The 72089-nt window shown below is 43.3% G+C and overlaps 2 protein-coding genes across 2 annotated transcripts in view; both read right to left on the bottom strand.

Annotated features, from left to right (window-relative positions):
- Positions 1-11229, bottom strand: part of LOC147883029 (uncharacterized) — a 21418-nt gene extending 10189 nt beyond the window's left edge. Inside the window, exon 1 of the mRNA XM_087399704.1 lies at positions 10969-11229. Within this exon, the coding sequence (XP_087255830.1) occupies positions 10969-11058 (90 nt within the window). The 5' untranslated portion in view covers positions 11059-11229. The remainder of the gene's footprint in view (positions 1-10968) is intronic.
- Positions 11230-30233: 19004 nt separating this feature from the next.
- Positions 30234-71001, bottom strand: LOC147883028 (methylsterol monooxygenase 1-1-like). The gene is made up of 5 exons (XM_087399436.1): positions 70468-71001; positions 69958-70280; positions 49541-49688; positions 30940-30972; positions 30234-30740 (listed from the first exon to the last, which is right to left on the bottom strand). The coding sequence occupies exons 1-5, from the start codon at positions 70795-70797 to the stop codon at positions 30684-30686; spliced, it is 891 nt and encodes a 296-aa protein (XP_087255562.1). The 5' UTR covers positions 70798-71001; the 3' UTR covers positions 30234-30683.
- Positions 71002-72089: the final 1088 nt, after the last annotated feature.

Raw genomic sequence — 72089 nt, 5'->3', positions numbered from 1 at the left:
TCACTTTTTGATGTGACATCTAATCCCATCTACTCTCCCTCCCTCCTTCCTGCCTACGCTCTGTCACTCTCTCTCTCTTCCCTACTCCCTCTCTCTCTCCTACCCCTTCTCCTCCCTTCTTACCCTATCTCTCTCCCCCCCCTTCTGCCAGTCTATCCTCTTTCTCCAAATCTGCCCCTACCCCCTTTTTCTACATTTACCCATCAGTAGCATCAGTAGCTCGAATTATAACAGTTAAAACCAACTCCATAAAGTAAAAATCACACTAGAAGTAAGAACTACCCTTTGATGATGTCAACCTATGGCCTAGAATTAGCAAGCTGAATGTAAATCACAGATTCTATCCTTGTTTTGAGAATGAATTCGTAGTCATGTGTCTTCTATTTCTACAGCTTTCAATAAATTAATGAGACATACAAGCTCCTATCATTTGGAAGATATATAAGGACTTTTGAAGAGGAGCGGTTGATCTAGGATACTCAGGAGGACCTCTTTCACATCACAAGTGATGCATTCAATGGGTCCCCACGTCCAATTCAATTAGGCCCCAAGTGAATTAACTATAGAGTGGGATTTGCTTTGGTGCATAGTACAAGTTCTTACACTCAAAGAACATGATAGCCACTAGAATGATACTACAAATTTGCTAATGGGAACTTTACTGTCAGCACAAGTTTTTGTCAAGATACACACATCAAATTTTCATGAAGTTCAGGAGGGCTACCTTCTTCAGAGTTTGGAGAGGATCTCCCTTCTTCTCTGAGTCTTCTTCATTGTTAGCTTTTTTTGAGCTGTTTATTTTCTTCTCATGCATGGCATGCTGTACTCCCGCATTAGAGCTTGCTCTTGCGGTTTTCAATCATACTTAATGAAGTGATCTTTTTGAAAAATTTAAAAAAAAATCATGAAGGGTTTACTTGTAGAGGAGATTTGTGTGCCCTAGACCTATGTCCTATTGTTGGGCGTTGTGCTGTGATTGGGATGAGAACATTGGAGGAATTCCTTGAGTTTTCAAATTTTACAATTGAAATTTTGGCACAGCAATACGCAGATTTACAGCCACCTTAGGTAGAGCATGAGAGTCCAAAGTAGATGAAAAGATTATTGAAGAAACAAGCAAAAGTATATGCACTCGAAGGGCAAGCCAAGGGCTTTGTGGCTGAAGGCAAGTATAGGCAGACCTTAGTGCAGGAATTTGCAAATGCATTTGAAGAGCCAATAAAAATGACTTCTATACAAAATAGAGAGAAGAAGTAGCTCAGCACATTCGCTAGCTTCATGCCTTCCTACGACACCACTCCCACTTGCATCAGTTTTAATAAGAAAGGGTTCTGAAAAATGGAGATACCAAACATATTGCTGCAATAACAGCTTCTTTGAGATCATCCATAACAGCCTGAGCTTCTATGAGCCTGTAAAGGCTCTTTTCTGGAGTTGTTCAGTGAGAACAGCAGCTCTTTTTACATATTTCTCAATGATCTTTTTGTAAAGTGAAATTAGCCCTAAGATTTGGTTGTCTTCTTAGGACATAGCTGGATCTAACATAGTGCCTTTAGAGTGATGCCATGCGCCCATACTCCAGCCTTTGTATCCATTTACTTGCATTGGCAAGTAGATGGTTACAGTCTCACTACTTCCCATGCTTGCAGTACGTTCATTTGATGCTCCTCTTTTGTCTTGCTATCTATGAGTATATCATCAAAGAAGACCTCTACAAATCTGAGCAGAAAAGGGCTTAGGACTTGATTCATTAAATGTAGGAATGTGGCCAGAGCGTTAGTCAGCCCAAAAGGCACGACTTTAAGCTCAGTCTGCCCTCTTTCTGTTTTGAAGGATGTTTTATCATCTCCTATTATTTTCTTGATGACTGGAAGTCAATCTTAGTATGTCTTTCCAAAAAAAGGAGTCAATCTTAGTGAGGTACTTGGCATCCTTCAACTCATCCAAAAGGTCAATGACTCTTGGTATGGGAAATCTATATTTTATCAGATTCCTGTAATTGATACGCATGGTAGATGACCCATCTTTAAAGATTCTTTACAAAAAGAACAGGAGAAGAAATGAGATTGACTATGGTTCTCCTTATAACTAAAAAGTGGCATCACTATGTTTGTGCTTCACACTTCAAGGCAAGGACGAATCATAACTCTCAGATATTTCTGGTAACGTACACACATGTGCATAGGCATCTCTCTCTCTCTCTCTCTCTCTCTCTCTCTCTCTCTCTCTCTCTGTGTGCAGCGAGCAGGGTTGATATTTGTGTGGTATGTGCGCATATCCACTTGGTTTGCCAATCACAATCTCCAAATGGACTGGCTTCCCCCTTTCAGTATAGCATGGATGCACCACCCAAGCTGATCTCTCGACATGAGATGCACACGTATCATACTAGCCGGCTAGATCTCCTTTAACTCCATTCGTCTTGGACTCAGGAGGGGGGACCAAGAGTTCCCCACCAAGATCCAGTTTAATCACGACCACTTCTTGAGTGTATCGGATTGACCCATCATCAGACCCTAGTACCTTGAGGACAAAGGAGTCTCACATGCACTGAGGATTGCCATTGAACAGATGCGGGTCTCGTCCCATCAGCTAGGGATACCCATCCATTGCAGACATACACAGAGAGAAGAGGATCCGCAGGCTATAGATGTTCGCGGAGGTCAAGACAAGAGAGCATTTCTTATGTGTCTACCCAGCCTTTTATGAGATCTAAGGGCCATATCACTGACTCTTGCAACGGCTTTGGCCCACTCTCCCAACTTATCCACTTCCACAACCACGTCTACATTGGGATCTATCTGATTGAGATGCGATGTCATAGAGAGACACTACTGCGATAGATCAAACAGCAATAGGAGGTGACCACACAATCAAAAGCTGGAGTAGACCGAGAACAGCAGCATGTCACGAATTTCCATGCATTTGAGTCAGCTCCAAGATCTAGTGGGGCAGAGGAGGAGAAGCTACCTAACATGAGGGCAATATGGGTCAATGGGGAGAGACGACGTGACGCTGTCAAGCGAGAGATGCAAAGACCACACACGACATGGAGAGTGACTAAAGCATGCACAATCGAGGTTCGGTCCGTCTCAGCTCTTATTAGAGGAGACCGCCAAATACGAGTTGTCACTCTTTGACATAGCCCATCAGATACAGAGGACGAGGGGACCACATCCTCCCCCACAACAAGGGAGCTTGACAGATACCGATTGGGGATATCTTTGCAGCTCATCGGACAGCCACCATGGCACCAGGTTTCAAATTCTGAGTCTCAGTTCTCAGCTTTTGAGTTTTCAGTTTGAGCTTTCGAGCTCATTAGTTCAGCATAGCACTTGGCAATGGCCCTAGCGCACATGGCACCAAGTTTCGGATTCTAAGTCTAAGTTCTCAGCTTTTGAGTTTTCAGTTTTGAGCCTTCGAGCTCTTTAGTTCCGTATAGCACTTCGCAACGGCCCTAGCGCACTCTTCGCTTCAGCCCACAAAGGGTTGTGTATGAGTTTCTTTCTGTTGCTGTACTTTGTCACATAGACCCGTGAGGCCTCCCAAAGTACATTACTCTCTCTCTCTCTCTCTCTCTCTCTGTGCAGTTCCGGGTCTCTTCACATAGACTTCGTATCGAGAGCGGCAGAGCAGAGCGGTTACCCAAGGAGAGGCGCATATGCACACTGTGTGACATGCAAGAGGTTGAGACAGAGGAGCATTTCATCTTCAGGTGTCCTGTTTACTATGAGATCCGAGGGCGTTTCTACTGTCTCTTCAGAGATAGTCATGGGGTTTTGGCCCGTTTCCTCTCCTACCCAAACCAGCAGTGTTTGGCTGATTTCATTCATGAGGTGCTTAGACACCACGATAGGATACTCCGAGCACGGAGACGGGAGCAGACTTCTTCCTTGACTGATACCTCTTAGAGCTCTATTACGGAGTCCTTTCAGCCAGATCACATAGACTCCCACGAGATGAGACCTCGATATGATCGTGACCCAGAGCCTGTGACCCGACAACTCAGACAGAGGGTGGACACACAGATCATACTTGTTTAGGGTCGGAGCCCAACCGACGGGGGGTCACAGTGGCCCTGGTTAGACGCAGAGCTACAACCAGGAGACATACCAAGACTGCACCCTTGAGGGGCCGACAGCGCTCTATTGCTGACCCTCATGCCTCCACTACCTCATCCATCCTAATGCCCTAATGCTGATGATGATGATGATGATAATGATGACGATAATTATGCTGATGTCGATGATGATGCTGAGATTGATATATACTCGACTATCGACATGACTATGTTGTACTTAGGACTTAGTACTGCCATTTTGCATTTTTTCCATTCTACATTGAAGTGGATGCTTGTTTGCTCATTGTATCAGGTTTTTCACAGTCTCATAGACCCATCGGTCTTCCGAAGACTTTAATAAGCTCTCTCTCTCTCTCTCTCTCTCTCTCTCTCTCTCTCTCTCTATCTCTCTCTCTCTTTGGGGACTTTGATTCAGATCCTCTTATATACAAATGATATGGTCATGCTCTCGTTCTCATCAGAGGGCCTCCAGAGACATTTGGATGCACTGTATGCTCTTTGTGAGTCACGATTTGCATGTCATCTTTGGTAAGACCAAGGTTATGATCTTCAACACATCCCCTGCACAAAGAGCAGTTCATGGTCACCAGTGGAGGTCGTCTCCTCATATAAGTACTTGGGCATCCTCTTCTCTGGCCCAATTTTCACAATGCGGCCGGCCATATAGGCCCGATTGAGCAAGGAATATGCTGCACTTTCTTGAATTGATTGGCAGTGCTTCCATTGCCACTTCCAAGATCCCCAAACCAAGTCTCTTCTTTTTTATTCCTTGGTCTGTAACATGCAATGGTTAATGATCGTGTAATGCGCAGCAAAACCTTTGCGCGAGGCGTATGCATATGCGCCATAAAGGGGAAGAGCGAGATTAGGATTAGAGAAAGAATGAATATGACACCAAATTGGGTCCCTGTACCGACTGAGGGCCCCCTTCCCCAAATAGGGAAGAACTTGCTTCATACTTGGAGAACTGCAAAAGATACAAATGGCAATCTGTGCAAGGCTATTGAAGAGGCTTGTGCTGTCCCCGGGCATGCAACGGTGCTGCGTGAGTAAGAGAGATGAAAGGACGATGAAAACCTGAGATAAGGAGCTTGAGAGAGATGGAGCTAGAGAGAGCTGAAGATAGAACTGAGAAAGAGCTGAAAACTGTAAAAGAAAACTGCTGAAATAGGATCCCCAAACCTCTACTCCGAGCCGGGCTATGGTGCTGCATGGACACCTTCCTGGATCACCCTTAGGGACTGCTGAACTGATGACTCTCTTGCAGGGAATGTTTAGAAGGGCTGAGGGCTGAACCAGGCTGGAAAACAAGGCTGAACTGAGGGGAGCTGGATGAGAAATGAGAGCAGCAAGCCCCCCTTTAAATAGGGGGCTGTGGGGGCCTGGTAGGCTGATCCAACCAGCCAGAAATGAGCGAACCAGCCAGTCGGCTCATTAGGCTCACTTCCCCAACCCTTTGTTGCCTAGGGACAGGCAGAAGGCAGCCTATAAAGGAAGCTTCCCCCAAGCCCTTACCTTGATGAAGAGCTTCTTTGTCCAGCTGTTGCGGGTCCTTCTGGGCTCCTACCATAGGCTGACACCTAGACCTAGCTAAAACCCTAAGATGGAAACACTAACCTACTGAATTCTGACTTAACCTAAGGCTTCTGAGAGACTCAGCTGCGTAGCTCGTGCCTGACTGCCCATGGACAAGGGCTCACAATGGGGTCATGGATGGCATACGACAAGATATCCTATCCTAGGAAATATCTGCACTTTGTCGATGAAGCCATTTGTCACCTTGGTACATCCTTCTCCTTAACTTGGTGGTAATTGCATGGCCTCCAAGTAGTCCACCAATATCTGTAGGACCTCCGAGAAGAAACTTTTGTCTAGCCACACCGCATCATGGTTTCCTCAATCTCGAAATTTCATGTAGAATTTGTGAATCTCACGTCCTGACCCATGCTTTTATTTGTAAAGGAGAATCTAATCTGGCTCAACGACTTCTGCATCGTCGATCACCTCGGGTTGGTGCTCATCTGTAATAGCACTAAGCGTTGGGCCAATATACGGCTTCAACCATGCCACATGAAAGACATTATGCAGGTAACCACGGCTTCATAGAGACATCATTAATCTTCTTAATGATGGGGAATAGTCTCAAACTTCTGAAGGATAACTTAGGGTGTCACTTGCCCACGTGTTTTAGCCTTTGCTTTATAATACACTTGGACATCTCGTGAATCATCGGCACTTATTGGCTTGGTGCGTGTACGTTGCCTGTGCTTTGGCGAGGTGGTCTTTAACTGACTCGTGATCTTGGTCATAGATTATGCAGTTTTATTGGCTTTGAGAGATGGGATATCATCTTGGTGAGGAGTGAAGAGAACCTCCTGCTGCCAAAAGTTGCTTCCTATGGGGTACACCCGATACTTGAAGCGTATGTATCGTTCAATATCACTTGTACTAATGAAAGGTATTGCTCCCACTTGGACTATGCATCATGACATATCGAAATCCAATTGATTATATACCTCGAATTGCTCATCGGTTTGCAGATGAAAGCATTGCATCTGAAGCTTGGTGCCAAAGTTTTCGAACAGCGTCCTCTATAGATGTGAGGTGAATTTGGAATATCTGTCCGTGGTAATAATCCATGGCAATCCTCCAATCGGGTACCAATGGTTGATACATAAGCGGGCTACGTCTTCTGTGCTGGCCGTCTGCTTGCATGGAATAAGCATACAAAATTTGCTAAAACGATGAGCAATGGTTAAACATTGAGTATTTCGCGTACATGCGAAGGCGGGAAGGGGTCCCACAAAATCCATCGCGATGTCCTAGAAAGGACCTTCGGCGATCAGTAAGGGCTGAAGCAATCCTGCCACCTTCAGATGGGACACATTTATGTTCTTGCAAATTTGGCATCTCTCCACATAGCTATATACATCTTTCCGCATTTTTGGCTAGTACCGGGTTATTCTTTCCAAGGATTATTGAATATGCCCCCAAATTGCTGGAAAATCTGACTCCATCGGGATTGCCGATCGCTCCACTGGGAGCTGGGCATTGTTTGCAGCCACTTTAAGACTTGGTGGTCTGTCTTGACTATGAAAGTCCGTCCATAAAGGAATGGCTTCTAGTGTTTTAATGCCTGGATGACGCTGAGTAATTCTTTGCCGTAGACCGAGTAATTCTTTTCAGCAAGGTTAAGCTTTCTGTTGTAGTATGCCACGGGTCTTTCTTCTTGCTGTAAAATTGGGTTGATGACTACATTGCTTGCATCGGTAATGACCAAGAACGGATCATCCCAAGATGCGATTTTCATTAATGGAGCTGCATGGCCACTGTTGTAGATCGTGGAAGGCCTGCAAAGCTGCGCCGATCACATATATCTTTAGCCGACGAGTCTTCATCCCTTTTAATAGGTCGGTTAAGAGTGCTGAGGTAGAGGAGTCCGAACATATGTGAACTGTAGCCTGGCAAAGCCCTACGAAAGATCGGATCTCCTAGGCCGTCATGGGGACTACCCATCTTGTGATAGCTTGAAGTTTTTCAACGTCCAAGCGAATGCCGTTGGCACTGATGATGTAACCCAAATATTGGATTTCCATCAGACCGAACTCACTTTTCTTGGCATTGAGATAGAATCGATTCTCTCACAAAAGATGAAGAACTTTCTGCACATCCCATATATGCTGCTCCGCTGTGGCTGAGAAGATTAAGATATCATCTAGAAAGATGAACATGCACACTCCTATATGCTCAACGAACACCCGCAACATCATCTTGTTGAATGTTGGTGGTGGAGCTAGCTCTGTCCTGAACATCGCCTTCGGGATATCAACGCCGAATATGCGAACCTGATGATAACCGCTCTTAAGGTCTATCTTAGAAAATACTTGACACCGTTTAAGCGCTATAAGAGTCGTGCCGTCTTATCCTTTTCTCAAACAAATAGAATTGGAGCTACAAAAGGTGATGAGGATCACCTGATAAACCTAGCGCGTAAAAACTGAGTGAGATGTTGTTCTAACTTTGCTTCCATAGACTTAGAGTTCTAACTTTGCTTCCATAGACTTAGATAATCTATAGGGAAACTTACAGGGAGGCATCAAGTCTGGGAATACTTCACTCCTATGGTCCTCCGGTCTGTGAGGCGAAAGTTGTGGTAGTAGATCGTCCCGGAGAATAATATCGTGAAACTCTTGGATTAGATCGGCCATGTCTTGCCCCAAAGGAGGAGGTGGCTGCACTGAATTTAGCTGACAGAGGACATACACCAATGCAAATACTACACCTTTGCAAAAAGCACGAGCTGTTTTGATTTAGGAGATCAGAGGGATGCCAAGAATGCTTCTATCCCTGCAGATAATGACTTGCTCATGCAGTCCTTCGACAATTGTGAAGGAATCCTATCACCAATTGGGCATAGATGAATATTCTCTTAACCTATGAATATTCTCTTAACCCCTGGATCCCTTGTATCATGTTGCATCCTAATAGTGGTGTGAGAATGAAGCCACACAGAAAAGAGGCCTTCTGAACTATGAAAGAAAATGTTTCGGCCTTCTGTGTGATCTGAGCACTTAGCCCAAGTGTGAATCCGTCCACCGCAAGCTTATGAAAGACTAAAGTGCATCCCATCTTTTTGACGAGTTCAGAGGAGATAGCGTTTCTAAACTCCCATGTCAAATAAGACAACAAATCGTGTCCTTTAGCCACGCCATAGGCTTTGATGAGGACCTTCTTTTGCTCATCGAGCATGCCCTCCTTAAAAGTTGGCGCTTTCGCAGGTTCTTGGTCAACCATTTGGGGCAACCCTTCTTTTCATGCCCTGCAATGTGGTGGCAATGGAAGCAATGGTGCTCCGCATAGTACCGGTTCTATTCGTCGAGCTGTAAGTATCCTCCCCTAACGCCCGCCTAGCTTTTTTCATCTAGAGTCATCTTGGGCTTAGACTCCTCTTTTTGACCACCCAATTGCTGGTTGTCTTTCTTTTATCCTTTGGTTGAGGGCCTTTACCCATTGGGGTTGTGCACTGTTGCGGGGCTTTGACTCCTGGTCAGACTTGCTTAGGCTTTCCCCCTTTCAAAATCATTTCTTGATTCTGAGCCATGGTAAGCACATGCAATGAGCGGTTCGAAATTCCAGACACGGAAGCGAATGTTGAAGTCCAACCCCTGATGAACTGCTTGAGCTTATTGGTCTCGGACATGCTTAACTGTTGGGCCAGGTAATAACCTTATTACCAACCCCACTACTGCCCCAAAGGAGAAAGCTTGGACGCTCTAATACGAGAGTAACAAGCATGAGGAGTACATCCCCTGGCTTGCCAGATGCTATCTCCTAAGTGCAAAAGGGTGAATGCTAACTTGAATGAGCGAAACAAACCCCATGTGCATGCATAAGACCCATGTATAGACTAGTGCACAGCAAAAGACTTGAGTATTCTAATTACTACCTTGGCAATCACCAAGAGCCTCAAGAATACAACTGTAAAGATCGCTCACTAAAAAAGGCTGGCAATGGCTGGCCATTCAAACTAAGGGAGGCTGCATCCTCCATTGCTGCATGCTGCATGCTGGAAACGCCAACGGAATGAAGGGGTTGAGGTGCCTTCTATAGGCTCAGCCCCTCCTAGATCTTACCCAACTGAGGAAAAAGGGCCAATTGCTTCTCTTACTAAAAACGGTCCGCACACAGCTAGCTTGACATTTTCCTTGCTGCTGTGCTGCTCCAATCAAAAAATCATACTTTCTGAAACCCTCTACTCGTTTCTGAACCCTCAAATATGAAATATCAATCCAATATAAGCCCTTCTTGTTGCAATTAATCCTGGTAGACATCTGACTGGAGCAGATCCACTCATGATGCAGATGCTCAGCTGCTGTTCAGATTCTGACTTGACGCCTCTTTTTGCAAAAACGTTCCTGGTTGAGGGACCTTCAGAGAAGAAATCGTAGGTTGGAGAAGCCCCTTTTTGGTATTGATTTCCGTCTGGAAACCTCTGGAAGTACGGCGTACTCTCTTACAAATGTGCCTAACCTTAACTTGGTTTACGTCTCTCAGTCAGAGAATCTTTAGCAAAGCTGTGCCGTTGTAAAGTTGAGTACCTAGGGACGGAGATTACATGTACCGTTAAAAAGTTTACCCGGGTATCCATCCCTGGTGGGGAACGTGACCTTATTCGTGCCCTCTGATATCCAGAGTTCTATTTCACCTTGTTTTATACTTTTATGTGATCTCCCTTCTTGCAAGAATTACGATTCCCAAATTCACACGTAAGTTTGAAATAGCCTTTTCCTCCCTCTCTTCCTGAACACAATCTTTTTTGCTCCAATCACTATCAGCTAATCTAACAAAAGCGCCAACGGCTACCGCCCAAACATTATGCAAATATAAAAGAGATCTCCCTTCTCCAAATCCCAATATCCTTGACGCTACAGAGCTACACTTGGGAAATGTAACGAAATAGGGAGGGCCAAAAGCTTACCACGAGAGAACACAGAAAAGGGAAAGTCAGTGTCCGAAAGTTTTTTGCGCTAATCGATATCTTTTAAAACTTCAGCAGCCCCTGTTGGGTTTTAAGAAGAACTTATAAGAAGCCCCAATTCACATTTGCGAAGAAATTTTCCTTAAGCGACGGAAGAAGCTGCTGAAGTCAAACATTGACAACATTCAAATCACGGGAATTCCTGACATTCCATCACGGACAAATACTCATCACTGGCTGTAGTGATGAGTAAGAGGCTATGGAAAAGCAGACGGGTTGCGAGCCTAAGACAGACTCGAAGGACAAATTACAGGCGCATCATTTAATTACGGTGTTCACTTGTATGCTTGCATCGGTTCAGAAAACTCCTTGGGAGCTAATGAAGGTCAAGGCAAATGAAAACACATACAGCCGATTCCGGGTCGGCTTCTTCAACCCGGCTCCTCAAGAGTTGGATTAGTCGAGCCTCCTTGTCTGGGGCATTCCCAGTAATCTCCATGCTGCAGGCTAAGCTGGGACGCAAGACAAAACTGGTAAGCACGCAACGCAGCAGATAGAGAAAGGTGCCATGGAGCGGAGGGTATCTTTAACAGGAGTTGGATGTGTGGAAGGTTACGAGCGGCCATTTATGATCAAGTCAAGTGTAGTACACTGAGTGTTGAGAGTTGCGTTCCCGTGAACTTTGAAGCCCTATTCCACGTTTCTATGCACACCATGAATGCACCACCCTCTCTTCTCTTCTTCTCTTCTCTTCTCTCTAATAATAATAATAATAACGAGTAGCATGACCTTGTCGCTGCGCTGGGTCTTAAAGTGGGATGTAAGCTAGCATGTGTGTGTCCCCCTCTCCCCTATCTAAGTAATATATGCAAATGGAACCCACAAAACATTTAAGGTGGATCACATATCGACGGCAAAGTTGATGAACATACATATACAAAACATATTCACTACCCGGGGTTCTAATCCTAAATAGGAGATTCGAGACTGGTCAAATCTGGTGGTATGATGTCTTTGCCTTTTTAAGTCTTTTTGCTACAGGTGATTGTAATTATTTTTATTTTTTGACCAGTGGAAATAGCGATTCTCGGTTACTGGAAAGGACACTAAGACCTTGATAAGTTCGTTGAATTTATGTGCTAAGCAATTTCTAGTAGTTTTTTAGTGGTTGTGGTACTTTGTAATTTTTCGTTCAGGTTACATTTACACAATACTCTCTCTCTCTCTCTCTCTCTCTCTCTCTCTCTCTCTCTCTCTCTCTCTCGCACACACACACAAAGTCTACGACAAGTTAAACACCCATTCTGTCGGGGTCTCTCTCTCTCTCTCTCTCTCTCCATATATATATATATATATATATATCTCGCAAACACACACAAAGTCTACGACAAGTTAAACACCCATCCTGTCGGGGTCTCTCTCTCTCTCTCTCTCTCTCTCTCTCTCTCTATATATATATATATATATAATATATATATATAATATAATATAATATATAACCTTAGGTAATATAGTATACAACATATTCTCTCTCTCTCTCTCTCTCTCTCTCTCTCTCTCTCTCTCTCTCTCTCCATCCTCTATCTTTTTGCTAGAGGTGATTGTAATTACATACAATTTTTTCCAAGTGGAAATAACGATTCTTGGTTAGTGGAAAGGACATTTAAACCTTGATAGGTTCGTTGAACTTATGTACTAAGTTATTTTTAGTAGTTTTTACACAGACACACACACAGAGTTTGCGATAGGTTAAAGACCCAATCTCTCTCTCTCTCTCTCTCTCTCTCTCTCGCTCTCTCCCTCTCTCTCTCTCTCTCCCTCTCTCTCTCTCTATATATATATATGTGTGTGTGTGTGTGTGTGTGTGCATGTATGCATATATATATTTATTTATTTATTTATTTATTTATATATATATATATATATATGTATGTATGTATGTATGTATGTATGTCTGTGTGTATGTATGTATGTTTATTTATTTATTTATCCCTTTCTCTCTTTATGTTTTCTCTGTCTCTCTCTCTCTCTCTCTTCTCGCTCCATTCTCTATCTTTTCGCTACAAGTGATTTTAATTATATATTATTTTTTACCAATGGAAATAACGATTCTCGGTTATTGGAAAGGACTTGAAGACCTTGATAGGTTCATTGAATTTATGTGCTATGTTATTTAGTAGTTTTTTAGTGGTTGTGGTACTTTGTAATTTTTCGTTTTGGTTCAATATACTCTCTCTCTCTCTCTCTCTCTCTCTCTCTCTCTCTCTCTCTCTCTCTCTCTCTCAAACACACATACACGCACATGCGCGCTCTCTCTCTCTCTCTCTCTTCCCCCCAACTTATATATATATATATATATATATATTTGTGTGTGTCTGTGTATATATGTATTTGTATATGTATGTATATTTATTTATTTATATTTATATTTATATTTATATTATGTATTTTTATTTTATATATATATATAAATCTTTGCATTATATATATATATGTATCTTATTTATTTGTATTTATATTTATATTGTATATTTATTTATTTAAAACTTCTTATTTATTTGTACATATATACTTATATATTTAATTATGTAATCATTCTCTCTCTCTCTCTCTCTCTCTCTCTCTCTCTCTCTCTCTCTCTCTCTCTCTCTCTCTCTCTCTCTCTCTGCCCCTGACCTACAGTCTGGCACACTGGTAGTCGCCTGCTCATAGTCTGAGTCTTGAGTCTTGACGCGCAGCCCCGTTGATGTGGCACTTTTGGCACAGTGGCGTAAGGGTCTAAGGTGGCCATCTCGCGTTGCAACACGTATCATCGATGGTTTAATGTTGCAATTGTGGGTGGGCAAATGGCGCGACGACAGATGGCACCATTCTGGCACCACTGTCAGTTGCGTTCTGCCACTATTAGCTGGGTAGTGTCTGGCCTCTACAAGTCTGATGACTCTTCTTCACAATCCACGCATGCCACATGGCATGCGCGCTCCCTTCATGGCTTTGTCGATGGCTGCCATGTGTCCCGTGCAGTCTGACAACCAGCTCCCCCTTCGCGCAGTTCGCCACGCGGTCTGCCCCGTGCAGTTTGCCCTCCGTGCAATCTAACAGAGTCTACCCCATGCAGGCTGGCTCCCCCCTTCGCACAGTCGCAGCGCCCCCTCACGTTTAATACTCCGCAATAGTTTTTGTCTACAGTCTCTATCTCTTTATATAGACATGCCACCTCAGCTTAATATGCCCTCTGCCCTTGTAACTGCGCTTCTGTTCCTCGTGATAATTGCCACATGTAATATCATGCACTCATGTTCTCTTGAACCTCCAGAGAACTCGCCCTAACCTCCAAATGACTGCCACAATGGTTGCTTTAGTTCAACAACTCTCCAACTTGAAGTGTTGCTCAGATGACGAGGACAAAATGGCTGTCCTCATGACAAGTATGGAAGGGATTTCTCGCTTTGAGAATGCCCTTGAAGTACTTCGCATTGCATCAACTCCCTTCGAAGATATGGTATCTCTTCTTCTTGAAAAGGATCACCGCAACAAAGAATCTCCATCCTACTCAGCAGATACTACATAGGCTCTTGCCTCCACCAACATATGGAGACCTAGGCCATTGACTCCACCAGCATGAGGAAATACATTCAAGCCATTCAAGTGCACATATTGCAACAAGCTTGGTCATACGGAGGACAGGTGCTACCAGAAGCTTGCTTAACAACAATCGAAGGATCATGCCAGTTGGGTGGCTTATGCCACCAGTGATGATGTAGATGAAGATGACCATCCGACATAGGATCATGCTCTTACTATCTGTCTCCAACATCTAGAGGATGATGGAGATCATAATTTTGCTTTCTAAGCATGATGTACTTGGGTACACTACCCTGGGGGTGTTTCCCAAAAATGAATGCAATAAATCATGTGTGTGTAGTCAATAAAGTACTCTGCCTTGGATAGTCCTCCTAAAATGATGTATTTCTTTTTCTATTTTTGGTGTGTGGCTCCATGTTCCTCATTAGTCTTTGGAGCCAGGAGGGGATGTACTGTGGGAGCCATGTGTTTTTGGCTATGATAGGTCTATTTGTTGGTGCATTAGTCTCCTAGACCTCTGAGTTGATCATGCATCCATGCATGATGAGCCTATGAGCCATGCTAGATGAGATTTCTATGTTATGCTCATTAGCCTCTGAGATTGTGTGGGAGCTATCTCTAGTTCTAGACCAGCATGCACAGTTTTCATGACCGTCATTATCATGACTTTGGTTCCATTCCTATAGTCCCTCACCTTTCCTCCATGGGGGGGTGTTAGGAAATGGAGTCAATTTGAGTGTCTTTTAGTGTGTTCTAGAGTAGTACTATACTACTTTATATCCTAGAGTGCCATGTGTCACTATGGGACTTATCCCATATACATTTGACACTTAGAGTGTGTGTGCCTATCCTATAAAGGCATTGTACTTTCTCATGTCAAATCAATCAAGCCTCAAGCCTTTTCTTGATCATGTAAGTACTTTGATTGGTTGTACATTTCTTTCTAGCATTATTTCATTTCCATTATGTTTGCCTAGTCTTGCTTTTCTACTTTACTTTCCATTCCATGTCTTGCATCTTCAAATTCAACTCTTTGTTTGAAAGTTATCTTATCTCCATGCCACTCCTAGTAATCCTTGAGTAATTTCATCTCAATGTCTCTATTGAAATTTATCTTATCTCAATGCCACTGCTAGTAATCTTTGAGTCCCTTCCCAAAACATTGGCACAAGATAAGTCATATGTTAGCAAAAAAGAAACATAATCCATTTCAGCAAGTGTTGGGTTCTTAAGACTCTACCACATAATAATGTATGACTCAACTCAATTGTTTCACACTATCATGTTGATAATGGGTAAAGTATACTATATCCAATCTCAAAGGACCACTTAGAAATATAGAATGCAAATGAAATATGAGATGAATCCTACTTCAAGTCAAGTGCGAGCATCATCCTCACCAAACCACGAATTATCTGGAACTCACCACCCAATCATAGAGCAATTTGCTCACCCCTTGAGCATTAAAGTGCACAAGGAAGGCACAAAGCTAGCCCTAGATCAACAATTTTCCATGTCCCATACCACAAAAGCCACATCCATATGGGATGTAGTGGTCTAGCCTACCATCACTACCATGCCTCTAGTAGGATCAACTATCCAGATACTAATCAGTGTCCCAACATTAGGCCCCCTATGCGAAGATATACTATTATAATTTGCAATGAAGCACAATTTTCTTCTAGACCTCACTCTAGTTAGGATTACCCATAATAACCTAATGGTTCCACCCCACTAGGATCTCCCTTGAACCATAGGTGAGTCACTCGCTATCCTGGGCTAGCTAAGGATGTAAGGTTCTTCCCCCCTTCAGTATTTATGTCCTAAAAAATAAATCCAAGGTTCATATCAACAACTTTCTCCCAAGTTGAATCTTCATCAGTCCTATCTTCCACTTTATATAATACTCCATCATAGTTTATTCATGAGTTATTTTTGTCTTTGTCTAGAAACTTTTCATGTTCATGTGAAGCATAGGCCGAATCTTCCAACTCTATCAATTCTCTAAGAGATGGTATACTACCTCCATCTCCAAGTTTCTCTTGGAGTTTCCTCACTTGAAATTTTTGATGAACCTTAACACTAGAAGGGAGTTATACTATATTTCCTACATCATTAATTAACTTAATAATGTGGAAAGGACTACAATATTTGTGGGAAATATTTGGTATTTTACTCCACAAAGTCTTAGAATATTTGGGAATTCTACAATACACCCATATGCCTTTCTGATGAATCCTAGGGATCTACATAAAACTTAGCTTTGTCTTTAGCACATTTATGGAATCCTTAGCTTGTGCTAACATCTCTTCGATGTCTATCAAGAAGTCTTTTGCAGTTTGTACCTTCATATTCCTAAAGACCTTAGCAATTAGTAATCTAGTCTAGTATTTATACATAAGGATTAATTGACTCTATCATGTAGTCAAACACTTTACATGATCATAAGCAAAAAAAAATCATTGGCAGGTACCACTCCTAATTTAATGGTTTGTTGAAGATATATGCCCTTTCTATAACTTGATTACCCTCTCTAATTTTTTGTTAGATTGTAGATCTCATCTAGATCCTAGACTTCCTACTAGATCTAATAGAATTACCTATTAGTATTGTATAGGCCTTTTAGAGAATAATGGAATTCAGTGTCTAATTCAATAAAACATAATACATGAACTTCACCAATCCTACTTAAAGCATTTTCTGCTTGATTTTAATCACCTTTACAATATCTAGTTTGGAAATCAGTTTTATACATGAGCTTTGCCCACCTAGCCTTTCTCCCTCTCAATCAAACTGATTATAAAAATACTTATGGGGCTCATGATCAACCAAGCCCTCAAAAGTTGAGCCATATAGATAATGTCTTTATATCCTTAAGGCATCTTTAACTATGTAAAAATCTATTTCTTGTGTGTAATACTTCAATTGATCATCATTAAGTTTTTTGCTTTTGAAATAAATTGGTCTCCCATCTTGGATAGAGTGGCACCTATTGCAAAACTAGCCTTGGAGTAGAGCAACACCTATTGCAAATTTGTATAGCATTTACTTCACAAATGGTTGTTAGGATCCACAATAGCTGGCATAGGTGCAGTAATAACGTGATTTTTCATGGTCATAGAACTATCATTCATCTACGTGTTTTGTCTATAGGCTTGTTGTTTTGTTTCAATTATGAATGGATTGTTAGGATCCTCAATAGCTAGCATAGGTGCTCTATTCATGGTCTTAGAACTATCATTCAACTCCTTGTTTCAACTCACATGATTCTCTCTTTTCTTTGTTACCCCCTTAAAAAGTTTTGTCCATGGGTATTGATATATGATTTCAAAAGAATACTATAAAGCATAGAAAAGATCAAAGTTGTCTAGTTTCTATGGGTATTGGCCATTCCAAAACATTCGTACGCTTGGCACCATCAATATGTACCCCATCACCAGAGATGATGTCGTCAAGACATAAGATATTGCATCCAAGAAATCACATTTAGACTCTTTTGGATGAACTTTCTCACACCTTAGAATATCAAGGACAATTCTAAGATGAGTATCATGCTCCAACAGGTTTACGATAGATGAGAATGCCATTTAAAAAGCATGATTGTGTGTGCATGTGTGCATCGTAATGAACAGAACAAAGATAAGGAAATTGAGCTAAAGCCACAAGAATCAATAGCAACTAGAATGGACTATGGCAAATCGGATTCAATAGCAACTAGACTGGACTATGACAAATTGGATTCAATATTACAGAATGAAAATTTCTAATGCATACAAATCCTTATGGGGGTTCCACCTGATACTTGTTCATTCACCATTTTGTGCTTGTGTGCATGCGTGTCTTGTGTGTGTCTAATACCCTTTGCAATAGTCATGTTTCATTCCTAGTCCCCCCATCTCCTATTGCGAGCAGTTTTTCTCTCTCCCATCGCCATTTTCTGCCTTTTCCAGCTTATTTACTTCCTATTTGTCACTTTTTTTTCTCACTATGTTTGTGTTTCTTTGTGTGTGTGAGTGCGATGACCCTTTCCCTTTCTTGCTATTTCTTTATTCCCTCTTTTCTTTGCTATTACGTTTGGGTAGATAGGTCATGCCTATTTCCCTCGGCTTGTTATTGCTTTACCTAGGAATATATACAACCATCTGGATTCTTAGATAATTAAAAAAAAGTTTAAGTCACAAGCGGAGTAAGGTGTATGGGTTGAGAAGGGATTAGAGAGGTATCGGAGGATTAGTGGGCTTGGTGTGTGGGGTGGTTAAAAAAAGAGTGAAGGGGAAATTTCACAGGGGGTACATAAAAGAATAATTCATAGTTGGGGAAGTATACATGTGTGTGTGTGTAAAGAAATAAGTGTTTGTGTGTGTGAGATACATTTAGTAAATAAAACTTATTGTGTGTGTGTGCATGCATGCGTGCACGTGTGTGTGTGCATGCATGTGTGTGCTTGTGTGCGTGTATGGGTGCATGCATGTGTATATGTGTGCGTGTGCATGCATGTGTGCGCATGCATGTGCACATGTGTGCATGTGCATCTGTGTCTGTATGAGGCTGCGCACACTCATGTATGTGCATGTGCATGCATCTACCCTCATCATCTCTATTATCATATTCGTATTTGTCATGATAAGGTTTGGTGATAAAATTTGTCACTTAGGTGTAATCAATATTTCTTATAAATAAAGTTTCTTAATGAAGCTATACAATGACGAGGATACAATGGGATAATAAATCTCAAGTGTCACTTCACAGAGCCATCCAACCCCATGGGATAGCACTATTGTTTTTATCTTGAAGGTCATTTGGCTTCGACTAGATGCCTGATCATGAAGTAATTCTCAATCATTTATTAGGCTTTAGTAGACATGAGATAGAGCTCACTTATGAGTCCACTAACAAAGATTCACCACAATTCAATGACATATGTATTGGAATTTAACTGAAATGAGATATTGATTGATTATAAGTCCACTAACAATGGTGAAGCACACATTAATTATTTTTTGTTAAGGTCATCCCATGAGCACAAGGTAAGATTTTTAAGAACTTTCCATTGCCATCTGCATAAAGTTCATCATGAACGTTAGACCATTTATTTGCACATGTATATCTTTAACCAATGCAAGGATTGATTTGTAAGCCTCAAGACAAAAGGCATAGAATTCATGATGATGGGTAGTCAAATTGTATCTCTTGTTTCTTCTACAAGTATATGCACCCCAAAAACACTCTCTACAATGAATCCTCTAATACATATCCCTTCCCAATGATCCCTTCCCAATGACTATCAACTTGGGAGCATTAAAACTTGGGAGCACTAATAGTTGCCACCTTGGTGTTTCTTCAGCCTCATGATGCAAGGAGAGTCCACTATCTTTGCCTTGCCCCCAAATTCCCAACATAAACTATTTCTTAGCCAAGTAGGATTCTCAAAGCTTATGTATACACATGCTAAAAGGGAGCTTTGTACCCAAGTATTGGTGAGCGATTCCAAATTTGGTTTCTACTTCTCCTCTTGAGCTTGGCCTTCTTCATGAGACAAAATGTCACAAATTAGCCATCTTGAGAATGGATGCTTTTGGGAGCTACTCAAGTTGTCCTTTGAACATAATGACTAGGATTCTTGAAGACATATAGGCCTCTCAAAATCGAGGACACTATGTGAGGACTCATTTAAGAGAGAGGAGGAGCAACTCAGAGTTCAGAAGTTCGACCAACAAAAGTGCATTCCACCATTAGGGAAAGGAGAGTGATGAGGTTGAAAATTGGGAATTGCTTTGGCCTCGGTGACAAGGTTGGCTTTTGGTCACCACATTAATTTAGATTGCTTTTGGAGGATGGGAGTTGGGCATACCCAATAGGGGTGGGCCAAGTGTAACCAACAAAGATGGTCGAGCTGTCTCTATTCCCACACTATAGGATAATTCCTTGTGTGATGATGCTTGGATTCCACACAATTTTGATAAGAGGAGTACCTTTGGGAACGGTCACAAGACTGTCACCTTCCATGGAAATGCATGTACTAACCATAACTAAAGCACATGACAGGGAAAAATGTTGGGTCAATGAGGAGGAGCATTAGTGGAAGCAAGATCATATAAGAGTAGAATGCAAATAAGTAATATCCTAAAGTAGTGGTGAGGGGGGTTGAGCATAAGAGGGAGGAGCCTATACATATTAAGCAGAATTTAGGCAAGCCTCTCCACCTTGGGTTCCAAAGATCATAAGGCCATCCCATTCCTTTTGATGACCTATACTATCCCCTTTTATTCTTAGATCCTCTAGTCCCTCTAGCAAATTGTCTCCTCTATTTTTCCTTCAAAATATTACATTTCTTTAGTTCATCTTCAATATTTCCCATGTTCTTGTGATGAGGCAAATAGCACACCATGCTTGCACTTTGACATGAATTACAATGAATATTTGACACACCATGGCTATCTAAAATTATCTGGACACATGCATATTTATAGATGGTGGCTACTTAAATTATAATTAGTCTAACCTAAGTAGGGTTTGCTACAAGCATCTCTTGAACAAGTACCTTAAAGGCTCATTATTCCAAGTACCTTCTTGAGTTTTAAGGCCCATTAATCCAATTTAAGGTTTGTTGCTAATACCTCCATGAATAAGTCTCTTCTTTGATCTTAAATCTTTTTAATTAAATTGTACATGTGTACATGTTCTTCTAAATACCTAGCAACATTGTCAATTTTGGTTTAATTATGCAATTCATCAATAGAGATTTGTGATGTGCTCAAGTCTTCACAATCTGCTATTACATTGCAAGTGGAAATTGCTTGTGTTGATGAAGTGGTTTGTGCTATCATTAACAATCTTCATCACGGACATTTGTTCATTTTTCCTACAAATGCACGTTTGATGTTGACTACATTGTGTTTGCAATTGATGATTTGTTGACATCCTTACCACTAATCTACATCATTGCAAGTTCTACATTGAGACTTTTTTTTGAGGGACTCTATATTTCCAAGTGATTAATTATTTCCTTGGTTGGTTTTTATTAGTCATATGTGGGCTAACTATTGAAGCATGTTGTAAATGGTTTGCAAGGTTTATGGAAGCACATATCATGTGGACAGTCGCATGAAAATGGGATATCTATCCCACATGCTTCACGCTCAAAGAGGTGAAATCCTCACAGTTTTTAATTTAAGAACCTCTTGCTTATGGATTATGATAGTTCTACATAAATCATGTAATTAATCACCAAGAGAAAGGCATGGTTGGGGCCTTCGACAAGAGATAGTTACACAGCTAAAGAGGCTTGCAAGTGAGTTATAGAATACTAGAATAGCCAATGATTTTCTCACGATTAGGTAGATTTGGAGGATAAGGCTCTGTGCTAAGCCACTTGGGTGAGCAATGATATCCAAATATCAATTGTTCTTATGTCTAGTTTCTCAAAAGGCTATCACAATGAACAACAAATATCACAAAATATTTGGGATAGATCTTGTATGTCTAGTCTATGCTATGATTAAGGACATAAAACATTACCTCTAGGAATGCCTCATGTGTAAGAGGTATGGCATGAATGCATGCATCTCTCTCTGAGACCTCAATCTGTGTGGCTGAGAAACAATATACAATGTTGCTCCTCACCAAGATGACTTTTAATGCAAACACCAATATGTATGTGTTTCATGGTTTTACACGCTTGGGATGCTAGCTATTCTTGGTCCATAGATAGTTAAATAATGACAATATATTTTGTCTTGCATCAATGGAAATATTCTATAGATGGTACCGACTTATAATGCACTGATAAGGAGTGGCCAGCACATCTTCAAACTGCTTGGGTTTTCAAATAATAAATAGGAATTTCTACTAAATTGCAAACTAATGTTGATGTTTTTTACTGCACGTTATGTGAAAGGATTAAGGCACCTAATACACAAAATAAAGTTTGACTTTGATAGTCTCCTTAATTGGGAGTTATGGTATTGTAAGAAAAAGTTGATCCTTAGATAAATCTTGACTCTCCAAGTGAGGTCCCTAGGTTGGGATGGTGAAAAGGTGTCTTGATGGTTCTATATAGATAGATTTATGAATAATTCAAATGATATCTATTTGGGGTATATTGTTTAAAGGGAGTTTGATTTTCAAATAGTCCCAAGACCTTATCGGGCATGCTTGACTTTTCCACTCACTCCACCTCTACCCATTTTATTGGCCTTTCTCCCCTCCTACTTCCCCCTGCATATTAAGTCCTTTAGGCCCGGCTTACCCACCTTTTCTATCTACACCTCACCCTTTTGTTTTGATTGAACAACTTTCCCTTCCTCCCAACAACTTTCCACTCTATAGCAATATGTAATTCCTTCTCCTTTCTTGGCCCCTCCTTATCCTTCCCTTCATCTTGCCTACTTTGAGCATCAATAGACTTTTGCTTTGTCTTCTCATCAAGATTCTCATCAACTCAATCCAAATATTCTCTCATCAATTCATAAATAGATTTATTCATTAACCCAATAAGAATATAATGCCTTAAGAAATTCCCAAATTGCACTTCCTACTTCCATACCAGTCCTATGACCTCAACACCCACATTGCCTGGGATTTTCTCTTCATCTATCTCACATAATCCATGTATGCTTAGTGCCTTTGGGTTTTATTTGAATTTGTTATAAGTATTATTTTCCTCCATTCACCTCACAACATTCTACCAATGATGGAGTAGGTGTTGAGAATCTAACCCAGACCACAAAACCCTTAGACAAAAAATTCCCAATGCTAGATAGTTGAGATAAGGATAAAGTTAATGCGAAATCCCCCCTATGCATGAGAATATTCCTAACCAATTGTTTTATTTCTTCTTACAATTGTATCACACCCAAAAGAAACCATTCTCCAAGAACATAATAGCCTCAATACCAAAAGGGACTCAAGTCTCCAATCCTAGCCATCTCTCAGCATCTTCACACAATGGTAATCTCCTTGAGACCAATGGCATAATGGTAGTCTTCACACAATGGTAATCTCCTTGAGACTAATGACATAAATTATTCTAGTGCCAACTAAATGAAATCCTCTTTCACCCTATTAATTAATAGTCACATCACCGACAAGTATGATTGTTTTTTTGCATGACCAACCTACCTTTGCTTGCTTTGTGGTAACACTCTCCTCAACAACCAAAGCTATTCCATAACTTTATTGTCTAAGAAATGATGCACATCCTTGGGCTTACCAACCGCTCTTGTTAACATCACTCTTCATCAATCAAAGTTGTTCCAAGACTTATTTGTCTAAAAAATATTGTACAAGGGTTTCGTCACAACCATGATTGCAGGGCAGCGGTCAAGCACCACATCCTCCTCAACAATCAAAGATATTCCATCTCTCCAAAGCTATTCCATAACTTTATTGTCTAAGAAATGATACACATCCTCCTCAACAACCAAATCTATTCCATAACTTTCTTATCTAAGAAATGATGCACATGATTCCTTGGGCTTCACAACCACTCTTGTTAACATCACTCTTTATCAATCTTCATCCTTGGGCTTACCAACCGCTCTTGTTAACATCACTCTTCATCAATCAAAGTTGATCCAAGACTTATTTGTCTAAGAAATAATATACATCCTTGGGAGATCATTGGGCTTGCTAGCCACTCAAATGAATTCCCACACACATGACCTTGATACTCATTTCCTCTTGGAACAAAAGATACCAATTCCCCTCCTTAACATCATCCTCCCATTTTGCCATTGTTCCAAACCAGATTGTCCTACTCCCCTTTTGCTATAATATTATCTAACCCTCACCTTCCCTCTACCATAGCATCTTGACCTATCCTCTCACCTTCCCTCCCCTACTTGAGGGCATTGAGATCATACACCTTGCCATTCGCTCTCATGATATACATCCTATTCCTCTTATGCTTAAATCTCCTACTCCTTCTAGAGAATGTTCACCTTTTTTTCACCTTCAAGAATTTATTTTTCTTCAGTTAATGTTCAATAATTTCCCATAGCTTTCTTGTTTTGAGAATATTCAAGATTGAATCTCTATGCCATACTTGATTCATTTTGACATAATTTTTTTTGTATGGGACATTCATCGATCTAAACTTTATGGTTATCAAACTGTCACACACACTAAGAGTTCATCTTGTGTGTGCTTTCATGAGGGCATAAATAGATGACCTATACAAATGAATAAATGCCTTTTTAATTAAAATCAAACTTGAATTATAAACCAAAGTGGATAGGACTAACTCTTTGTATCTCTACAAAGACAAGAAGTACCAATGAGGAGCTTTTGGTGATGAGGAAGATAGCACATCATTAATTGCTAGAGATGGATTATAAAGAATATATGATACACCATGGATCTTTGAATCATGTGGACACATGCGTATCTATAGATCGTGGCTTCTTAAAGTCTCATTAATCCAACCTAAGTAAGGCTTGATAGATCGTGGCTTCTTAAAGTCTCATTAATCCAACCTAAGTAAGGCTTGTTACAAGTATCGCCTTGAACAAGCACCTTAAAGGCTCTTAATCAATCTAAGCTTTGCTACTAGTACGTCATTTGGAAGAGTTTTAATTATAGCTATGGCTTTTGGTAGTACTACTTGACTTGTGCAATGTTAAATTGTGCATGTATACATATTCTACTAAATATGTAGCAACATTTGCAATGTTTGTCTTATGATGCAATTTATGTGCCTACCTATCAACTTGTCGAACTAATTTTGTTATTTTTAATGTAGGTTGTGTGAAATTTTTGAGCACTTGATGTGCAAAATAAAGTTTGAATTTGACAATGTCCTTGATTGGGAACTACTGGATCACAAGAAAAGGGTGATCTTTTGACATATGTTGACTCTCCAAGTGACTCCTTTAGGTTGAGACCACCTTGATGGTTCTATTTAGAGAGGGAAATGAAGAGTTAAAATGATAAATTTATGCATTATTCAGAGGGAGTTTAATTTTCAAGCAAAAGATACCACTGGCCATGCTAGACTTTGGCACTTGCTCCACCTCTACCCATACTTTTGTGCCTCTCCCCCCCCCCCCACTTCCATCTACATGAAGACCTCGATTCTTCTCCTTATCCTCATCTTCCCAATCCTTATAGAACTCACCCTTTTCCTTTTCATTAAAACTAAACTCTTTCCCTTCCTCCCAACAGATTCCCACAATACAGCAACATGTGATTCCGTCTTGTTTCCGAACCTGTCCTTAGCCTTCCCTTCACATTTCCCCCTTTGAGCCTCAAAACTTTGCCTTCTTATCAACCCAATCAAAAACTTGTCTAACAAATTCCTATATAGGCCCAAACATAGTAGCTCCCAAGAAGGTCCAAATTGCACCTCCTACTTCCATATCAATCCGATGAGCTTGACATCCACATTGCTTGGGTTTTGCCCTTCATCTTTCTTTCATAATACATGCATGATTAGTGTCCTTTGGGTTATAGTTGCCTCTACTATGATTAAGATTTCCCCCCAATCAACCTTGCAATGTTCTCCCAACCAGAGAGGAAGTGTCAAGAGACTAGTTTAAACTACACAACCCTTACTACTTAAATTCCTAATGTTAGAGAGACACACCATCAAGCTTGCAATGTTCTCCCAACCATAGAGGAAATGTCAAGAAGCTTACATATCACTTACTACTTAGACAAAAAATTTCCAATGCTAGACATTGGAGACCAAGATAAATGTAGTACGAAATCCCCCAATGTAGGAGCATCTTCCAAGCCAATTGTTTGTGGGAGAAGGGGGAGCACACACGAAGGGATAAGGAGACACCAGAAGTGGTGGAGCAAAAGCTACTCTAGCTTATTCCTCTATCATATATATATGAGTATACATGGGCACTGTACAAGTGGGCGGGCACACTGCCCTTTACTCCAACAACCTCCCACTTAAAGATAGTGTGCCTTTAAGGGAGTATAGTACACATATAATACAATCAGCCATAGGCTGAAAAACAAGATGACCAGAGTGTCATCCTATGCCCATCGGCACTTTACAATGTGCAAAGTGCATAGAGGATAAGCTTCTAGTAGACATCAGGTCTGCAGGATAGAAAATGACAAGTTGTAAATGCCTGTCAACCAAGATCTCATGCCAGATCTCACTGGGAGAGTGAATTCTCACCACCACGTGCTCCTCTGCTAAGTTCATAGCACCCGAACTATCACTGTGCAAAGAAAATGTCTCTGTACCACCTATGACCATAAGCACATGCCCTACAATAGACCTCTGCTGGTCTACCCAATCTGCATCACCTGCATGCTACTCCTGGAAGCATAAGGACTTGATGTCCACAACCACTTTCCTATTGCCAAAATCTGCCATAATTTTGCTACCAACTCCCACTGCAACGGAAGCAAGAACCGGAAGTGTAGCCCCAATGGCAAACATGTGAGAACCAAGTCTCAACCCAATCATGGATGCATGAAGTTCTATGGCTGCCATATCAACCATAACCTGCTGCTCAACTGATCTGTGATCGTCAAACTTGCTATGTTTCAAGTATGGAGCCAATACAGGCAATGGAGTACTTAGTAACTTCCCCCTCTCCCTACTGAAACAACCAAGTATCGAAAGAAAAACATCATCAAGACCATGCAGCTCCCACTGCAAAGCATCCCTGTCCATAAAGGACCATATGGCAAGTAACCTCAGAAGGATAGCAACCTCCTGATTACTGAGACCATAACCGGTCTCACCGCGCATCACATCTTGAGCTCGCATAATGGTATCAAACCTATGAATCCAAGCTCGAGGGGATTGCTTCTGGCCATGGAGGCACTTACAAAGCAAACATATCAATGATTCTTGCCCATGCGCAATATGACTTGAGTCAATAACTGCAGAAACCACATCTGTCTTGGCATAACCAGCCAATGGATCATACCAGGCATCATTAGCCAAGGTATCCTCCTCACCATGCATAGCCTCATCCTCATCTGCAAGAGGCACTCCGCATCCTAGGAGCAAACTATAACTGTCCATAGAAGATGCATCAACAATCTCCATAGGAGTATAAACGTGTGGAATACTCGAGACATCTGACTATCTTTGACGAAAATCAAGAAGCAACCGTGGCTATTCCAACTGTATAACATGTTCACCATGGGAAAAACCTCCCACTCGAAAGGATATGGGTTGCCCCTGTAAAGAATTCGGAGGCATTAGTGCACTTACACCCTCCTAGAACACCACTCTCCTGCTATCCATAGTCCTAGGCTGGTCTAAACATAGCATCCTCTCTGAAATAGATGTCATGGCTGCGTATAAGCTCTCTAGTTGAAGAATCCCATAACCTGTAGTCCCTACTGGACTCATTGTATCCAAGGAAGATACTCCTCCTCGATCGAGAACCATGAGCATAAGCCTCACAGCCAAACACATGTAAATGCTCATAACATGTTGCCCTGCCTATCAAGACCCCAAATGGCACTCTACCATCCAGAGATCTCTTGGGTGACCTACTAAGCAAGTATGCAACTGTCTTACATGCCTCAACCCAATAGCATTCAGTAAGACATGCATATCATACCATGCTACCAATCATGTCCAATAGAATCCGATTCATGCCTTCTAAGCATCATGAGCAGAAAGATTAGGAGTGGTCAACACCCTCTTGATACCAAGTGTATCACATAGATGTTGAAATCTAGGAGAGGTAAACTATGCATCACCATCAGCCATCAAGCTCAATAGCTTCTTTCCTGACTGATTTTCAGCATTACCCAAGAAGCACTAAAATGTATCATATACATCATGCTTCTGACAAGTCGGATATACCCATATGTACTTTGTAGCAACATCAATAAATGTCACAAAGTAAGAGGTGGCACCTAGTAAAAATGTAGGCATAGGCCCACAAACTGCACTATGAACCAACTACAATTGCTCAACATACCGCAAATGGACAAGGTACTCAAGCATCTAGCCACATTGGAGGCCCAACTAGAGAAGCAATGCAACCCCGGATGCATTAAAAAATCTCTACACCATGTATTTTCCCAGCTTGATAATTTGATTTCGCATGAGGTCAAATGAAATCTTAACAAATGTTGGATTTCATGCTTAAGGAGAAGAAATCTAGGGAGAAACTTGCACTTTAACGCACGAATTTGGGGGTTGCCAAAGCATTGGCAAATTGAGGATTTAAATGTTTCTTTCCATTTGAGCAAATTCCTTGATAACATAGTGCACGACATGCCCATGATCACCTAGGATACTACAATAGTTGAGGCATTCCTATGCACACCACAAAATCATGCCATCACAACAATCAAGAAACGAGAGTATAGGTTAACATTCCTTTGCCAAACCAAAGTCTTGAAAGGCATGAAGATATGGATAGCGAACAATCTCACCCCTCGACAACTTAAGATAAAGGCTACTAAACTTCACAAAGTACAAAAAACTCAGAAGAATGGCAAGTGGATAGTATTTCAAGAAGGTATAACTCTCATTAAAAATGTCTAATCAAATAAGAGACCAACATAGATGTTGCAAACATTCAACCTACTTGATGTAATACTCAAGTCTTCTAACACACTAGGATGAACTCTCAATTCTTAATTGAATCTTTGATTTGATGCACTCTTAATCCTTAATTGAGTTTGGTTTCTTTAGCCTCATAGACCTTTCGATCTTTAGTAAACTATACTACTACCCCTCCCCTCCCCCCCCCTCTCTCTCTCTCTCTCTCTCCATTACTCTAGTTAATTTAGCTCTTCTTGCCATTATTTCCTCCTAGGAAACAAGGAGCCATAGCAATCAACAATATTTCACTCCCTTTTGTCTACTAATTGTCTTTCACCCAATTTTCTGTTAAATAGAATTAACTCTTAGGAATTAGCTAGCAATTGTTTTGGTAATCATTCCTTATATTAAAACCCCACTTTTGGAATATAATCAATCCTTGAATTAGTTTACTAAATCAAGTGGTTGTGTTTTTGTTTACTAGATTTCTTAAATACAAATGCTTCGCAATGAGTATTGATTTACCTCCAAAGATTTTGTATCTTGATCTTGATTTGGTTGTAGTGTTTTTCTTCATTTATTTTCTTAGATGTAGATATCTAAAAACATGATTTAGTTCTCTAGAAAGCTTGGTTCCTTTTGGTGCTATAGCTGAAAAAGAGCATTGTGTACAAGACTCTTTACCAACTTCAACCCCAAGGTGAAAATTCAATCTGTTGTATGATGACCCTAGTGACCATGACATTGTCCATGACATTAGCAATCACGACTCCCAAGAACGGGCATGTTCCCTAAACATAACAAATGCAAAGAAGGAAGCATTTGACCTCCACCCATTACTCCATGCGTTTATATTTACATAAAACATGTGTGTGCACAAGCATACATATTTACTTTAGATTTTGGGATTTCAAAGGCAAACAAAACATATTGTTGTAAATAAGTAGATTGATGTTCTTAGAAACATCTCTTTTGATGCATGTTCTTGATGACGAGGGAGCACTAGGCAATCCAACCATAGTGGATGTGCACTAGGGAATCCAACCATGGTAAGTGCGACCACCACCAGTGTTCATGTGATTGTAGTCCAAGTCACAATATCTTATAGATCACAATGATAACAAATCTCATATTGTCAAAGTGAGCTCATGCAAACAATACCTTATTCATGTAATTGAAATCCTTATTCATGTAATTGGTAGGTTTCAATTCCTTCAGAAGCAATCTTTGGACATACACTAATTGGACAATGAAAGCTACATCCCTACATTTGCTAGGAGGATCCAGTCTTGATGAGATGTTAGGATTCAAATTATGTGCCCAATTAGCAAGTGTGTGCTCCATGACAAAAAGAAACTATAAAACATCAACTTCAATCCAGAAATGAAAGCATAAAATGCAAATCTATGAAGCAATGCAAATATAAGTCTCAATAGAGCTATACTATAGTACATGGCTTATAGAATTTGCAAAATAAACCATAACATGCATCCGAGCTTTATGAGTTTTACAGAACAATGTCAAACATAACACAACATTTAGACATAACACAACATTTAGACATAACACAACATTTAGCCTAAGAAAAAAGCTTATTTATAAAACTTTGTCTAGCTATCAAAATACATAGGAGCCAAACTTCACATAGTATACTCATTATGTTCATTAATCAAGATTACATAAAGCTCTTGATCACAGCGCAGTCATCAAATTCAAAATCTGCAACATGCAAATAAGACTGTGCATGTGTGCGCAGTACAACATGTGCACAATGGACAAACACCCATCCACCATTGGACATAAAAGTGCGAACACACAACATTCTTTCTTACTAAGCTAGCATAAAATATTACAGCCTCACAAGCCAATGTGAAACAGCAAGTTGGATTATACTTGCAAAAAGTATGAATACTAGTGCAAGCATGCACAATTTGCAGTGGTACACGAGGAAGGCACACAGTAGAGCAAGAGACACATATATACTGCAAGAAGTGTCTCTCTTCTCCATTGAAAAGTGTGGACAGACTGCTCCCATAATCGGGGAGAAGTGATCCTTCCTATGCGGATTTGAAACTCTCCCCCGCTGCACCTCCCATGGCAACTTGTTTTCTTGCCTACATACACAATTCCCCACCAGGAAGGTCGTTTTAGCTTTGGAAGTTATATATCATACCTTTATTGTTCCTTGTTTTTACTTGCCTTTTAAGGAAAAGCAATAATTCCTCTCATGTGGGTGTGAGGCACTTTTATGATTGATGCAGATTTGAGAAGTGAGATGATAGATTACGAAGTATACACAAATTTAGGAATTACCTGTGCCATCATGTCCTTTTTGTAACGATAACCCTGCAAATTACACACATGAATAACCTGTGCAAATTCTCTCTCTCTCTCCCTCTCTCTCTCTCTCTCTTTCTCTCTCTCTCTCTCTCTGGAATTGCATATGCCAGCAAAATGCTTGCTATGCAAGCAAAACAGAGTCGACAGCAAGCCCCCGGCTGGCTTATTCCAGCCACTACCCAATGCAAAAGAAAAACGGAAAGATATTGCTATGGATTTCTCAAAGGGCTACCTTGTACAGACCAAGGGATGGGACAGCATATTGGTGGTGGTTGGCAGGCTTACTGAATGAGTCCATTTTCAGCATGAAGAAAACGTTATTGAGCACCTCAGATTGCCCAACAGTTGTTACACTCAAGTTTGGACACTTTCTTTTAAAGGATCATTGTTTGTATTAATTTATTTGGGCTTCATGTAAATGGTCAAAAGGATTTATGTCAAGGTCCTTGATGAGGGTGACAAGGCACTGACTAGATGGGTCTAAGGCTATGAGTCTAAAATGCATTAAAGTGTGTGAAAGCGCCTAGGGGCAAGTGAATTAATTGATATCCCAAGAGAGCGGTAGAAAAGATAAATTTTAGAGGTACCCTAGAATGAAGACATGAGGCATACTAGATCCATCTAGGGAATTGGGGCTTGGTGGATTTGTAAGCAAGAGCTTTCATGTGCGACTGGACCTGGAGAGAGCTTGCTACCACCGAGAATCGACTGGGAGGATTAAATTTGTGCCTACACCCATGATCGACAGTAGTATTAGATACTGGGAATATGTTGTACGCTAATTGATCGTAATATTTGGTATCACATCGTGGTTGAAGAGGGGAGTTGGAGCGACGTTTTGCTTAGAAGTGCAGATTATGGTTGAGGCTGTTACATTCGTGAAGGATTAGAGGGTGGCTTTGGTGTACAAATGAAGTGACTCCTCCTAATCATCGTTGAACCAAACAATAGATCATATCCAACGATGCCCAAACAGGTTTCTGCAGTTAGCCACACGATGGCTGGTGTTACGCGATGGTTCCGTGTTGAGAGCTCCTTGACTAACCAATCGTTCGTGTCTAGTTCGTCAACGTTGGGACAATGAACGTTAACGAAGGCAAATGGCAAGTCAACACAGTCCGTTGGTTAGTTGATGACCTCAGAGAGCCTTCATATGGTGGCTCGCCAGTGATATTGAAGAAAAAGTAAGACGATACTTTCCGCCTCTGTATAGATTATAGAGCATTGAATAATATCACTGTTAAGCACATGTATCTGATGGCTTGGATCGATGATTTACTAGATGCGTTACATGGGGCCATAATTTTCAGTAAGATAGATCTTAAATGTGGCTACCATCAAATCCGTATTAGAGCCGAAGATGTGCATAAAACCACTTTTAGAAGCACGTTTGGACATTATGAGTTTTTGGTGATGCCGTTTGGACTTACCAATGCTCCAGCTACATTCGTGATCCTTATGAACGAATTACTACGTCCATATATCGAGAAGTTGGTGGTACATTTTATTGACGACATTCTTGTTTTCAGCAAAAGTATTGCTGAGCATCACGAACACATAAGAATATTGTTCAGTACTTTGAGGAAAGCCAGTCTCTATGTAAATAAATCTTAAATGTGGCTACCATCAGATCCGTATTAGAGCCGAAGATGTGCATAAAACCACTTTTAGAAGCACGTTTGGAGTTTTTGGTGATGCCGTTTGGACTTACCAATGCTCCAGCTACATTCGTGATGCTTATGAACAATTTACCATGCCCGTATATCGAGAAGTTTGTAGTACATTTTATTGACGACATTCTTGTTTTCAGAAAAAGTATTGCTGAGCATCACGAACACATAAGAATACTGTTTAGTACTTTGAGAAAAGCCAATCTCTATGTAAATAAAAAGAAAACTGTATTGTGTATGGTAAGAATTGAATATTTAGGATTCATTATTACTCATGAGAGGGTGGAAATGGATCCAAAGAAAGTGGCTGCGATGCTGACTTGGCCTATCCCTCAAAGTTTGACCGCTTTGCAATGATTCTTCGGATTTGTCCAATTTTATCGAAGGCATATCAAAGGATATTCCCAGATTGTATCGCCATTGACCTATCTGACCTCAGATAAAGTACCTTTTATACGGGGACAGAATCAACCGGAAAGTTTTAACACCATAAAACAAGCTGTGGTCTCAAGACCCGTGTTAAAAATAGTTGATCCCCATGAACCGTTTTTCATTGAAACCGATGCAAGTGGCATTGCCGTAGGAGCAGTTCTCCTCCAAGAGACAAGGCCAGTAGCCTTTGAACGCAAGAACCTTTCTCCCTCTCAATGAAATTGGTCAACTCATGAATTAGAGTTGTATGCTGTTGTCCATGCTTTGAAAACATGGAGACATTAATTGTATGGATCAGAGTTTATGTTGATGTTCATCATGATACTTTGAAGCATTTTTGTAAATAACCTGACTTGAGAGACCATCAAGCTAGGTGGGCAGAACTCATGCATGAGTTTAACTTGACGATTCGGTACCGAAGAGGGAAGGATAATAAAGTTGCTGATGCGTTGTCACGCATTATGCATAATATGAGTTTCACGGTATTAGAAAGTGCTCTAATGACCGAGATTAGAGAAACTCAAAAGGTGGACGAGTTCGTCTAGAGCCTTTGGCCTAAGGCTCATGTGTTTAAACCCAAGGAAAAGGGTGACCTGGCATCCAAAAAAGGCTAAACTTATGCAAGATATACCATAAGAGATGGTATGCTGAAAAGAAATGGCAAGGTAATAGTACCTAATCAGAACGATCTCCGGCAGAGAGCCATTCAACAATGCCATGATAGCCCATATAAGGGACATCCAAGAGTCGAGAAAACGTATGATCTCGTGAAGTGAGATTTCTTTTGGCAAAAAATGAAAAAACAAATTCATGAATATGTGACAATTGTTTTTCGTGTCAAGTAAGGCAGAACGGGTGAAGCCATCTGGACTTTTACAACCCTTGGAAATACCACTAGATAGGTGGGAGAGCATTTCCATGGACTTTATTGTAGGTCTTCCTATGACACAAGGTGAATATGATTCTATCCTTGTGATAGTTGATCGTCTTACCAAATCAATACTACACCAAACATCATGATCAAAGGTGGTTAGGTAGTAGAAACTTGGAAGGAGGTACTACACCATACCATCAAAGAAGAAAAGGCTGCCACAGCCCAGAAATAAAGCTAAAAATTAAAATGCATCACGATTCACAACCGATGAGGGTCAAGTCTCAAGCTGCATCCTGCATCCTCATCCTCATTCTCTTGCTCATCCTCATCCTCATCCTCATCATCATCATCATCATCATCATCATCATCATCAGTGCCATCCTCCTCCTCCTTAAGACCATCCTTGAGGCCAACCACAGCCAAAGTCGGCTAACAATGTACGGAGTACGGATTAGAATAGTGCTAAAAAATGCGTTTTCCAAGGTTTTGGCTAGGCACAAAATCAATCCCCCCCCCCCCCCAAAACAAAACAAACCCCCTCCCCCCCCCCACACAACAAAAAAACCAAACCACCAAAAAAAAAATTCCAAAAAAAAAACAAACCACTCGTACGAAAAGCCGTACGGAAGGCCGTACATACGGCGTACGAAAAAACCCTCCATACACGTATAGATGCAACTATGGTTATAGACCAACAAATCCAACTACAGTTACAATACCTCAGAAAGTGCCTAGTGCCGCGAACTTTGAGGTTCGAATGCGGGAGATGCTAGCATTTGCGAGAGCTAACATCTGCCAAGCTATGGATAGAGCTAAGGCGTATGCGGATGAAAACAGATCCATTATAGAATTTAAGGAAGGAGAGAAAGTTTTTCTCAGAGTTCCTTCGCACTCTTAAGTCTTTGACTGCATGAGAGTGTGCTAAGTTATCACCTCGATATTGTGGGCGATGGCCAATTCTAAAAAGAATAGGCAAGGTGGCCTATAAATTAGAATTACCAGAGGGTTGTAAGATGCACCCAGTGTTTCATGTTTCTCGTTTAAAGAAATTTTTGCATGCAAGTGACTCACGGTGTTGGTTGCATGGCATTGTTTACCTCTATCAGAAGCTACCTGGGAATCCGTATATCAGTTACGAAGAGTGTTCCCAGACTTTATCATTGAGGACGTTGATGCCTAAAGAGGGAAGGAATGTTACCCTCAAGTTGAGGTAACATGACTTGGGAAGGGTCAGTGGACATTTTCTTTTGAAGGATCAATTCATGTAAATGGTCAAAAGGATTTATGTCAAGGTCCTTTATGAGGGTGACAAGGCATTGACTAGATGGGTCTTAAATGCATTAAGTGTGTGAAAGCGCCTAGGGGCAAGTGAATTAATTGATATCCCAAGAGGGGTAGAAAAGATGCAGTTAAGAGGTACCCTAGAATGAAGACATGTAGCATACTAGATCCATCCAGGGAATTGGGGCTTGGTGGATTTGTAAGCAGGAGCTTTCACGTGCGATTGGATCTAGAGAGAGCTTGCTACCACCGAGAATCTGCTGGGAGGATTAAATTTGTGCCTGCACCCGTGATCGACAGTAGTATTAGATACTAGGAATATGTTGTACGTTAATAGATCGTAATAACAATTAGTTCACAATGTATTTAAACGCCAAGGATTCCCTAAGATGATTGTCAACGACAAAGATGCCAGGTTATGGGTCACTTTTGGAAGATGTATTCCACCGTTTAGACTGCCCTCTCTGTTTCAGGATGGTATGCCATGCTTGGAGGGGGTATAGTGCCCAAAGTGGTTACATAACACGGGTTGAGGAGCACCTCTACCACAATATGCAAAAATCTTGAGAAAAGGCTTGGGCTCCAGCATAGGGATGAGCCCCCTTGAGACCATATATGATGCAAAGCCAGAATGCCTTTCTCATTGGCAGAAAACAGCAAGCTTGGTATGTCATATATAATAGCGCAGCATACACCTCAACCCCCCCGCACTAGCTGTTGGATCTCCCTTGTCTCTTGTGCACACAAGTAGATCAAGCTAGACACAACTCTCTAGCAGAACAAACAGCAAAGTAGGCAACACCAAAATGTCTATCTTACTCCTCAACGTGAGGACTGATCAAATTAGTAGGGAGTGCCATTATGATCTCAAGAAGCCAACCAAGACCATTTTGGGTACAACTTCCTTGTTCTTTGCAGGCATGTACTATACTACAGTACACTATGTTTTCTGAGTTCCGTTCTTCAGTTGTATCTGAGTATTGTCTATTTTCTGATCGCTCCACTGCAAACCCTATCGTTTCTCTATAAGAGATCCCCCCTCTCCCTGGCGAGCCCTCTTCGGCTGTTGAGGCGGTCAGGATGGACGGGGTTCCCAGGTTTAGGGTCATTGTCCAGGACCCCAATATTTCAGATGACCGCATCATGCTATAGCGACCCAATGGGCCTTTCTTCCGCCAGAGATTTTAGGTTGCAGGTCGGCAGGACCAGTGCAGGATTTGCAGATCCTCGGGGCACTTCGCCAAGGATTGCCCAAAGAAGAAAAAGAGGCCCACAAAGCAACCAGCTCGTACTAGCTTACGACAGAGAGCTCGAGCAGGACATACCGCTCCACAGACACGGCCTCAGACACGGGCTCCCCCCTCTCCTAGGGCTACTCGAGTCCCTTCGGCACCCCGTGCCACCTCTGGCCCACGGTGGCTCCGGTCGCGGCTAGGCCCTCTACTCTAGTTCACTCCTCCACCTCTTCGGAGGCTACCCCCTTGGAGCCTCAGGAGGAGACTATTGTTCAAGAGCCTTGTTCGACTCCACCCTTGGATCAGGCTGTACCTTCCTCAGTAGCGCAGGTTGTTGGCACCTCGTCTGCACCACTTTTTGATCAAAATCTAGTACAGGTGCCTGCCTCTTTGGACAGAGGGAAGGGGGTTTCACATTCTCTTCCTGCTTCGGTAGGAATCCTTCGTACCCCCTCCCCAGGACTAGCTCAGCGGAACTCTTTTTCCGCTTTGGAGGACCTCTCTAGCCTCCCAGATGATGATTTTGTACCCTCTACTTTTGGAGAGCCAGTTATCGGCTTCCCTGTTAAAAGATCCTTCTCTCTCTCACCTGTGGACTTTCCTCCCCTCGGACCTCGTGTGTATAGCAGGAGGTCTCCTCTGGTAGAGGCTTCTGTTTCCGCCACCAGGTCGGATAAGGTATTCCAACCCACTTCCTCTCGCCGATGAGGATAGCCAGTTGGAATATACAGGGATTGGGCGGCATCCCTCATCGCCGTCGCAGACAGCTGATCAGCAAAAATCAGCTCCATCCAGGTGTTTCAAGTGGTTCCCTAAACATTCTTCTTCTTCAGGAACACAAACTGGATATCAGAGATTGCTCCAAGTCAGGTAAGCTGCTCTCAGGCCGGATTGTTTGGCTTCCTGCCTTGGGAACGAGAGAAGGTACATGCATTTCAGTTTCAAACTCTATTCTCCCTCTGGTCATTGGACACGGTACCATAACCCCCTCCAAGGCCCAGTGGGTTTTACTTCTGATTGACGGACATAAGGTTAGTTTCCTCAACCTTTATGCTCCGAACAACAGAGGGGACCGTGTTTTGTTTTGGAAAGAGTTGCTCTCGTGGGCTGACATTGCGAATTCATGGATTATTGGAGGTGACTTCAACATGGATGAGGCACCTTCTGATAAGAAAGGGGGCAGAGAAGGTGGTATCCACTCCCTTGAGAGAGCACCCTTGGATGCCTTCTTGTTCAGGTTCAGTGGCAGAGATGTTTGGTCAGATGATGCATTTCTTGTTCAATCTCAGTCACTTTTGTTTTCATGGTCGAACCATAGGGTGCAGATGCCTATCCATGCTCGGATTGACAGATTCTATGTGGGTGACTAGGCTCTTGATAGAGGGGGGACAGTTTGCATTGCACTCGGTGTTTCCACTTCAGACCATTTTCCGGTAATTTTGTCCATTTCAGAGCCTCATCTGAGAGGACAGCCTCACAGTATCAAGATCCGAGATGCCTTATACACAGATGAGACTCTCACAGAGGCAGTGTTGGAGATCTGGGTTTCTCATATGCAGGGAGGGGTGGCCAGTCCTTCACATGTGGCCACAGCACTTGACAGTATCAGCGACTTCTATCACTCAGTTGCTAGTGCTCGACGAGGTGAGGTACTCAGGCGAGAGATCGGTATCCGCCGGCAGTTGACAGCCCTTCAGAGGGAGGAGCAGAAACGACGTTCAAATGCTTGGATACAGGAGCGCCTTGCTGCGGCAAGGGCTCACTTGCAGACCTTGCTTGATCAGAGAGCGGAGTATGCCTTCGATGCACGGGAGTCCTTTTGGATACAGATGGGAGGGAGAGTTAATAAACACTTTTTCTCTACACTTGACCCCAGACATAGTAGAGAGAGTGCCAGGCAGCTTATTGACTCTGACGGCGTTTTGCAGTCCCAACCGTCATGCATTTAGCGACAGATTTTTAAACCTCCCTTCTTTCCGTAGATCCGAACTCACAGGCCAGAGAGGTGGCTAGAGATGGAGTTTGGCAGAGTTTACTTGTGTTGGTCACCCCAGAGATGTTATGCTCACTTGATGCACGCTTTACCAACACAGAATTCAAGACTGCTCTTTCTGCCCTTCATAAGGGCAAGTGCCCTGGTTCCGATGGTCTTACTCCCTCTTTTTTTATAGCCTTTTGGGATATGATAGGTGATCATATTACTTCAGCCCTGCAGGGCATTTGGGACTCGGGTGAGATGCCTGACTCACTGACCGAGGGACTCATTCACCTTATCCCGAAAGGTGGCAACAGGAATTTTGTATCCCATTGGAGACCCATCACTCTTTTGGGCACTCTTTACAAAATCCTTGCCAAGGCGATCAGCATCCGACTACAGTCCCATCTTCCAAATCTCATCCATGATACTCAAACAGGCTTTGTGCATGGCAGGAGCATTTTTGATAATATATTTCCTTTTGGGAAGCCACAGAGTGGGCTATGCAGAGTGGACAGAGGCTAGCAGTTTTACTCTTGGACTTCGAGAAAGCCTATAACAGAGTAGATTGGGGTTTTCTTGAGGGCACTCTTCTACGGTTTGGATTTTCAGATGCTTGGATCAGAGGGGTGGCCTCCCTCTACAGATCAGCCCACAGCCAGGTTTTGATTGGAGGGGTAAGGGGTGACAGGTTTCAGATTTCCAAATCAGTTCGTCAGGGATACCCTTTAGCCCCCTTGTACAACCAATACAACCAGTGTGACATTAATCTTGATATTCTTCAAATATGTATCTGTTGATCTTGGCCTATGTACCTCACCATCATATATGGCTGTAGGGTGAACTAATTTATTCAGAATATGCATGATTACCGAGCTAAAACCCCCAAGCTGAATTATCCAAGCTACCATTTATAGGAACCTCCCCACACACGTATTTCTCAAAGAGATACGAATTCCAAACCTGAAAGCTTGGGGGAGCTTCAGGAACACTCTTCGAAGGATTCCACCTTCTACCGTCGAAGAGATTGATAGGCAGCCGATCATTTGGAATGATAGTATTCTTGACGAGCATGCCACACCACTGGGCACTTCCCATTACATGCAGTGGTCTAAATGGGAGAGAGGCCCCGCCTACACATTAGGCACTTGGAAATCTTTTATCAGGCTACCTGTGGATCAGAGACTGCAGTCCGTGAGTCACCTCACAGGGGTAGCACGCAGGATTCAGCAGATAGATGCAGCCATCCCAGTGGAATGGACAGTTGAGCTGCCTATTACTTCCACCACTTGGATGGGGGCTTTTTCGAGGACATCAGTTCCTTTACAGGTGATCGCTCTCCGAAGTCTCGGGGAAGACGCACTGGTCTTTGATGTTGGGGATGGAGGTTTACTTTCTACATCCAAGGATGGCATTCTTCTTGAGGTTGCCTTTCAGCCTGTCAGGATTGCTGGTTTTGTGGACCTTGGAGCGGGCTTGCAATGGTACTTAGACCCCGACCCTCTGCTCTTGGCCTTGGGATCCTAGATATATGGAGGTGCACCTATCAGGTGCTTGCAGTGGGACCCAGGAGAGTGGGAATGGATAGATCATGGGCACCGAGAGAGGAAGATTCCCTTCTTTCATTTCACGGTTGGTAATGCCAGGAGGTTTCAGCTGAACAGTAGGGGTTGGATTCCCTCCAGAGCCCCCCATTGGGAAAGCTTCTTCATCACCGCAGACTTGCGTAGAAATTTCTAGAGGAGGCTCTGGAAATCCCTCAGAAATAGAAAGATCACTCTTTTCTTTTGGCTTTCTATTCATGGAGGGATTGAACCTGTGGAGATCACGATTTGGGGCTGATCCCACTTGTCCTCGATGCCATTCTGCAGAGGAGTCAGTGCGACATTGCCTTTGGGACTGCAGTCAGGCGAGGACTGTTTGGAAAAGGGTTGCTCGGATACTCAGCATCTTTCACACTTCCCCTTTTTTCATGACTTGGGGCTCGGTCGCATGGTTATCTCTTACCGGGCCCCAGGTGTTTTATGAGGGTGAGCCTTCTTCTTGGGCACTCTCGGTCTGCCGGGGCAGGTGATAGAGCCCTGCTCTCTACAGGATGTACCACTTACTCCCTTCAGAGCTTCTCACGTTTCAGTGGATACCTCTTGGGAGATTTTGGCTAGCATTTCCTCTTGGCATATTTGGAGAGCCAGATGTACTGAGGCCTTGGATGGCACCCAGATACACCCATTACAGGTGTTCACGGGTATTTGGTCTAACACAGTTCACACTTTGATAGCCATATGGGCTAGGATACAGGGCCCTTCACGGGCAGCCTCTTCTAGAAGGACTATATTTCTTCGAGTTTGGAGAGGTTCTCCCTTTTTCTCGGAGGTTTCTACCGGATTGAGATGGCACTATCAGCCTCAATCCTTTCTTTTTGGCTCTTGAGCTTTTCGTGCATTGCATGATGTATCCCGTATAGAGCTTGCTCTAACGGTTTTTCTTTAATACTTAATAGAAGTCTCTTTTTGCCAAAAAAAAAAAAAAAAAACAAGTTCAATTTTGGGCCATTGAAATGTATCTACGTTCCATACTCTCTCAAGACTGCACCACAAATGCAACATAAGGATTTGTACAAAGTATGTCTTTCTTTGATCCTTTATTAGAAACTAGATTTAGAACTTTGCCATCCACAAGTTTGAGCCTTCAATTTTGTTAGTACTTGCTATAACTCGTCCATACTGATGTTTGTGGACCCATGCACACTCCGTGTCTTGGAGGTCATCCTTATGATGTTACATTCATACATGACTTCACATGTTTTATTGGGGTCTTTGCTCTTAAGCAAAAGTCTGAAGTTTGCAATGTGATCAAACACTATCGCCTTGGTTGAAAATCAATCTGAATGCCGGTTGCAGATCCTCCATTCAGATCAAGGATGGGAATATCTATCCAAGGCATTGCAACAACTTTTTGCTGAGAAGGGCATTACACATCAGCTTAAGGTGAGGTATACTCCTCAACAGAATGGGAAGGCTCAAATGAAAAATCGATCACTTTCGGAGAGCTAAAAGCAAAAGGGTTGCTATACCATATTTGGATGGAAGCCATTATGTGCTTGAATCCGTCCCAAGAAGGCTCTTAAGGTCATGACACCTTATTAAGCATGGTTTGGTCGTAAGCCCGACGTGGGCTATAACCGTACACCCGGTTGTGGAGTACATACACGCGTGCCTCAAGAATTGCATAGAAAACTTGATGACAAGGCAGAAAAAAGCATCTTTATTGGCTACATCAGTGAAAGCAAGGGGTATAGACTTTATAATCATGTGACCAAGAAGGTTATCACTAGTACGGATGTTATATTTGCTGAAAATGCAGATCTTCTCTTCGCTAGTTTTGACAAAAATCAAGGTCCTTCTGAACCCTCTGACAGGCTGCTGCCCACTTCCATTGATGGTGCACTTGATATGCCAGTGGAAAATCAGAATTTGCGGCAAGATACTCCAATGGGAGATGCCTTAGTTCAGCCTATGGCTGAGCTTGTTTCTCAGGAAAAGATTGATGATGCCCTTGCACGTGAAAGTACAGCAGTGTAGGAAGCAAAATCAATACCTCGTTGTCTGCTCCGCACAGTTGAGGACAGCAAGCTTTCTGCACCACTAGGAGGACGATTGCAGAGCTTTGATGTTGCCATCCATGTGGATTGGTTGGAGAGCTTTTGTGGAAATGGAAAATAAGGATGATGCTTTAGCTAACTTTGCGGCTGAAAAATGGACTTGAGTGTTCATGCGGGACATTGGGGAATGGTCCACGAAGTTGGACTTTATGGTGAGGATGGAAAATGTTTCCCCATCAGAGGACCTAAGGACGAGGCTAGCACAATCGGCAAAGACGAAGACGAGAACTTCAAGATCACCATAAATAGTTGAAAACTATACAACTACACTATGGTGGATGGTACTCTTGGGAGGTACCTAGGATCTGGAGGATAGATGGGTCTCACACGCATTGAGGAATGCCATCGTATAGATGCGGGTCAGATGCGGGTCTCGTCCCATTAGCTAAGGATCGAGGCAAGGAGAGCCACATGCACACTGACAAAGCAACAAATCTGTAGGTTATGCACACTAGCAAAGGTGAAGTTAGAGGAGCACTTCCTATGTCCTTGCCAACTCTACTATGAGATCCGAGGACGATACTCATGTCTCTTTCAGGAGGGACACGGGTTTGGGATACTCTCCCAACTGATGCACTTCCATGACCATGTCTGCATCGGTCTCTATTTGATGGAGATGTCACAACATCGATAGACCCTCAAGGTACAAAGATCATAGAGACCATGCCAGCTGCCACAGCTAGAGATGACTTGACAGACACAACTACGCAACATCTTTGTGTCTCATTGGAGAGCCACCATGGCACCTAGATATGTAATTGGAGCATTAGCTTGGAGTGTTTGAGTTTTGAGACAGTTTGGATAGCTCTCAACAAACAGCCTTAGCAAGCCCTTTGCTTCCCTCCCCGTGGCTTGTGTGAGTTCCTTTCTAGATTGTACTTTGTCTCATAGGCCCGCAAGGCCTCCCGAAGAAGGTAATACATCTCTCTCTCTATCTATGTGTGTGTGTGTGTGTGTGTGTGTGTGTGTATCGATCTCGATCTCGAACAAATAATATGTAGAATCTTCACACAAACTACCTCAATAAGTACTAACTACATAGCAAATCTATAGTATTTTATTTTACCGAATGGAAAAGATCACTATTTGTTGATAGTGATCACTGGTTCCATAGATCTTAAAAAGTCATACAATCATATCATATTCTCTCTCTCTCTCTCTCTCTCTCTCTCTCTCACACAATCAGATCCGAGGACAATACCATGGCTTCTCTGAAGAGGGACACGGATTCACACACTCTCCCGGCTGAGTCACTTCCATGACTAGTTCTGTGTTGGTCTCTTCTTGATGGAGATGTGGTGACACAGAGAGACCTTGAAACCGGCCTTCGGGATCCCCAAAGGGCAGTGAACAGATAACAACCAGAAAATACTCAATTTTCAGCAACTTAGAACTGTCCACAGCATACCAAATCAACTTAGAACACAACACCGGGAGCTAGATCGCCTCCGTCTTGCACCAGACACCAGATTGGCCCTAAACTTAGCGCCCCTTTTGGTATTTCTTTATCTTTATTCTGAAGGCTTGCAAATACAAGAATAGCACCGCAGTGCATCAGCCCATAGGCAGCCAACTGAATAACCCGATCACAGGTACTTCCGTCCTCCTATGCAATCACAGAAAAGGCATCCTAGTCCAGTGCAACATTCCAAAGCCGCCCTTCTTCCGAATCTGGCTGAGGGTTCTAATCTGGCAGCTGTGATACCCACTAGGGGAGTCCTTGCAGGAGAGAAATCAGCCCTATCTGACTTGGTACCTCAGAATACCTGTCAAGGGAGTCCTAGCAAGACAGAAGCTAGCAAAACAACCACACTTGGCTGTTCCTGGCAAACAGAAAGACCAGTTGCGCAAAGCAAAAAGGATCTAAAGGTTTTGAGGCAGTAGGAAAACTCCCGGAAAGCAATTGACCGATCGGAGAGCTTCTGGCAGCCCACCAATAGCCCACAGACTGCTCTCGTAGTCAAAAATCAGCAAACCGATGTCATAGAATAGCCTTGGAGCTCTTTCCCAGCCTATGACTTGCCTCTCTCTGTTCTTCTGTGGTCCCAAAAACAGCCCTAAAAGCGAATTTCTACTTTTCTACTTGCTTTCCAAGCTTGCTAGCCAAGCGTGGCTCCTAGAGCTCTTTTTAGCGAAAAGGATTTTTACCCCTCTCTAACCTTCAGTCCCTTGCCTTGGCCCATGGAATTAATTGCACTGAAGTGTACTTTGAACTGTTTTAATTAGTTGGAGGCTAGGATAGTCACTGTAAATTCCTAAAGGTTAGAAATGCACGTCCTCGTGACAGACCCTCCTCTTGGAAAATTGCAAACGTCCCCGTTTGCACCAAACTTAATGCTTTGTTCCATCATAACCTGCAACAAAAGTTTCAAACCAAGTGGAAGCTTATAGCCTCGGTTAGTCAAGAACACAACCAGGCATCATTCCACAAATGGCAAACATACATGCTCAGACAGACAATATGCTCCGTATGGCCATCTTGTAGGACCCACATAGATGATTTATCCTCTAATGGACATCCTGTAGGACCCAAAGGACAAGGTACATCAAGAGCATACACAAGCACTCAATGCATGCAAACATACAATCAATGTGTACCTTCTTCTTTTTTCATACGTTCCTCTCGATGTACTACCCACTTTCATATGGCCATCCCTCAAGACCCACAACTAGTGGTACATCGTGAGTACACGCAAAAGCACTTCATGCATGCAGACAATCCCATGCGTACTTTTCACACATGTTCCTTTCAATAATTTACCCATTTCATCTTATGGCGGACTGTCCAAATCTATCCTGGCAGCTCTAAAAGAGTCATGGCAGGAAAGAAACCATCCATAATCCGTGGTATATCAGGAACATATCACACAAGTTCAGAATCCAAACTACACATGTTCACAAGAATGTCATAGAAAGTGAACCAACCGGTTCGGCATCAAGTGCCATCTGACTCATGTGGCAGTGACCGTAGTTTACCACTTCCTGCTTTTGTTCTAGTAGGTAGGCCATCCTGCTTCTCGACGATAGTAGTGACCACAGTATGCTATCTCGTCCCGAATTTAGGGATACTCCCTCTGACTGAACTGTCATGTAAGAACTGCATATACTGCCATTACAAGAATGTGCCACGTGCACAACAAGACTGGAGTTGCATACATAATTTGAAGAGCCATGGATAGCAAACCATATCCAACCACAAACTGATCTCAACAGATTCGGCAGACTTTGCCATTTTCTTACATGTACCTGTATATTCAAGATTACAAGATAAGCAAGATATACATGTAGTATAAGATTTGGTAGAGCTGCAAGTAACCAACTCACATACCATGTACGGATATTCTGATAGTGACTATTACACTAATCAAGAAGTCCCGCGGCATATATACCATCAGCAAGCGGTACCTCGGGTGAGACATACAGTGTCACCAAGTGACCTCTAGATATCTGAAGCGTTCTATACCAAGGGAGTGGAGCTGCTACCCCCCTTTTGAGCATCAGGCAATGCTCCACACGCACGCTCTGCTGAGCCTGAAAGCCACAACCGAAGTCGGCTCAAAGTAAAAAGTAGAGTTGCATCAACTGAGGTGAATCTGCCAGCTCACCCTCCTCCATTCACATCACATCTGAATAGCAACGAGGAAACTCTACCACTGTGTGCCAATAGCTGATCTTGATTCAATATCTTGTCCCGTTCCTCTGTCTCTGGCTGTTCCTCATGAGACATTTACTTTGGCACATCATGTGCTTTCACTGCACAACATCTTGGCTGAATTCTCTTAGCAACCATAGGCCTCACCTCTTGGAGAGAGATGGTGATATCCCTGATCCCAGCATCATCCAAAACAACCACAGATCTCACCCCCTTGAGAAAGTTGGTGATGTCCCGGCAACGGAACCACTGAAACCCGCCCCAAAGGGCAGTGAACTAATAACAACCAGCAAATACTCAATTTTCAGCAACTTAGAACTTTCCACAACAAACCAAATCAACTTAGAACACAACACCCAAGAGCTAGATCGCCCCTATCTTGCACCAGACACCAGATTGGCCCTAAACTTAGCGCCCCTTTCGATATTTCTTTGTCTTTATTCAGAAGGCTTGCAAATACAAGAATAGCACCGCAGTGCATGAGCCCACAGACAGCCAACTGAATAATCCGATCACAAGCACTTCTGTCCTACTATGCAATCACAGAAAAGGCATCTTAGTCCAGTGCAACATTCCATAGCGGCCCTTCTTCCGAGTCTGGCTAAGGGTTCTAACTTGGCAGCTTTGATACCCACTAGGGGAGTCCTAGTAGGAGAGAAATCAGCCCTATCTGACTTGGTAGCTCTGAATACAAGTCAAGGGAGTCCTAGCAAGACATAAGCCAACAAAACAACCACACTTGGCTGTTCCTAGCAAACAGAAAGACTAGCTGCACAAAGCAAAAGGATCTGAAGGCTTTGAGGCAGTAGGAAAACTCCCAGAAAGCAATCAACCGATCGGAAAGCTTGGGAAACCTTGGGAAAATCAGCATGGAAAAGCGAAATTCCCTGGCAAGATCTCTGGCACCTTGGCAGTTGAAAAGCAGCAAAAATAACCTTGGAAAACCTGCTAGAAGAGAATTGCCAAGTATGGAAGCAAATCGAGCTGCCTAGAAGCTCCAAACTGCCTGGAAAAGTGCGATTTTGATAGGCACCTAGCCCGGAAAGCTCCTAGATGAAGTGCGAATCAAATTTGGGCCTTTGGGAAGGCATGCAGCAAAAACGAACTGATCTGGAGGCTCCTGGCACAAAAACGAATTTCTTTTTTGAGCTTCTGGCAGCCCACCAATAGCCCATAGACTGCCCTCATAGTCAAAAATCAGCAAACCGATGTGATAGAATAGCCTTGGAGCTCTTTCCCAGCCTGTGACTTGCCTCGCTTTGTTCTTCTGTGGTCCCGAAAACATGCCTGAAAGAGAATTTCGACTTTTCTGCTTGCTTTCCAAGCCTGCTAGCCAAATGTGGCTCCTGGAGCTATTTTTAGCGAAATGAATTTTTACCCCTCTCTAACCTTCAGTCCCTTGCCTTGGCCCATGGAATTAATTGCATTGAAGTGTTGTTTTAATCAGTTGGAGGCTAGGGCAGTCACCGTAAATTCCTCAAGCTTAGAAATTCATGTCCTCGTGACAAACCCTACTACATCAAATCAGGCAGCAGGAAATGACTACCATAGGGGACTGATCGAGCAGAGCGACACATGGCTGACTTTTATGCCTTCGAGTCGACCCCAAGACGAGAGGAGTTTTCTGACATGAGGGCAGTACTCTTCTGGGGACGTGATCTACCGACAATTGAGTGGTGGAGGTTAGAGAGGCTACGGGTCACCGTAAATTCCTCAAGCTTAGAAATTCACGTCCTCATGACAGACCCTACTACACCAAATCAGGCAGCAGGAAATGGCTACCACAGGAGATTGATCGAGCACAGCGACACATGGCTGACTTTTATGCCTTGAAGTTGACCCCAAGATGAGAGGAGTTTTCTGACATGAGGGCAGTACTCTTATGGGGACGTGATCTACCGACAATTGAGTGGTGGAGGTTAGAGAGGCTACATGTGACCATGGGGTCAAGAGTAAGCCATCAGTTCCTCACCAGATCATACAGGAAGAGTTCACTATGAGACCATTGCAAACCGATGCCATCTTTCAGATAGTGACATATCTACATAGGGTATGGGCCTTGCCTAGCTAGAGGCTACTGAGGTTGGCAATGAAGTCATCTAGGCTATGAGTTGAGAGTGGGGTCAGAACAGCATGGTATGCACCCATCTCCAAATGGTTTCACACTCACGGCATTCAGATGGATCACCCCCCCCCCTTTCTGTACAGCTTGGTCGCCCCATCTCTCCACATCCCACTACATGAGATCAATCGTATCATACAGTTGGACCTACTCCAGCTATATACATCACGGACTAGGCGGGGAGGGGAGACTAGGAGTTCCCCACCAAGATTCAATTCTACCGTGACCACTTCTTGAGAGTATCAGAGGAGGGATTGATCCCTAGGCCCCAAAATCTAAAGGACAGACAGGTTACTCATGCACTAAGGATTGCCATAGGACAGATGCGGGTCATGTCTCACTAGCTGAGCATCGAGACAGGGAGGGCTGCAAGCACACATAAAGAGCAACGGGTTTGCACGCTATGCACACCATAGTTACCAGGGAACGTTCCAAAAATTCGGGTGTTGGAATGCGAACGTTTCGAAAAGGGGGAACGGGAACCGGAATGCCACGTCATACGCAACACGTCATCATATGACATAAAACTATGTTGGAAAATGAAAGAAACTAACATTTTACAGCTTTTAACTTTATATACAAGCTCTAAAATACCCATTTGAAACTTTCAAAGAGCAATATATATATATATATATATATATATATATATATTGGGAGAAGGACGTTCTGGGGCCATTCTAGTTTCGGCCTGCTTCCTGGAACAGCTTTCAGGCGTTTCAGATGTCGAAACGCCGTTCCCTGGTAACTATTAAGCACATTGGCAACGGTGGAGACAGAGGAGCATTTCTTAGGATGATACTATTTCTTCTTTTAGACAGGACACGGTTTCGGAACACTCTCCGTTTGATCCATTTCCACGACCAAGTGTGTGTTGGCCTCTTTTTGATGGAGATACGGCGACACAGAGAGACCCTGCTACACCAGATCAGACAGCACGGGGTGACAACCTAACGACACCGATGGGACACAGAGACACGTCACCAACTTCTATGCCTTTGAGTTAGCCTCCGGAAACAGGAGGAGGAGATGCTTGACATGAGGGCAACATGGATCAATGGGAAGAGACGTCATAAAGCAATGGAGCCTATGACACAAAGGATGACTAGAGCACACACGATAGAGTTCCAACGCATCGTTGCTCTACTCAGAGAAGACCGACCAACCCGAGGTGTTGCTCATCGGATACAGAGATCTCGAAGACCAAGTCGCCCGCCATAGCGAGAGACAACTCGACAGCTACAGACACTTGACATCTTTGCGTCTCATCGGAGGGATATCATAACTCCCGAATATGTCCTTGAGCTTTCGCACTACCTACTGGAGTCTCTTGAGAGTTTCTGAGAGATTTTGAGACTTTGAGATTATTAGCTTAGCTTAGCACCAAGCAAGGCCTTAGTGAGCCCTTGGCTTCAGCCCATAGCGGCTTGTACGAGCTATTTTGTTGATTGTACTTTGCCTCATAGGCCCACGAGGCCTCTTGAAGATGTTAATCTCTCTCTGTCTCTCTGTCTCTCTCTCTCTCTCTCTCTCTCTCCCCATCCGTGTGTGTGTGTGTGAAAACACCTATTTCAGGTCACAATAAAATGATGTAATCGTTTGCCAACCACTACCCAAGAATGTTGGTTCCCACAAGATCAAAATACAAGTATGTGCAATTAATTAAAGTACCAACCTTGTCTGTACCATAAATGTAATCACAATATGTAAAAACTGATGCAAAATTACTTTGACTTTTTCCACCAACAAAATGATGGTAGTCATGATATTCAGAGCCTCCGTAAAACGGAATTAACTTTGTTGGTGCCCAAGGAAATTCATACCTATTGCAAAATCAATCAAACTTAGTATAGCCCACATTAAAGCATGTGTAATATTCAAAGTGATGAGGTGCCATTGAATTAAAAAAGTATCTGTGCAAACCTTGCAATACAAAAAACAAAAATATCCAACAAAATAAACACATGGCCAAACCCAAGAAATTTTAGCCACCAATGTCAAAATATCATGTAACAAAGTCACCCAAAATATTAGCAACTAAATTGAAATGACGTCTTAGATATGTCGAAATGAGACAAACAATACTAATATAAACTCTTCATACGAGTAAGCAATAACATTACAAATTTGTGCATGCAATAGTCTACCTAGAGCCTAGATAAATACCAATTGACGCAAACAAAAAACACTTCATGGAACAATTTGCATGTTCTTGTAGCCCAATCGCTAAGATACTCTCCAAATGAAAAAGTCCACTAGTACAAGGATAATTGTTCAAACGTTTAAGTACAAAAACAAGGTGGGGAATTAAGACATAAGCTTGAGCATCTCTGTCATCCCATCTAACTAATTCAATGGTTGTGCAGACACTTGTTTGTGGCATGAGAGCTTTGGGCCTCTAAATTACGGCAGCCTTGTTAGATTGCATTCGCATAATATGCTTGTTTATCTCCCAAAGATGCATGCATTGTCGGTTAGAAGGATACAAGGACTACATGAGGCCTTGTAGGACTACAAAGGATGTTTGGGATAAGTTAGCCTCTCTGTATCAGATACGCAATGAAGTACGGGTTGCATAGTTCCGAAGTAGTTAGATGCCTTGAACATTGACGAGGTTGTGCCAAATAGTCAGACCATGTCCACGACACTGAGTAGACTTCCTGACTCATATCAAGGGTTTGCGACCACATTGAGGTTGGTGCCATGGGCAATCCCGACCATTACATCTTTGATTAGCTGGTAGCTTTATTGTTGCAGAAAGAGGAAAGCCGTCATGCTAATCGGAATGCCGCTATTTTAGGTGATCAAGCCTTTGCTATGCATCATAAGAGTAATGCAAAAACAGCAAAGCCTTCTGGGAAACCTAAGCACAATTGTGATAGTACTTCGGATGCCAACAAGAATGCAGATATGAAAAAGAACAGATCCAACTATTGCAAGAAATCAGGTCTTCATAATTATAAATGCCGAAAGCGCATAGCATAGAATCAGAGAAGAAGCAACAACAGTCTAGCAATGCAATTACTGATGCTTCATCTTCCCATAACAAGGATGCATCAGCCAATGTTGCTTCATCTTCCCATGACAAGGATGCATCTTCTGGGAAACCTAAGCACAATTGTGATAGTACTTCGGATGCCAACAAGAATGCAGATATGAAAAAGAAGAGATCCAACTATTGCAAGAAATCAGGTCTTCATAATTATAAATGCCGAAAGCGCATAGCATAGAATCAGAGAAGAAGCAACAACAGTCTAGCAATGCAATTACTGATGCTTCATCTTCCCATGACAAGGATGCATCAGCCAATGTTGCTCACCATGATAACGCATTCAGCACTTGGTATTTTAACAGTGGTGCTTGTAGGCACATTACTTCTTGCATGAGGTTCTTTCTTTGCGTGATGCAGTAATGAAATCAAGGTTTGGGCTTAGATTTATCAGGGACGAGTCGAAAGGTAGGTCAATTTAGTTATGTTAAGTACAGCATGCTGATACGATTAGATGCATATAGTTTGGCCGAAGCTGAAGCAACATGTCATTTAAGGCAGCTGAAACAGAACTAGCTCTGTTTCTAACTAGTACTAACTAATTCTGGACCAGCAGATAGCCGGAGACTAGACCACTCCAAAGAGTAGAGTAGAAATAATCCGAAATATTAGAGATCCTACCCTATCAGGAGCTCTAGGGTGTAGCAGCACCTTCATTCATTAGTTTAGTTTTAGAGTTGAGATGCTGAACTAACAGGAAGGTACCTTTCAGAGTTGAAGACGAGGTAACTCAGTGGCTGGACTTACCCGGTAGCTTGTAAGGGGCTGCATAAGGACAGAAAAGGATTACTCCTTATTAAATTTCCAGCTGAGAAATTAGCTCTGTTATGGTCACCATTATTCCCTTACCCTGCATGCTTTCACAGCTAGTGACAGGCTAGACGATAGGACACTAGAGTGTTACATAGTAGCCACTGTTTTGTGCTTGGCAGCTCATGCATCTCTTGGTTCAGCACAAAGAAGCCTACAATTGCTACTTCTAGCTGTGAAGCTGTATAATCTAGTTTCATTCAAGGAATGGAAGTACAATAATAAGATGAGTGCAAGTGGGACAGCCAGGCCTTTTATAATTAGGGCAGACTTTTTTACAACTGTGCTTATGGGATAATTCCCCAAAACTGCCACATGGCAACATCCTAACAGCATTAAGTACAAAGTGCTACTTACAAGGCTAAATAAAATGCCACTAAACTACCCCTTTTGTTATAGTCCTCCCCACTGAAAAAGAGTTTGTCCTCAAATTCTGAAGAGTCACTAAAACAGTAAACGAAAACAGTGAGAAGAGTAAATGGTACTAGATCATATCCACGCTGCATGATGATGCCCAAAATTACTGCATCAACCGAGTAGCTATGGGTACTGCTCCACAATATAAGAGGGCTGCCATGAGGATTTATCATCAAGAACACCTCTCCATTTGATGTAGTATTTCCACATAGGATTTATTCCTTAGTACATGGTGCCTGAAACCAATGATTCTCTCTAGAATGTACTGACTTTGTCCTTCCTCATCCATAAGACATAATTCCTCAACTGCCTGTTCAGAAGTACCCAGGCACTTCTTCAAAAGTGAAACATGGAATACATTATGAATTCTAGAAGATGGAGGCAGCCATCTCACCAACCCTTGTTAGAATTTGTATGGGTCATGATATCTATGTGCAAGCTTAGTACTATTGTTTCCCTTCAAAGAAGTATATCTGGTCTTGTGGAGCTTGAGAAACACATAATCCCCCTCCTCAAAGTAGAGTTGTCTTCGACACGGATCTACAAACAGTTTCATAGACTTGGGCCTTAATCATATTATCCATTGCTGTAGTAAAGCAGCCATGTGGGCCAGATCATCCTTTGATTGTTGGTTGGTCATTGCACTATCAACAATTGTGGAAGGCGCATGAACTTTGCAACCATACATGGCTTCAAAATGGGCTCATCCCAATGGAGGTATGTTAAGTATTATTTTAGCAAAATTCGGCTAGATGATGCCACTTGTCCCATGTTGTCCGAGTGTCAAACCAGAAACGTTTGAGGTGTTCTTCCAGCCATCTATTTACCCTTTCAGTTTAGCCTTCGATTTGTGAACGATTAGCAGTACTAGGGGTGAGAAGTGAGACTGAAACAACTCCTGCCAAAAATGCCCCATGAATTTGGCATCACAGTCCCTGTGGCAATCCATGTCACAATGTGAAGACATTTTCCATAAATTGGGAAGCAATCATGGAGGCTGAATATCGAGTTTTGGTGGGTATGAAGTGTGCAGCCTTTGTGAGCCTATCAACCACAACATAAATGCTGTTCCAGCATCTAGGAGTCACAGATAGACCCGTGATATGGATATGTGTGTCCATTTACCTTCTCGAATAGGTAGAGGTTGGAACAGACCAGCTGGGCTGAGGTTTAATTCTCTATTCTGTTGGCATGGCTTATAGCACTCCACATGATTGTACACATCCTTTCAAAGACCCTTCCAATAAAAACTCTGCTTCACTCTCTCATGGGTCTTGGATAATCATGTGTGACCAGTCAATGGTGATGAATGCAACTCCTGCAGCACCAATAACTTTATACACTAAGTCTTCAGTAAGAAAAATCCTGTCACATAACCAAATCAGCACATTATTTAGCTTGTGATGTGGATGATCAAGGCAGTTGTGGTCCTGCAGGTCCTGAATTGAAGTTGCAGCTGCTGGGTCTGATAGGTATTCCTCTTGAAATCAATGGATCCAATCCTTGTAGATTTTTGTAATAGAGGATAAGTGCATGCCCACATCCTAGAGGGTGAATCATCCATTATATTCTCCTTCCCCACTTTGTATTCAATGTCAAAATCATAACCTTATACAATAGAAAGCTGCCTTCTCTACTTGGGAGATAAGTTGGACTGAGATAAGAAATATCTGAGAGTTCTATGATCAGTGTTTACCTTAAAATGACTCCCATATATGTAGTGATGCCATTTCTTGATAGCATGCAATATGGCTAGCATTTCCTAGTCATAAACGTGGTAGGTCAGCTCCTTGTGATCAAGCTTATGGCTCTCATAGGCTAGTACACCAGGGCTTTGTTTTAACACTACCCCAAGGCTTTACCTCTCTCCCCAATCAAGAGGGTTAAGATTTTCCTTGTCGTCTTCTTGAGCATGTGGTGGTGGGAGGGCTCTTAGCCCTTGTGGGTTTCTTCAGTTTTATGCCTCAAGCCTTTTATGCCGGTTAATCAGTTTCTGTCTCTGGTTGTGTCCCTTAATGGGCCTTTGATGATGGTTAAATATATCCGAGACTACACTTGATTTTTTAGGCCCTGAGAGCCATTGTAATGACCTTCGGGCTGTGTTTATTAATTATATATAAAATACCCTCTTTCATTCTAAAAAAAGAAATTGTTGATGAATATGTGGATGCTGGCAGAGATTTAGAAGGTAACTCTTAGCAGAGGATGAAGAAGTGTTTTAAGACATTCAATCTGTCTTGTACAGCATCTCTTTAGAGGCTATAATGGGCTCTAGAGGTGCCCAAACTCTCAGATTGAAGGGGATGATTAATGGCAGACCTGTCCACATTTTGGTTGATAGTTGCATTGGAATGGTCACCTCCCCATCTGTGAGCCCCCAAATGAGGAGTGCATTGGGGCAGAGATTTAGAAGGTAACTCTTAGCAGAGGATGAAGAAGTGTTTTGGGACATTCAATCTGTCTTGTACAGCATCTCTTTAGAGGCTATAATGGGCTCTAGAGGTGCCCAAACTCTCAGATTGAAGGGGATGATTAATGGCAGACCTGTCCACATTTTGGTTGATAGTTGCGTTGGAATGGTCACCTCCCCATCTCTGAGCCCCCAAATGAGGAGTGCATTGGGGGGGTGGACCAGAGATGGAATGGCCTGCCACATGGACAGCATCTTGGCTGTCATGAGGGCAGGAGACTCATGGTGGAGAGGGGGCTGCCACATGGGCAGCACCTCACAGACAAAAAGGCAGAAGGGCTGCAATGTGGGCAGCACACAGTAGCCTGGCAGAGGCGCAGCATGTCGTGGATGTGCGGGCCGGAACAGGCCCTTGATAAAGGCGCACAAGAGGCGGGAAAAAAGGGCTGGCCTGTGGCGCAGCATGGCAGGGCAAAGGCGCCTGCAAAGAGGACCACAAAGGCCCTTATATAGGGCAGGAGATCCAGCCAACCAGGCCGACCAGAAGGTTGGCTGGTTAGGGCTGGTCAGACTGGCCAAGTCGGCCTGCATAAGGGGCTGGGCCCCTGCATAGAAATAAGGGCAAAAACCCCAGGTTTTAAGGGCCCAAAGGGGGCAGTTTTGACAGACCAAGTTGGCCAGGGAGGGGCTGACTGAGTAGGCTATTTGCCCCTCCCCTGGTCGGTTATTTTGGGCAGGTCTGGGCCTATAAAAGGAGAGGCCTCAGGCCTCATTTTATCATCCAGCAACTCAGCAAAAGGGCAGCATACAGGAGCAGCCAGAAGATACTTCCTTGGGCCTCATCCTAGAGGTGAAGGAGAGTGGAAGGTGTGCTGCAGACTGAGCTCTCAAGGGCTGAACCTTGGCTGTCATCTTGGGCAGCAAGGTGCAAAGATCAAGGACAGAGAGTCTACATAGGCTCGAGGTGGAGCACATGGGCTCAAGTCTAGAGATAGTCAGCAGATAGGAGGAGTAACTTGTGGTAAGATCAAAGGACCACACCATTGGTGGGACTCTGGATCTCTCTCTTTTGTATTGTGTCCATAGCTTTGGACGGAAATATATTATTTTGGTGGTTTCTCTATCTAGCTGGTTCATTGTCTAGTGATGAGTCTACACACCTATGCTATGCACTTAAGTTTAAGAAGTTTGTGATTCCACACCCCAAACCACACTGTGTGAGCTCCTAGGCTATTCTATCAGTCTTCCGCTGTGCGTACCCTCTGTGAGTCATTTCTAACAGGTTGAAGCACCCATAACTTCATCAACGCCAAATCTGTCCACGAAGTGAGATTGAACCCATCTACATTGGATCATGGGATGAAGGTTGAAGTGGCTAATTGGTAGCACTCCATCATCAGACAATGTCGCCAAGCCACTCAAATTAAGCTCTTTGAAGACTAAACCTTAATGGGTGAGCTACTTGTTTTAGATATGGGGCCTATTGATATTGCGTTGGGCTGTGAATGGTTGAGGAAGTTAGGAAAGTTCTCTATGAATTTGGATGAGATGTATATGATGTTTTTGCATTTTGGAAAAAAGATCAGCTCCTAAATTGACAGTTCTATCCCCCAGAAAATTAGCAAGGGACCTCAAGGGGATTGTGGATTCTATGCTGTACATTTAGCTAAAACAGAGGACAGCAAGGGACTGTTGGTAGAGGATAAGGACATGCAGGAGTTGCTGCAGCAGTTTTCAGATGTTTTTGCTGAGCGTCCTCATCACTTGCCACCTAAGAGAGATGTAGATCACGTAATTAACCTTTGAGCTAGGGCTTTGGAGGGCTGAAAGGGAAGAGGTAGCAAAGCAAGTCGGCGAGCTTTGGACAGGGACCTCATCACACACAATCAGTCTCCTTGTTCTCTTGTTAAGAAGAAGGATGGGATGTGCATTGACTACAGGGACTTGAGTTGAGTAAAATGACTATGAAGAACGTATTTCCTATCCCTAGAATTGACGATTCACTGGAAGAGCTGTGAGGAGCCAAGTACTTTACAAAGATAGACCTGAGATCAGGATATGGAGGAGGATGAGCCAAAACAGCCTTTATGGAACCTGGTCTATATCAGTTCAAGGTAATGGCATTTGGCCTCACTAATGCTCCAGCAACCTTCCAAGCACTCGTAAACAAGATTCTATGGCCTTATCTCCACAAATCTTTTCCTGGGTTTCTTTGATGATATACTCATATACAACAAGTCTAAGGAGGAGCATTTAATGCATGTAAAGCAAGTCCTTGAATACTGAGACCCCACCAACTCTCTGCCAAGGCTAGCAAGTGCACATTCATGGCTAATGAAGTGGGGTACCTTGGTCATATAGTCAGCAACAAGGGAATAAGAGTGGACCCCAATAATGTCAAGCGTGTAAAAAAATGGCCACACCCTCAGAACACCACTCATTGAAGGGGATTTCTTGGGCTAGCATCCTTCTATACAAGTATCATTAAACACTCTGTAAAAATAGCAACGCCCCTCATGGATCAGCTAAAAAAGGATGCTTTTTTCTAGACAGCCATTCAGAGAAGAGTTTCCAAAACCTTAAGGATGCTTCGACTTCAACTTCCATCCGTGTATGTTGGTGGTAGAGGATCGCCTAAGGAGCTGCTGCTGCTTCTAGAAAGATCCATGGATGTCAGCCAAGAGGTTCCAATAGTTACCAGGATATGTGCACCCGCCAACGCAACATCAAGCAGTAATCTAGTCAATGCAGTTATCAGAGTTCTTCATGATTTTCTAACGCTCCAATTGCTGCAGATCTGTAACCAGACCACACTACTTTATGCAAAATTAACAAGAGAATCTTTTTGTCCCAAATTTTTTCAAACCTGTTCTTCCAAGTGGAAAGTCCATCCCCATAAACCACTTGAGATTGAGCAATGCGGAAATTCCCACCTAATTGAGAAAATAGGTACATGCAAGAGGTGAGTTTGACCTTCCCAATGGAATTCATGGAGGGGTTCCAATAGTTGCCACCCATCCAAGTCAGGGAAGCTCTGTCCCAAATCTACATTCTTGATTGAATGGCAGCAAAATCAAATTTATTAATTGTGAGTGTCAGCCTAAACTCCCCTTATGTCATCCAGCATGGATCCCTTCTATTCCAGATGTCCTCCCAAAGGCCAAAACCGTTTTTGTTAAGTCTGACTGCGTGCTTTAGTTGCCCATCTTGGATTTTACTGTCTTAGAACCAAATGGAGTTCTTGGACTTGAAAGTATCAGTTTTCTGGGGGTAGCCCGTCCAGAGAGAACTGTAGTAGATTCATCCTTCCTCACTGTACTTTTGCAGGTTAGTTGGGGGTTTGGCCAAGGCAAATTGCCAGGGTCAACTGCTGGGTGAGTAAGGCCTCGTTTGAGGCCAGTTTCAAGCCAGTATGGAGGGGTCAAGTCAACTGATTGACCAAATGGAGTTCTTGGACTTGAAAGTATCAGTTTTCTGGGGGTAGCCCGTCCATGTAGTAGATTCATCCTTCCTCACTGTACTTTTGCAGGTTAGTTGGGGGTTTGGCAAAGGCAAATTGCCAAGGTCAACTGCTGGGTGAGTAAGGCCTCGTTTGAGGCCAGTTTCAAGCCAGTATGGAGGGGTCAAGTCAACTGATTGACCAAATGGAGTTCTTGGACTTCAAAGTATCAGTTTTCTGGGGGTAGCCCGTCTAGAGAGAACTGTAGTAGATTCATCCTTCCTCATTGTACTTTTGCAGGTTAGTTGGGGGTTTGGCCAAGGCAAATTGCCAGGGTCAACTGCTGGGTGAGTAGGGCCTGGTTCGAGGCCAGTTTCAAGCCAATATGGAGGGGTCGAGTCAACTGACTTGACCAGGTCTCGACTAGACATGATCAGGTCAGTCAGAAAACTTGGTGTTAACCATGTGGCAACAAGGGCCAAAAGTGTAGTGTAGGGCAACAACGATGAGAGCATTGTGTGTGTAGAATAGAGGCAAAGCTCTGCTTGTAATATCTTGAGCCTAAAAGATGGTATAATGAATCTTAAAAGATGAAGATAGCCAAAATCCTCTCTAGAAAAGATCCAATCATACTTGCAAAATCAGGATCTAGAGAGAGAGATACTAAATCTAGAGAGAGAAATACTAAAAGCCTACACTTTTTGAGGTCCCCCACTTTGTGTAGGGACCCAAAAGGTCCCCCCACTTTATGTAGAGACCCAAAAGGTCTCCCCCAAAAAATCCTCTTTAGAAAAGATCCAATCATACTTGCAAAATCAGAATCTAGAGAGACAAATACTAGATCTAGAGAGAGAAATACTAAAATCCTACACTTTTTGAGGTCCCCCCACTTTGTATAGAGACCCAAAAGGTCCCCCCCAAAAGTGAAGGAACTCTTGTCCAAAAGGCCTCCTACAAAAGAGGTCCCAAGGTACCTCTCAATGGAATGAAGCTCCCACTCTTTGGGATTCAATGTTCAAGCTCAATATTGTATTCATGCGATTGATCACTATTGTATTCATGCGATTGATCTCCATTGCATCCATGCTCTCTTATACTATCATGTTCTAGCATGCCCTTACCCTTGCAGTCTCTACCCTTGTACTCCCTTCTCCTCCTTTCTCCTCCTTCCCTCCTCATCCTCCTCCTTCTCCTCCCTCCTCCCTCCTCCTCCTCCTCCTCCTCCTCCCTTGTCCCTCCTCCTCAACCCTTACCCCTCCAATCCGCAAAGGAGACTAGCTCTCCACTCCTCAACCCTAGACTCCTCCTAAGCCCTACAACCCACTCTGAACCTTGGAACTCCTAGATAGCTCTCTCAACCCTGTCCCCTTTTTGAACCCATGAACTCCTGTGCAAGCGAGAGTCGTCAACCATCGTTGTGATCAAGCCCTCTTTCTCACCCACGCGCACATGAGATCTGCTTCCACGCTTTAGCCTACACCTCTCACCGGAATACGACCCGAGGACCTATGCTACACTTGTGAACACCTATGCTACAACGAGCAACGACACGACTATAGGTGACCAACACCCTCGGAACCTACACTTGGGAGAAACAATGACAACAATTGGTCGGTCAATTCTCTGCCAATCCCCACTGTAAATCAGGTCATTTGGGGCCCTGGTTCTGCAGTTTTTTGGGAACTGTTCAAGCAGACCTTTGCACAGTTTCCAACCAGTTGTTTGGTAGACTTGTGGCGCACTCTTCAGCCTCTTTGCCCTGGAGTTGTGCCAGTTCCGTGGAGGTTTTCTTAGACAAAGGCAGAGTTTTCCTCATGTTCGCCACGCAGTTCCATCTGTTTTGCATTTGCATTTCATGCTGTCTTAGTTTTCTGCCCACATAGTCCACTGCACTTTGACAACTGTAAGTCTATACTCAACGTGTCCGGAGTCTTGGGCAACTATTCTAGGCAACATTCTGGGGGTTTCTGTGAAGTTACGTGATGGGCATCCTCTTTTGCTTGGATATGCACACCTGATTCACAATTGAATGAATGCCACTTCAGGCTTAGCTTGGTTGCTGCTTCTCTACCCTGGCTCTATGACTTCGCCTACTACCATCACATGTCTCAAACAAGAGGAGCAGTTTAGGGACATTTTATTTAGTCTTGTAAGTAGTACTTTAGGCTGTTAGGATGTTGCCATGTCACAGTTTTGGGAGGACACCGTCACATAAGCACGTAAAACAGCATTCCCTAATTTCTATAAAAGGCCTGGCTGTCGCACATGCACTCATCTTGTCATTATACTTTCATAAAAGGTACCTACTAGTTAGAAGTAGAGCTAGTCATTCGAGCTGTTGCTGCTCCTCCCCGACCTTGCTGCTGCTCCCCCTCTCCTCAGCCGTACGACTGTACGGCCTGCTCTCCCTCTCCCCTCTGCGCTCTCCTCTCCCTCCCGTAGCTCCTCTCAGCCTCGCCGCCCTCTCCTCTCCTCTCTACCCCGCTCCCTTCTTGCCCTCCTTGCCATACGGCCGTACGGCCTCCTTCCCGCCTGCACTCTCTTCTCCCCCCCCATCCCCTAGCCTCTCCGCCCTACCCTCTCCTTCTCTGCCTGCCCTCTCCTTCCCCTTCCCTAGCCTCTCCACCCTACCCTCTCCTCCCTAGTCTCGCCTACCCTTCCTTCCCCTTCCCTCCTTACACCCTCTCCTCTCCCTCCCTGCTGCCCCCCTTCTTCCCTTGCCCTCACTCTCTCCCTCCTGTTGCCCCCTTCACCCTCTCCCTCTCCCCCTGCTGCCCCTTCTCTCCTTAGCCCTCACCCTCTCCCTCCCTACTATCCTCTTCTTTCCTAGCCCTTCCTAGCAGCACTGTTGGTTAGACGGAACTTTTGGTGTTCGAATCGGCCTTCACACATTGATTGACGATGGCCCAGCCTTCAACCAATCCTCGCCCGCTTCCACCGGCTGCGAAAACCGTCATTTTCTCAAAAGACGAGTTGCAGCAGATCAAAAAAGATATTGAGCAGGAGAGCTCGGCATTGCTCTTTGCTCGCATCCATGGGTCCCACTCTTCCAGGTTACAGGCCAGGGACTGGATGCTCGCCACTCTACCTAGAGACCTTGCAGGGCACTTCACAAATGTTCGTCTGCTTGGGCGAGGTTTCTTCCAAATTGTTTTTAACTCCTCGGAGGTAGCACGTAGAGTGCTGCAGGCTAGCCTGTTAGAACTGGGCTCAAGGAGGATTTTTTTGATCCCTTTTTCTTTGGGGTTTGATCCTGTCGAGGAAGACAGCCAGATGATGTCACTCTCCTTCCTCAGGTGTACCATCGACTGCTACATTCCATTGGAGCCGCCTTTGGAGTGGTTACTGAGATCCCCCCTCTCCCTGAGATGCCTACTTCAGTAGCAGAGGCAGTCAGGTCCGATGGGTGCCGCGTGTTAGGGTCATTGTCTCTGACCCTAACATCTCGGATGACCACATTATGCTTCAACGTCCAGATGGCTCCTTCTTTAGACAGAGAGTCAAGATTGCAAGGAGACAGGATCAGTGTATGATTTGCAGCACCGTTGGGCACTTTGCATGAGATTGCCCAAGGAAAAAGAAAAGACCAAAAAGATCCACGGGTGCGCCTCATAGCTTCACCCGACCTGGATCTTCATCACGACCAGTTCCTACCACCTCACGCGTTGCTAGACCTTTGACTTCACAACCAGGACCATCAACCTCTCGTCCTGGTACTTCTACAGCGCGGACAAGACAGTCCGCACGTCCTGCTTCGGTCGTCCCCCATTGGGTGCCTGTCAGAGTTGGGAAGCTAGTACCTCAGGCTACCACTGATAGGGCCGCGGACCCGTCTCTTCAGGCAGGAGACATTCCTGTTTTGGTTCCATGTGCAGATGAGACTGCTCCTGGCCCTGTTCATGTTCAAGAGCGCTCACTTAGGGAGAACCTTTCTGCCGAGACCCGTGCCTTACTTGAGAACAATGCCAAAGTCATGGCTGAGGTCATGAAGATTCATACAGAGGTCATGCAGCGATAGCCCCCTTCTTTTCTTACACGCCTGTCTACACCTGACAGAGGTAAGGGGGTTATTGGTTCCACTCCTCCTTCCGCAGGGCTCCTTCGCACTCCTGCGCCAAAGATACTTCACAGGAATTCATTTTCAGTTCTCGCAGACTTGGTTGAGTTTGAGGCAGAGAAGTTTGTACCCTCTACGCTCGGAGAGCACATCTTTTAGACATCCGTGGACAGAGTTTCCCCCTCAGCAGGTGTGGGTGAGCTTTCCCCAGTTGACTTTCCTCCTCTTGATAGGAGGAACTTTTCGCAGGAGAGGGCTTTCTCCGCAACCAGGTCGGGTAGGATATTCCTTCTGGCCTCCTCCTCTCGTAGATGAGGATTGTCAGTTGGAACATTCAGGGCCTTGGAGGTGTACCTCGCCGCCGCCGCAGGCAATTGATTCGTAACCAACTTCATCCAGGTAATACTGAGGGTCCCATGGACATTCTGATGATTCAGGAACACAAATTGGATGTCAGGGATTGTGCCAAGTCGGGTAAGCTTCTTTCAAGCCATACTTTTTGGTCACCCGCCTTGGGCACCAGGGGAGGTACTTGCATTTCTGTTTCTTCTTCTATACTCCCCTAGGTGATTGGACACGGGATCATAGTCCCTTCTAGAGCTCAGTGGATTTTACTTTTGATTGGTGGGCATCAAGTTGGTCTTTTAAACTTGTATGCACCCAATTCTAGAGAGGATCGTGTTCTTTTGTGGAAGGAACTACTCTCTTGGTCACATATTGCGGATGCTTGGATTATAGGAGGCGATTTCAACATGGTTGAAATGCCCTTAATCAAAAGGGGTGGTAGAGAAGGTGGCATTCACTCCCTAGAGAGAGCAGCGTGGGATGCCTTCCTTTTTAGTACAGTGGCACGGATGCTTGGCACGATGATGCCTTTCACACTCAACCACTTTCTCTCATGTTTTCTTGGCCGAACAAGAGATTGCAGATGCCTCTACATGCACGGATTGACAGATTTTATGTGGATGATTGGGCTCTAGACAGAGGTGGTACTGTTTGCATTGCAACTGGGGTGTCCACTTCGGATCATTTTACAGTGGTTTTGATGGTCTCAGATCCCCATGTGAGGCGCCGCTCTGCCAGTGTTAGGATTCCAGATTCTTTTTATGCAGAGGAGGGCCTTACAGAGACAATGTTGAGAACCTAGGTATCTCATTTGCAAGATGGGCAACTTTCTCCTTCAGACTTAGCCACAGCCCTCTCTAATATTAGTGACTTCTATCTTTCAGTTGTTCTTATCAGGAGGGGTGAGATCCTCAAGCGTGAGATAGGTATCCACTAGCAGTTGGTTGCACTCCAGAGAGAGGAGCAGAAGAGGCTACAGATGCTTGGATTCAGGAGCACCTTGCTGCAGCAAGGGCTCAGCAGCAGTCACTATTAGATCAAAGAGCAGAGTATGCCTTTCATGCCAGAGAGTCATTTTAAACTCAGACTGGAGGTAGGGTCAACAAGCAATTTTTCTATACTCTTGGCCCCAAACATAGTAGGGACAGCGTCTCACAGCTTGTTGACTCAGGCGGAGTTCTTCAGACACATTCAAATGCCGTCTTGCAGGTTGCCACCGATTTTTATGCCTCCCTTCTTACAACAGATCCTGACACTCAAGCCACAAATGATACTATAGTGGTTATTCGGTGGCATAGTTGCCAGCGGAAACAGAAGAAACGAAAACGGGAAAAACCGGGGAAACGGAGTTTTCGGCCCTCGCAGAAACGGAAATGAAAGAAACGGCAATATGTTATAATTTATGTATAAAAAATTATTTTTTATACATAATACAATTATCAATAGAGTGCAAATTATACATAATACAATTATCTATACTTGAAGCATCATGCAAGCTTCTTTTATTCTAAATTCCTATGATGATTGATCTATCTAGTGTCATCTATTATCCATGAAGAATGCTTCAACAATCAACATGTGTCATGAATTAAGTTCTTCCAACTTCTAACTTCTAACTTCTAGCTTTGAAGTTACAACAATCTGAAGTTTGAGAGGGAGTATGGAGAGGTGAGAGGGAGGATGGAGAGGTAAGAAAGGATGGAGAGGTAGAAGGAGGATGGAGAGGTAGGAGTCGGAGGAGGATGAGAGATAGGAGGATGGAGAGGTAAGAAGGGATAGAGAGCAGCTACCAGCCTGCAGGATCGAGGGATGGAGAGGAGAGCAAGCTGCGGGTGCCAGGCCCAGGAATGAAATGACAAAGATGGAGAGGCTAAAAAGCAGCAGGATGGAGAGCAGCAACACGGGAGGCGACGAAAACGACAACAAGAGGCGACGAATCGGCGAAAAACCTTTCAATCAAAAGAAGCCAAAAACAGTTTACAAAAGAGGGGCATTTATTTTTATTTTTTTTAAAACCAAAGATTACGAAACGGCGTTTCTATTTCGGGATTTCCGTTTCCAGGCCAGAAACGGTCGTTTCTAGTAACTATGTTTGGCGGTACTTACCGGGATTGGTGATAGGGGATACGACTGTTTCACTTGATGCACCCTTCACCAACGTAGAGTTCAGGACTGCTCTTTCTACCATTCACAAGGGCAAGTGTCCTAGTTCATATGGACACTTGTTTTATTACTTTTTGCCCCCTTATTTTTTATTACTTTTTGGGATCAGATTGGGGATCACATTACCTTAGCCCTGCAGGGTGTATGGAACTCAGGTGAGATGCCAAACTCACTTACGGAGGGTCTCATTTATTTGATTCTAAAAGAGGGTTGCAGTGTCTCAGTGAAGACCGATTACCTTGCTAGGTACCTTGTATAAAATCCTAGCTAAAGCTATCAGCCTTCGTCTGCAGCCCTTTCTACCAGATCTCATTCATGATACGCAGGAAAGTTTTGTGCATGGCAAGAGCATCTTTGATAACATCTTCTCATTTTGGGAGGCTTCGGGTTGGGCCATGCATAATGGCCAAAGGCTGGCCATTCAACTCTTGGACTTTGAGAAAGCTTATGACAGGGTGGACTGGGGCTTTCTGGAGGGCACACTTACTCGTTATGGCTTCTCAGACACATGGATCAAAGGGGTGTCAGCCCTCTACAAATCAGCCCACAGCCAAGTTCTTACTGGTGGAGTCAGGGGGGACAGGTTTGAGATTACCAGATCAGTCCATCAAGGATGCCCCTTAGCCCCTTTTTTATTCCTTTTTGTGGCTGAGGCTATGAGCTATTACCTTAGAGCTCAAGCTAGGATTGTAGGGCTCAGGCTTCCTCTAAGGCAGAAGGATGAGCTCTTAGACAATGAGTTGGCACATGATATGGCTGTTTTTTTGGATGCCACTCCACAAACACTAAATTCATTCAGGACGGCATTGGATTTGTTTTGCATTGCGGCATGTGCACACATAAATTGGATCAGTGATGAGGACACTCCAGTCTGGGGGATTGACATAGGGTTCACTTGGATTCAGAGGGGAGTCTCCATCAAATATCTGGGATGCCAGGTTGGGGTGGGCATCTCTGCGGCACAACAGTTTGCTCCCGTGTTGGAGAGTATCAAGAGGAAACTCATCTTTCGGAGTTCAGCCAGACTTGACGTTGCATCCAGAGTTGTGGTTGTGAACCAGGTCTTATTGGCCACTGCCTGGTTTGTCTGCTCATGTTGGTGCAGATCTAGAGGTTGCATCACTAAACTCATGAGACCTATCAGGAACTTCCTATGGAGTGGGGTTTAGATGGCACCTCAGATGTTGTAGCCAAGGTGACTTGGGAGACTCTCATTCTTCCCACAGGAGAAGGAGGTCTCAATATTATTGACCCGAACTTGCAGTGTATGGCCTTACTCTACAAGTTTGTAGTACGTGGATTGATGCCTAGATAGGAGCCCTGGAAGGATTTTTTCTCACGCAGCATTCAGTCTTGTGCCCCTTCTCATGGGGGAGATTGGTTGGACAGCAACAAATGGATCTTTACTTCAGCCCATCTCAAATCTCCCCCTTCCCCTCTCATGGCTGTGATTCTGAAAGCTTGGGGCTGCTTCAGAAACACACTTCGCAGAGTTCCACCCACCTCTCGTAAAGAAATTCATAGGCAGCCAGTCATGTGGAACGACTTGGGAGATTTTGGCTAGCATTGCAGCGTGGCATATTTAAAGAGCCACGTGTACAGAGGCGATGGAGGGTATCCAGGTTCACCCTTCCCAGACAATGGCCAGTATTTAGACTGACATAATACACACTCTGATGGCCATTTGGGCGAGCATGCAAGGATCCTCCAGAGCAGCCACTGCCAAGAGAGTTAATTTTTTCAGAGTTTGGAGAGGATCTCCTTTCTTCTTTGAGTCTCCTTCATGATTGAGATGGCATTTTCAGCCTCCGCCTTGTTTCTTTATTAGCTCATTTTGAGCTGTTTTTTTTCCTCATGCATTGCATGATGTACTCCCGCATTTGAGCTTGCTCTCGCGGTTTTCATTCATACTTAATGAAGTAATTTTCTTGGAAAAAAAGAAGAAGAAGAAGTAGAGCTAGTTCTGTTTCAATGGTATAACTTATAAGAGTGAGAAAATCATGGGAAAGTGTTAGAAAATCACGTCCAACTGATTTAAAATTTGGAGCATGTGTTCGGAAGCCTAAGAACCACCTTTGTGCAAAAATTTGTTGCTGCATGCCACATGCCAGGTGTGATGGACAGATGTGTCTAATACCAACTGTCTGCAATCGTGGGATTTATCTACTTCTTCCTCTGCTGATGCTCAATTGGATCCAATGTTTGTACTAAGTTGGGGAAATTTTTGAATTTGGAGCTGAATTTGGGCCTGGAAGCTGAAATTCAAATTTTCAAGAAACTGCCACGATCTGCTGATATTTTGTTTCAAATTGAATTGCAATTGCTGTTAGCAGGTTTGTGCAAAGTATGATGTCAAGTTGAATTGGTTGGCCCCAACTTTGGAGCACTTTCTCTTGCTGTGAGATGCAATTGACAGATACAGCTAATCCTAGCTGATTATTAGCAAATCTAGGGTATAGTATTCAATCCTTTGCTTATGCTCTATTGCCGTTAGTCTATGCCATAAATTCGTTAGTCTATGCCTAAATTTGAAAATTTTCTGATTTTTGGGATCAGAGAGTGAAAATTATTGAATTTTTGAATTTTGGTTCAGAACATTGAAAATTATTGAATTTTGGACTTCTCTCCATATGGAATGTCTATCAGAAAGTCTAGAAACCGATCTAGGAGGTAGGGCTTACTGGATTCAGACCCCAGGATGAAAGGTGAGGCAATTGAAGGGCCCCTCAGGTCTGAAAGCATTGACATTTTGGGATGGGGATAGACTGCAGTAGAACAGGCTCGGGTAAGTAGAAATACAAAGCCTGAAGGCCATAATCAGGGCTCTATGGAAGCCATCCATAAAAAACAAATGCAATCAATGCAGGAGCAATTAGTTTGAAGTTGTTGGGGCCCTATACTCCAAGAATTTAGGGAGCTAACTAATGAAATCAAGTTCAACAACCAAAGAATGGACCAAAGACTGCAAAACCTATCTACCACTATTAATAAGGGGTTTGATCATATCAAGAGGAGCCAAATTCAAGAAGGAAAAGGACCCATAGTGACTGATTTTGAAGCAGGTCCTGTCTCAGATGATGATCTTGAACATGTGATTAATCCTGAAGGATTTATGGCTTTAGCTAGGAAGGCTCACTATAAGTTTGAAGAGACAGTTCATAAAGCAAAAGAGCTTTCACGTGGAGCACCAGAGAGTAGTAACAGTCCTGAAACTTAAGTGTTATGTCAGAGATCTAATGAATACAAGCAAAAGAGCTTTCACATGGAGCACCAGAGAGTAGTAACAGTCCTGAAATTTAAGTGTTATGTCAGAGATCTAATGAATACAAAGGATTTGCCTGTTGATCTCAGATCAGTCCTCACATTCCAGCAATATGTTCAGACTGTGAGACCCTCAGAATCCAAGAGGGCAGGGGGGGGTTGTTTACTGCAGAGATGAAATATAAAATTTCAATTTCCAAGTGAGAGTGACAACAGCTCATCAAAGCTGCCTTGCAAGGTATATGGCAAAACAATGAATTCTTCTGACGTGGGGAAAAGTGGACAGCAAGGCACAGAGCGGTCCATAAAATAACTGCCTTAGGGACAGCCAATCTCTATGTGATTTTGGAGATAAGCATGCTAGGTCGGATCAACACTTACATGACCCCGGTGGCACTACAGAGGTTATGGAAACAAGAACCATCTTACTTTTCCATTTGACCCAGGTGGCCTGCATATTGGAGCATGTTTATTCTACAGCGGGGAGTTTTGGAGTTTAACCATCACTTGCAATTTTGAGGACAAAATTATATTGAGTGGGGATGGTTGTAATGAAGGCCAAAAGCTGGCCAAGTTAGTGAGGGTTAGGATTATTAGTACTTGGGGCTGTTTGGAAGATAGAGAGGTCAAAGGGGATAAGGAGTACTATATAAGTACGCTCCCCTCATGTGCAATGTACTTTTTTACGTGACATAATCCTATCACTCTCCCTCCTCCTTCCTGCTACCTGCTCCCTACGCTCTCTCACCCTCTCTCCTCCCTACTCTCTCTCTCTCTCTCTCTCTCTCTCTCTCTCTTCCCTACCTCATTCTCTCCCCCTCTCTCCTTCCCCTTCTCCTCCCTTCTCCCCCTATCTCTCTCTCCCTTCTGCTCTTCTATCCCCCTTTCTCCAAATCTGCCCCTACCCCTTTTTCTACAATGGAGGAATTCTAGAAAAGAGAGGATCTCCAAGTGCTTGGTGGAGGATGAAAGTCACGTACTACTCTCTTGCAGCACTTTTAAGCACACCAGAAGGAATTTTCAGCCACATCAGAAGGAATTTTCAACATCCAGAATTCACAACCTCTTGCTGTCCACTATTTTTTTTTATTGTCTCCTAGGGTAGATTGGAGCTACAATGGGAGATGTGGAAGTAGAGAGAGGAATCATTAAAAGCTTTTAAGTTAGAGAACAAATAGTCAAAGGATTTCCCAGACTTCATATTCTGTGAAGAGTGTTGCAGCTGCTCAGATCTCCAACAAGAAAGTACTATGCTTAGCAGAGACATGAATGATACCCCTCGAAGGGGAAGCTGTATGTCAATAAATTAACATACCTTCATAAGGTAGAGCAGAAGGATGCAGGCAGACTCCCACACAAAGCCGTGGTGAGAACAAAAAATACAGGATGGCACAAAGAGAGGCTCAAATGGATGGAGCGATGGGGACTGCATGATGTGGACATCATAGAGGATGAAGGGAAAATTAGAGAGCTAGCCATGCAGAAAATGCTGCAGAAACTATGGCAAGACCCAGGAACAAAAATAGAAATCTACAAGCGAGATACAAATCCAATGGAGAAGTACGAAATGCAGGCATAGCTCAGCAAAGGTATCTCAATGTTCTATAGGCACATATTTGCAACATAAGAACCACCTTCGATGATTTAGAGATGGAAAAGGGGAGATGGACTAGAAGACTCAGAGGTGGAAAAGGTGTTAGTAATGTAAACAACCTAACCCAACCTAACCCAGTCACCCGGGAAAGGATTCCGGGGGGAGTTATAGCATATTCTGAGAACAGTCAATATATAATGACACCAGGCACATTTGCGAGGGGAATGCCTCCTTGTTCTTTTCAAAAAAAGTACACTAGGACGTCAATAAAGAAATTGAAAGAAAATTTCCAATTTTCTGATTCTGAGCTATGGGTGCATTCACTAAGCAAACACAAAACCAGAAGTACAAATGAGATTTAACACTTTGCAGCATGCCAAGATACACAATTCTTGATCAATGCCCAGACACATTCCAAGGAGGCGGCAAGAGAAAGAAGCAAACCACAATTTACGGCTTTGACTGTGCAAGAAAGAGAAAATGCATCACCAGCATGAAACGGCTCATATAGAGAGTCCGCTTCTACATTAGGCGTATATATACTCACCCACTGTGAGTGTCAATGGCTTCGATCTGACGGAGAGCAATCCACAACCACAGAGTGATCATGTGTCCGGGTACCATTGCCGGGCCAACGAAAGAGGGCAATCCCAATAAAAGAATCTCAGCCCAATGGGCGTACGGTGCCGCAAAACTCACGGGTGCGGAATATTCATGGTGCATGTAATGTATGTTGTTGAAACCCCACTCTGAATGCAGCCATCTGTGTATCCAGTAGTTTCCGTAGTCCTCTATCAGAAAATAAACAGCGAGTTGCGCGAATACCTCCCAGAAAGACGGCAACGGTAGACTCGTGCGGATGCCTACGAACTGCAAGGTGCAAATTGCTCTAGTGTAAGTTGCCCGTGTAGTTCTGTGAGATCCAGGGTAAATCACGAAAGGATTTTTCACAGGTAAGGTGCGAAACGACAAAAATCCCAGAAGAACATTCCTTTAAACGATATTGCATGATGAACGAAACAGAAAGAAAAGCACCAGCAGCAGGATCAAGCGGTACCTTAACAACGGGATAAGAAAACAACTGCAACGGCACGACGATCATGAAGAAACTGAGCATGACGGATTTATAGCATTGGAGGATGGAGGAGGGTGGATTGTAAACTGCAGGCTGCAGCTTGAATCGTCGGAATGTCTTAGGCAGGTAGAGATCCATGAAGATGTTGGGGAGGGGGGCAAGGTTGAAGACGAGGAAGAGGAAGAGGACATTGAGGTAATAGAGGGAGGAGTCGGGGACGGAGGCTGTGAATCGAAACCAGAGGGAATCGAGGGGGGAGAGGGGGCGTCCCAAGGCGAGCTCAGCCTCTTCGACGCTGCGGTAAGGCAGCATGTTTCCTGCAAGGCAAGAAGGCAATACGATGCAATGAATCGCTACTTCCTGTTGTTGTTGTTGTTGCAGAGCAATGAGAGCATGCAGGCGCTCGCAATTCGAAAGCGCATGTTCCCCTCAGTTTTAACGGCTGGAAAGGCACACCATTGCCTTTTAATATTTTATCCCTTGCACACCCGCATAGCATAATTCCCCTTATAATGTCAACCATGATGGGGTCAGATACCTTAGATACGGGTCTCTCAAGGTGAGATCTTAGAATGGTTTTTTCATTTAAAGAAAAATAAGATTTCACGTCCTCCAACATAGGCATCACTTGTCTTGGCGTTGTTTCCACAACCATTCACATTCCCCCCCCCCTCCCTCTCTCTCTCTCTCTCTTCCTTTCATGCATGCTCACACACACACACACACGTGCACTAAAACCCCTCTCTCTCTCTTTGTGCTGAACATTCATATGACTCAATATTTTATCTTGAGAACCTCTCACATGTATCAAGCATATAATCTCTCTCTCGCTCTCTCTCTCACACACACACTTTTTTTTTTTTGGGGTGAGAAACACACACACACATGGACACTAAAATATAGCAAATGCCCCCCACCCCCTCCCCCCTTTCTCTTTCTCATGTAAACCTTCGTACACACACATTCACCCATCCTTGTTGTAGACTCTCTCTCTCTCTCTTATACATACAAAAAACTCTCTAGTGACTATTACCCTCACACACAAAGACACACATGCACATGTACACAAACAAACACTCAAACTTAGGAGACATGCACGCATAGACACACAAATACTCAAACTTAGGAGACACGCATGCATAGACCATAGACACACAAACACTCAAACTTAGGAGACACCACGCATAGAGACACAAACACTCACTTAAGAGACATACACACGCAAATACTAAAATGTAGGCTCACTCTCCCCTTTGGCTGCCACATGCCAACTCTTCACTAATAAGAGAATATAAATAAATCTGGACATGTCTATATGAGTGTAAGTGGCCTTGATTGTGATACACACATGTATATTTCCTTTTTAGCATCTTTTTAAACATACGTAAAGCCTTCTTAAGCTTAACTAAGATCTAATTCAAAAAATTCCTAAACAAAATTCAAATATTGATTCCATAATAGAACCTAAAATGTTTTTCCATGAGATTAAAGGAAAACTTGCTTTAACTCATTGAATAGACAATGCAAATCGAACAACCAACTGGTTTGCTATGCATAGGGTTAAGGGGTGAATTTGTTTTTATGCATTTTAACTCTCACACTAC

The sequence above is a fragment of the Dipteris shenzhenensis genome, chromosome 28 (genome assembly GCF_047967505.1).
Source record: "Dipteris shenzhenensis isolate YYH24624 ecotype China chromosome 28, Dip_SZ_1.0, whole genome shotgun sequence".
Lineage (NCBI taxonomy): Eukaryota > Viridiplantae > Streptophyta > Polypodiopsida > Gleicheniales > Dipteridaceae > Dipteris > Dipteris shenzhenensis.
Note: the sequence above shows the minus strand (reverse complement) of the source record. Positions and strands in the feature narration are given on the sequence as shown.

Bases quoted from the DNA above. Each gene is read 5' to 3' on its own strand.
- LOC147883028 (XM_087399436.1), bottom strand. From the start codon at position 70,797: ATGCTGCCTTACCGCAGCGTCGAAGAGGCTGAGCTCGCCTTGGGACGC. The intron at 49,689-69,957 runs GTGAGTATATAT...ATTTTGCAATAG, and splicing joins GCCATTGACACTCACAGTGG to GTATGAATTTCCTTGGGCAC. The intron at 30,973-49,540 runs GTTGGTACTTTA...TGTAATTTGCAG, and splicing joins ACATTTATGGTACAGACAAG to GGTTATCGTTACAAAAAGGA.